The 72089-nt window shown below is 38.7% G+C and overlaps 1 protein-coding gene across 1 annotated transcript; it reads left to right on the forward strand.

Annotated features, from left to right (window-relative positions):
• The first annotated feature begins 22724 nt into the window (after window positions 1–22724).
• tmem168a (transmembrane protein 168a) lies at window positions 22725–31475 on the forward strand. Its single transcript, XM_081364223.1, has 5 exons — window positions 22725–22805; window positions 23509–24666; window positions 25529–25671; window positions 28247–28512; window positions 29257–31475. Exons 2-5 carry the CDS (start codon window positions 23578–23580, stop codon window positions 29802–29804), a joined length of 2046 nt encoding a protein of 681 aa, XP_081220349.1. The 5' UTR covers window positions 22725–22805; window positions 23509–23577; the 3' UTR covers window positions 29805–31475.
• The last annotated feature ends 40614 nt before the right edge of the window (window positions 31476–72089 follow it).

Consider the following 72089-nt stretch of genomic DNA (forward strand, 5'->3'; position numbering starts at 1 on the left):
CTGCTTTGCTGGTGTCACAATGGCAATTTAAACGATTAACTGGCAACAGAGCTTCTTCGACTCTTTCATAAGTTTAAATTTGTCAGCTAGCAATGTCCTACAGTGGATATACATGCATCATGGGAGAATTTTGTAATTGTTTTCTGAAAATTAACATTTGCACCATGTCAATTTATGTTTGTGTTAAATAGCATCCTGTAGGGGAAATTATATTTTAAACATTTCTTTTTTTTAAATAAAATTCTAGCTTGCATTTAAAGAACATGAAATACACTAATAATAATTATAATAGTCATGTGATATTTGATTAATATAATTTTTTAATTTTTTGCATAATTTTACAAATTATAACTAAATCACAAATGACGCACAATAAATATATTCTATTCCCAGTTATTTTACCTCGATTTTTCTTTCAAATCATATTTCATATTTATATATTATATACATATATACATATCTCATATTTCATCTCAAGCTTGCTCTTCACTGATGCTGCTGTCTCCATGCTGTCTTTTTGCAACCAAGTACAGAAACTAAAAAAAAAAAAAAAAAAAAATGTTATTAGTGGCTAAATTGTAAGTTGCTGTGAAAATGACGCCACGGCTGAATTGTAACTAGTTTGAAAATAGATATCGCTTTCATACAATAAAAATCGTAGTGGTTTATTTTAGTCTGTTTATATGGTTTAAAAAAAAATGTAATTAGTATTTTTAATCATAGATTTTCATAGTTTAAGATTGACGGTCTAGGTCTGGGAGAAATAATAAAATAGCAAAAATAAATTAACTTTAGTTTCAAAGAAGTCTTGACGTGACCTTCATATTATAAAATCTGTTGATTTTGATCTAATAAAAATCAACATCTAGAAGGTTAAAAATGTTCGTAATTGAAGAAACACCCATTTGTGTGCATTATACATCTGTTGCAGTAAAGCCATCGCAAATGGCGACGTCGTTGAGGTTCCGTAGGCGGAGAATCGACGCCTCCTCGCGTTGCTGCTACGCTTATCTCAGTCAACAGGCTGCGGAGAGTCTGACACACGCTTTTGTCTCGGCCCACATGCACTCCTTTATCTCCTTCTTTCTTTCCTTCACCCTCCTCTTCTTCTTCAACAGCTGTCCAAACCGCAGCACTCCTTAGCCTGTTCATCACCCACACGCCAACTTTGAGAGGCCAATTAGCATGTTAAAATCCCAATCAAAACAACAGGCTGTCAGTCGGTAAGAGAACGACGCTTGGCAACTCTGCCTCCATAATCCATATGACTGAGAGTTGAGCTTTGTCAGTACAGGTGTTCTAGCTGTGGTGATATCCGTGTTTGTCTGCAGACTTTCTGGATGTCTTAGCATGCCGACACAAACCCTGACTCTCAATGCAACGCAGAGACTACCTTATATAGATTATTTCAGAATGGTAATCTGTGAATTGTAGCCCTCAAGGCAAATTCATTAAGTGTACTAGTGCTCTGTTCAGCACAATTTTTTTGATTGTGTTCGTTTACTCTAATAGGCTTAATACAGTTTGATTTGGTGGATATGGGACTAAAATTAAACTTGGCGACTGTGATTAACAAAATTAGCAACTAACAACGGATATTTCCATAGCATGCTTAATGTATTGTTCAACGGCTGGTGTTGTTTAAATTAGCAGGCATTGGTTTCTGCCACCTGCAAATGAAGATGTATGATTCTACATTTCTCCCAGTTCAAGCTGCATTGTGGGCTCTCTGGGAAGTGATTTTACCACCACAGATTTCCCAGCTTCATTCTGTATTCATTTCAGCATCAAAAAAAGAAAAACATCTGCAAAGGGTGAAGGACGTGTCATTGGAGGACGAATGAGGAGAGGAGGCGTATTATTTGCATAAGCTGTCTCAGCATTAGCTATAAGATGGATTTTGCATCACTAGTTTTGTGATCCCAACTGTAAGAGTTCCTCTGAAATACCGGACAAGATTAGACTTCTTTTAGATTTGATAGAAGAATCAAAAACTTGTTGGATTTTTAAGTTTTTTAAGAGTTTAAATGTAATACATGGTTTAAAGCCCCATTCACAGCAAGAACGATAACTACAGTTTAAGGATAACTATATTAGCATCCACACCAAGGGATGATAACAATATTGTTTCTCTGTGTCATTCATTATTGTTATAGTTGTGGTGTGAACGCTACTATTCTTTTATATTTAGAACGATTTTTCAATGGGCCTTAAAACGTAAGAAAGAATTAGTCTACCATTGTTTTGTTTTTTTGTCGGTCATAAGCAACATGATAAAATAAAATAAAAGAGATGTAAAAATTGTAAATCCATTAGTAAGATGAGGTAATTGAACTGGATTGATTAGTGTATTTTTGCAGATTACATCAATAAACCAGAAGAATCATTCACTCAAGCGATTTGTTAAAAAAAACTGATTCATTATGAGTGAGTCACTGGATCATTCACAAAAACAAATTGTTAAAAAAATCACTGATTCATTTAGGAAGAAAACATGAGACATTGATTTATTGACTCAACTGATTCAATCAAAACATTGATTCATTCAGTAACGACACAACTGGGTGCCGAGTCGAGCAATGGTTAAACATGCGCCGTGATCATTTAGAAATCTTTTTGTATAAGTGGAACAAAAACAGACAAAGTAACTGGCAATATTTTGTCTATAATGTCAGTTACTCGATATTAGCTTCTTGTTTATTGAACAACAGTATGAAAGCAATATCACACATGTGAGGACACAGAGAGATTGGTTAATATATAATGTTTGACACAATAAGTGCTGTTTGCCGCAAATATACAAGGGAAATATTTCTTTGTCACAGTGACTTGACTGTTTTATAATGAGATACTGCAAACTACATTTTCATGGCCAGTAAGAAATATTTATGGCCAGTAAATTTTCTCAATTCACCTCCTTTAGGCAGGTAAGTCACAAAGTAATTTTTGACCTAGCTTGTTAACTCTTTCTATTATATATTCTGCGCTGTTTGCCAAGATGGAAAGTAGCACAGTGGAGAGACAAATGGGCAAGCCAAGGAAGCGCCACAAATTATTTTTCAAAACAAATTTGTACAGCGATTCCCTCAGGTTGTGGAGCGAGCGAGCAGATTTAATTGGGAAGATGCCCTAGAATGGGAGCTCACCTGGAGAGGACCGTTTTTTACACTCTTCCCTTGTCTCTCTCGTTCTCTCTCCCTCCCTCTCTATTTTCTTTATCTCAGTCTGTCAGATAGGCCCTGTAATCGCTTCATCTGTTATCAGTCATTCCCACTGTTTCTGCCATCCCAGAATGCTCGGCTCTTGGTTGAAAGTCTCCTCTATAGACAGCCCCGGGTTATCAGCAGCCTGTGAGGGAACATCACTCTGATAATACATTTGCTGTGCACGTCTCATCTAGATTTACATTTTTTTATTCTAATCTAGTTCATTAAAGGTAAACTCAGTCATTTTTGTTCACATTTCATTGGTTCTTCTTAGAAATGCATGATATACGCATGGTACCACATCGTTATTGGTTAAAAGTAGAGATGCACAGATATATCGGCCAATAATCGTTATCGGAAGATAAAAGGAATTATTTTCACGATTGTTTAAATCCAGCAGATGATCAGGGCCGATTATATCCCATAAATCAAAAGGGGGCAGAAAGCTGTGTCAGGCTACGTCTACATTAATCTGGATACATTTGAAAACGGCGGTTTCGTTTAAAGGGGTGGTATAATGCCCTTTTCACAAGATGTAAAATAAGTCTTTGATGTCCCCAGAGTGCATATGTGAAGTTTTAGCTCAAAATACCCCACAGATATTTTTATATAGCATGTTAAAGTTGTCCCTTTTTGAGGGTGAGCAAAAACGCACCGTTTTTGTGTCTGTCTCTTTAAATGCAAATGAGCTGCAGCTCCCGGCACAGGGGGCGGAGCTTCAACAGCTTGTGTCCTTTTACCTCACACAGACATGCACTGACAATTTAAAAAACTTACAGCCTTTTATGTTCAAACCGAAGTCGGACAATGATGGAGAGACTCAAGAAGAAGTGACAACATGTACACAACATTTCCAAATGGTTAGCTGATTAATTAAGGTAGCTTATGTGTAGTTATCTTCTAGTCATTGATTAGCATATTCTGTCTTGATAATCTATAAATCGTATTCCGTTGGCAGGTTTATGTAAATTTTAGGGTTCATGATGTCACTAACCCTGGAGGAATGTCTTGTAATCCCTACCAGCCGTTTGTTGTAGTCCTTAAAAAGCAATTACTTTAAAAGCAAATATCTCCCTTTGCTTTGAACTTTGAGCGTTGTAACTTTGCAGATGTTGTTTATGCTCAAACAGCAACACTACACACTAACTACAGTTTGAAAAGTGAAATCATATTCAACCACCCCTTTAAAAGCGCTCTCCGTCCACACTAGTGTTTTCAAATACACCTTACTGCGCATGTGTAAAACTTCACTGAGATGATACAGATGGAAAAATAAATAATCGAGCGCAGAGTTAGTTTAGACAGGCCACGTAGGCATAGGCTGCGATCAGCTGTCAAATCGCTCCAACCACTACCATTCTCTTATCAGACCGGGAGGATATATATACGTGGCACTATTGCCCGGGAAATATGCTTAAACTGCTCGCAACCCTCCCACTATAAGTATCAAGCATACTTCTGTGCACTTTCTGGCTGTTGTCTTCTTTGTTTCAGATTGCCAAGGCTTCCAAGTCCTAGCGTCACAGACATCATCGCCGAGAGACACTCATCCCCATAGCCAAGCTACAGTAGACGTCCCGGATTTCACTGCTACGTCTACCATGTTAAAACTGTTGCTTAAAGACATTACTAAACTGTCTTAAATCTGTATATCACTTAAGCTGATGGTTCTATGGGGAGTTAATTCTAAAGCTCAGTATGTCATTAATGATGGAGCAAGAACCCCCATAAGGAACCATACCGCCAAAGATAATTGTGTTCAATAAACTCAAGTAACTTGCCAAAGTGGTCTCGTCTGAAACAAAGTTATCACACAATTCTTCTGGCAGGGTAATTTTATTTAGCAAAATATCTCACCATTCACTGATGCGTCCAGGTCGCACTCAGTCACATATGTTTGGTCTAAAACGCAACTGCTTGTATTGCCGCAGGACAGCAAATGTGAGTAAATTTCTGTCATCTTTGCAGGACTGTGATATGAGGAGTGTGCAAAGTAACTTATTTTAGCAACTGTGTGAAAGTGAATAGCACATAAAAGGCACAATACCAGTATAAACATGAATATCTATTAGTGTAATATGCGTCACATGACTAGACTTATGTCATTGTTTTTAAATACCTCCATTTTGACAGTCCACACTACAACGCGAAAATGGCGTTTAACCAAATTTATCCACTTTGGAGAGCGTTTTCAAAAAGCTTAATTTTCATTAATAAAAATGGCATCTCAGTGTGGACGGAAGGCCAGAACGGAGAGAAAAAGATGTGTTGAATTTAGGGCTGTTGATGTTAACGAGACAATAACGCATTAACAGTTTAAAAATAAGCAGGCTCTATTTGACCCTATAAACCCCTGTGGTTCAAGTTAGCGTTGCCAGGTCTGTGGTGTTTCCCTACATCAATCATTATTGCCTCCCATCCAATAATCAAAGAGCTTTGTGCTTTGATTTAATTCAGGCTTTTATTCACATATAAACATTCATCAATGCACACATCAGACTCTGTAATCAGAAGCTCAAGCTTGAACATTTCTATTAAACTGCTCAATTCATATGGATTAGTTTTAAAATCTGCGTTGAATGGACTTTCAATGGTGTGACGGAAATCTTTCAGATTTCATCAAAAAGATCTTCATTTGTGTTGAACTACAGTCTTACAGGTTTGGAACGACATGAGGATGAGTTTTTTATTTATTTATTTAGGATGAACTAACCCTTTAAGATATGATCATTTAGTTATTGTTCTTCAAAGTACATACTGTATATTGGCTCTATTTTTAAATATATTAGCTGTATATTTGAAAAGATTAGTTTGAATTATTAAGAAATCCATTAAAAGTTAGTAAGGAATGTGTATTAATCTAATGCGAGAGATCATACATTATTCTCTAAATTACTTGAATTGCACCGTGAAAAAACTAAACAAAATGGATAAGACATTGGTAGCTACAAAATGTGGTCTAAGCTCTTGAGGCTGCACAATTTCTAGTCATTATTTATTTATGTAAAACAGTTTTGGAATGAAACAAGGGTGATCATTTTAATTTTGTATGATCATATTTTTCTTCAGATTTTAAAAACCTTTTAATTTGCAAATAAAACATCTAAAATAAACTAGCTTGTCGGCTTCTGTTTTACATTATGCATCGATCACCTTGATTAGCAATGCTTGTCCTGGAAGTGTTTTGTACTGTCGGATCTGTTGATTCGCGTCTTATTTGTTCCCCTTTTTTGCATCAGCTCCAAATCCATATCATGACTCAGCCCACAAGCATGCTGCCCGCATCTATATTTGCTCTGTCTCAAAAGCATAACGTTAAGTGGGTCAAATCTTAGGAAACTTTGGCCTGCTTTGCCAGTTGGACCCATGGTAATGAGGACAAAAGGAGGGCGAAATCTGTTGGCCCTTGTGTGGCGCTGACTCATAAGTGAGAGCTTCACATATTGATGTAGTCTCACCGAATTTTGGCCCGGCTTGCTCCAAGCTCAGTACGAGGGCGGCCTGCATGACCTCATCGAACATCCTCATAAATCAGAAAAGTTCGGCAAATGTGCCTAAAATGTATTTTCCATAAAGTTTGTTGCAATTTACATAGAAACTGTTCAACAGAAAAGCCTGCAAAGGAAGCTGCACTTTTATGACTTTGCAGCTGAATTAAATGAGGCATGTTGATGGCTTTGTGCCTAGGGTGATAAAAGTGATTTTATTTTATTTTTTTGCTACCAGGCCTCAGTGGTACAGGTAGCCTCAGTACTTGGCTTGATGGGGCCTGTCCATTTTCAGCTCCCTTTTGCTCTAGTGGAGATGAAGAGGCTGTGATCGTGCTGAAAAAAATATCTGTATGTGCCCGGGAGTGCATGTGCCCTGAATCAACCCCCGTTCACTTTGCTCGACAGTGTAAGGTCACTCTCGACGGCTGGAGGGAGGAAGGGAGGAGGAGTTGTCCTGCTTGCGCAGTGCGACCGGCTAATCCAAGCCCTCTTCCAGCTCACATAGGGATTACATCCTCCCTTTACATTACAAAAACCACCCCCCACGCATCTCGCCGATGACCTGCTCTCCAAGCGAGAGAAAGAACATGACTAAAACACATGCTTAATCACAGCGTATCTCTACAGCTGTTGAATATTCTGTACTTGAGGAGTTGCTATGGTGACAGCCGACCATGTTGGCCTTGATGTTTTCACAGTCCCCTCTAATTACGCTCCGTGGTTTGAAATGACTCAGGACGTTTCGGTGTGCCATGCAAATGCTTTTGACAGCACAGTGTACTAAAAGACAAACTGTGAAGGTTATGACTGAACAATGTCTTTGACTCATATGGTGAACATATAAATCTATAAAGTAATGTATGTCAACAGGTTAATGCTGTTCATTCTACTTTACAATCTGTGTTTCTTTAGGGATGCACCAATATTACAATTCTGTCTAATATTATTAAATCTATACTTATATCTGTCTGATACAAGTCTAATATTTTTCAAATTTGCTATGGCTAATAACCGATAAATGGCTAATATTAATTCTTAAATGCATACCTCGGGTCTTACTTGCTCACAACAGCGTGTTGTATATGTTATGGCAGTAGCAAGTCCCGGACTCGCTTAGCAGCAGCAGCAGCAATAAAAGCAGCAGCAGCGTAGCAGATCTATTCTACCAAGACCAAACATTTCAACACTGTCATACCCATTACCATGCCAAACACTGCGAGAGTTGTCATGTCAGAATTAGCATTAAGCTAACAAGCCGCTTCGGTAGTTTGTTTACACTCTTGTTTCCGGAAGTCAGTCACTTGTTCTGCCTTCTCTCTGGCATCACACACGTCGTTAAAGACGGCAAGCGATGATTGGTCGGGGAGCATCATGTCTCTTGTCCACGACACAACAAGAATTTATGAGTCAAAATCACAGTGAATATTGTAACAGACGAAAAAATAGTGTTGTCTGAACCTGGCATTAAGTAAACCTAGCCATATTAGAAGTACATTTTTATACCTGCCATAAAGATTCTCACATTAAGTCGCCCTGAAATGACACACTTAAATGCTACATGGTGATTTGTGTAAACTGTAAGTTTAATTTATCATTGGAAACACATTAGCAGATCCATAAACAAAATACAGCCTCCTGTGAGGCAAAGTAGTTTTGAGGTAGCCGACACTCTCTGACAGCATCTCAGTGAGGGAACGCTGAAACCAGCCCCTCCGGCAACTGATTTATTTTTAACTCTCCCTCATCCCACCGTCTGCAAAAAAAATGCTCCTGGCTCTCCATTAGTGCGGTCACGTGCCGTCAGCGATGCACGGGCCAGCGGATGGCAACAAGGGACCAAGAGTCCCCTCCCCACATATCCAATCAACTCCCCTCCACGTGAACTTACATCTTTACCTTAGGGGTCTGTGGTTATATCTGACATTTCCTTTAAACTAGCTTGGACAAGCTTAAATTTAGATTTTAGAAAAGCTGGTTTCAGACGGGGTAATGTCTTTAGGCCGGCTGGTTGTTTTTCAGGTACAGTCAGGTCCAGCATTTACATGCTTATACTGAGGTTACTTATTTAACCACTATAGATGTTATGTGGATACATTATTATGGAGAACATAGCTCAGTTTCAGTCTTGGATGAATCTGATAAGAAATCTTTGAGTTATAATGATATTTATGACTTGTATCTTGGCAAATCTGAGGGCAGTACAATGCGTGGTTAAAGCTGTCTCTGAAAGAAGATCTGTTCTCATCTAGAGTAGATGAATATGAGTATGAGTATGAGATGAAAGTGAGCATAAGAGACTTCTTTCAAATACAAAAAAAACAAGCAATAAAATATTATTAATGCTGCTAGACAGCAATACGATTAATGGAGAGCATCGTGTCCAGCATCTCATACATTTTTACTAAGAAAAAGCCCCAAATTATTTCTTATTTATCTCCCCAGACTTTAAGAAAAGATCTCAACAACATATCAAACTGTGCTCTGATTTACCAAGATACAAAGTCCACAATCAAACATTTGAGACCTCAATACGAACTCAAAAATTTCAGAAAATATCTGAGTTATACTATTCACTTTAATACTGCAGCTCTATACTTTTATTGCATGCCAGTAATTATCTATTTTTATTTCAAAGGATTGTGGAAGAAATATCAAAGTTAATACTTAAATGAAACATAAATGAGAACTCCAAGTCTCTGGAGCAACAAAAACGCAGCAGTGAAGAAATAAAATTCCTGTAGTGGGAAAGAATATTTGCAGTTGACAAGATGAGGCAGAACCAATGGATGATTGACAGAAACATGACAGCACTGTAACACAAGAACAGTGTGGCGGACGGCGTGTTTGTGATGCTTTATTTTGTCGTGCTAGTTCCAGGACTACCAGCTGTGCCGTGTTCCAGTTTTAAGAGCCAATGAATAGCCTCTCCCGAGAGCAGAACATTGCAGTCTTAGATGCAGAAGAGGAACGGACGCCCACTTTCTAGCATTACCGCACTTCAAAAACAGTTTGGATACATTAACCATCTCTGGTTAATATTCTGAGTGTGTGGTGACCCTGATAGAGCGCTGCATAAAAACTCCTACCCGTTTTTGCCATGACAGTCGTGATCTACGGGCGAGTGTATGACCGTGCATGAGTGTGAGACCATGGGTGTCTTTTTACGATTCATTCGCAGAGCAATCAAGCATCTCAACCACTGTGTCTATTCTGTCATTACTGCTTTAATGAAGCGTGAAAGTGGCTTGCTTGCTCACCTTGAGTGTGTGTATGTGTGTGTGTGTGTATGGGAGGGATGAAGAGTGTCAAATGTCCTTTGCTGTGTGTCAAACTGACTCACCAATCAGGAGAGGAGGTGGATTAGTTCATTGGTGTAGCAGTAGGCGGACTATCAAGAGCTCCTCATGCAGTCATATCATCTCTTTCTCTCTGTGTGTGTGTGTGAAACTCTTCAATGGGTCCTTATGCAATGGCATCATAAAGTGTTCAGACACTTAACCCACTCCTAAAAATGGATGAACGTCATTTGCATCAGAAAACAAGTGGCATTTATTTTTAAGACAGCAAGATATTTCGCAAAAAATCACCTTTCTCAGATCCTGCTTTTCCACTGACCTGCATGTAACTGACCGACGTTACCACAAACATGGTGCATCATGGTCTTTGTTCACACCTAAAATCATACTTTTAATTTTAGCATCCAAAGCAATTTAATACAGCATCTCTAAACCATAAAAAGCTTGCATTTGAATGCTCAGAAGTTATTTAAAAAAAATAATAATTCTGCCTTTGATTTTTTTACTCTGAAGTGGAAATGGGCTTACATTATATATATATATATATATATATATATATATATATATATATATATATATATATATATATATATATATATATATATATATATATATATATATATATATAGTATTTCAGAAGGACAGGAAATATAAAGTGGCTGGAGTCACAAAAATAAATAGGACATATTTTAAAAAAGTATTTAAATTGAATTTAATCACAATCATGAGCAGGCTTTTGTATATTTATATATACTGTATATATATATTTATATACATTTCAGATGGAGGGGGAAAATAAAGATGCATATATATATATATAAATCACCTTGTCAGGTAAAACAACTGCATAATCTGGTTATTTGTGTTTGATGCTATACGTGGTTTGATATTTTATAATCTAATGCAATGATTTTTAAATGTAGCGACTTTTCTAAGAGAAAAATAAGGACAGAGAGGAATAATCACATGGACAATCTCTCTTTCCAAGAGTTTTGGCTGTGAACCAAGCCCTGCACCCCCCGTCTCTATCTATCTAAACGCCTGCTCTCTTGCTCTGTTGAAAGAGTGATCCCAGGGGGCTCAGCGTTGTCTGGCTTAGGGGAGAGGAAACTCTCTTGACTAGGCAGGGTACGGCACAGAGTAAGTGGCGCTTGGCTTGTGGTGGTGCTTTGATTTTTTATCTCGTGTTCCCTGACTCCTTCTGGCCGGGGCCGTAGAGCACTGGGAGATGAGAAGGGTGATGAATGGAAACATTCGTGTTTTGGGAGTAGCGGCGATCCCTCACGGAATCTTTCAGCAAGATGTGCTATCACTCACGGCTGGCCGGCCAGGAAAGCGTAATCCCAGGTGCTGCTGGCACCGGTGATTTTCAGCCTGTTTTTTTTTTCTGGCCTGCTCAACACAATGGATAATAGAGTGTGACAAAAACAGGACTTAGCGGTTAAGATATGTTTCTCCTCCAATGAGTCTTAGTTTGCATGTCTGCTCAATGCAATGTAAAAGTTTAACTCTACAAATAACCAAAGGGCAAAGTTTGAGCCTTTTACAGCCCAATATTGAGTAAAAAAATCAATAAATTGAAAGCCTTTGCATTTACAGAATCGTCCTTGTCTTCAATCTTTTGTTGGTCCTCAAACAGCATTCCTGTCAAACAAAACCCAAACCACTCCTAAAATCAATCAGACATGGCAAGTTGATAAGAAAAACACCTGAAGAAGATTTTCTTTCTGAACGTTGATAAGAATGTTGTTCTAGGATGTCCTACATTTATGAAATCACATAAGCAATTTATTCAATGCTGAATGCAAATAATAAAACGAACAGCCAAACCAGATCATATGATGAATATTTCTCTTTTAAATTGCCCTGTAGGTACTTAAATTACACATAATTAAATGTTCAATGCCAAAAGTTTATGCCACTCACGTCTAGCATCCTTGATTTATGTATGGCATTAATAATCATGTGCTTAATTTTTTCAATGAAGAATCAACATTGACTTTGCAATGTAGTCTAAAGCTATGTTTAAACTGTTTATAAGATACTATCATGTGTTGAATTGTTTATACATATGTGACACGCTCAATCAGTTTTAATCAGACTTCGCAATGGGCTGAATCAGTGAGTCAACAACTTGTCATTCAACGTTCCATTTACCGGTAATACCTGATTGAAAGAAACAGTTGTTTGACCCTGAATATTTCATTGTCACTGTCATTTATATGGCATTGAGAGGCATGAGGGACACAGCCACCTTCTTACTCTCCATCTGTCCAATGCGTCCTCAAGCGGAAAACTGCTGACTCCGTTTAAAGCGATGTCCCACTAGCCTACTCGAAACAACTTGATTTTTGGTCAGGTTTGGTCACAACTACCGAAAACCTGTTTTTGCAGCTCTTCAGGAGGAAAAAGCTTTCAAGCAGGCTAAGCAGGTGTCTCAGCCTGACTAAGCTGGTGTTTTGCTGGTTTAGTTGATTGGAGATGGTGAAAACTTTTCTAAATACATTAAACTAACCCACCAAACAAAACAGAGATTGTATGTACAGCAAGACCAAAGACCAATTTTAAGCTAAGGCTGGACAACATTTGCTTACAAATAAATAGGGTATTATCTTGCAACGGAGAAAGAGTACACTTTGTTCATTCACTTATACAACTAACATTGTAACAATCCAAAGGTAGTTGAAAATAGGCAAAGTTTAAAGTGACCCAACTATGCTTTTTCGGATATTACTTTAAAGATCGAAGTGGACGATAAATGGAGTTATTGTCTCTCAAAAGGAAGATCCGATTCTGAACTGCCTGAAATGTCTTGTCAGTAAATCCAGTCTTCTTGTACGAACCTACGTAGGTTTATAACAAATTAGACCAATCACATCAGACTGGGCCATCTGACCAATCACAGCAGAGTAGGCTCTTGGAAAGGAGGGGTTTCGGGGGGAAATAGAGAGACCGAATCTTTTATCGAACTATTCTAACACTGTGAGAAAACAGGTGATGCTGCAATTGATATAATATGAGAAAAGTATGGGGTTTTTTTTTACACTAGGTGCATGTAAACATATTGTAGGAGACTAAGGAGGAGACTAGCATAATAGGGGCTAGGGCTGCAAGATATTGAAGAAAAATGCGATATGCGATACGATAATGCTTAAAGTGTGTAAAATTAACTTATCTTTAAAATATATTTAAAATTTTATAACCTACATACGTGTTTCACATTCTTTTTTTGACAAGAAAACATCCCTACAACTTCTGAAAGTGAACAGCAGTGTTTTACTGTAACATAAGAAGTGTTATTTTAACATCAGTGGGGTTTAGGGTTTCAGGTTATCCTACATTAGGAAACTGAATAACCAAATGTAAAAATAAAACACTGCTTAGTTTTCATTGTATGAATTAAATATATACTGATTCTTATTAAAGCTTCAAAAGTTATTCAGCCAAGAGCAGTGAGTGATTTTCTCTTTGTCTTTTGTTCATTACCCAGATTATTGCAAGCTGTTGCGATATATATATCGCGATATATACATTTGCGATATTTTGATAAATTCGATATATTGTGCAGCCCTAATAGGGGCACTTTGACTCAAGAAGAAATTATGCAAGATTTTATCTTTACTGTATCTCTAGTCTGTAGAGCAACAGAATCTGATTGAGAGGATCGGTTGACCCTGAAACCTTTGTCACAGTCATTGACAGGGCATCGAGGGGCATCTGTGACCCGGCCACCCTCTCACACTCCATCTGTCCAATGCACAGTCAAGCGCCTGGGCTGGAATATCACACACCAAACTGCTCACTCAGCTTAACTGATCTGACGATTCCTGTTTAGAGCCAAGAGGAACAACTGTCTCTCAGGATTTATCCTAAGGGATCGATTTCATTTACTTTCCATCTTTGATTGGTGAACGTAGTGGCTCAGACAGAGAGATGCATGCATGTATCCTCTGAATCTTAATCAAGCGGGAGATCACCAGTCAATTCACATAAACATCTCTGTACGGGACATTTCATCCCATCCTGAGAGACGGATTTATTGTATGACTGTAATATATTCTCACCAGAAGATCTCATCAATATTTCATTTATTTGATCATGGATATGGTGACTAATGCCTCCTAATGTTAGTATGTTTATAATTTTCTTTATTGACCGTGATGGCCGTATTATGGTCATACAGTCCCGTCGTGTAGCTTTAGCTTCAACAAACAAATTAATGTTGAATTTGTAATTTCCTCGCAGTCTTCTCGATTAATGGATCCTGGCGTCATTTCTGCAGCTCAGCAGCACTGAACAGGTCAGATTATTAAAAAGCCATTTTGGCTATACATGAAGGTGATATTTGAGATCACCATCATGAAAGGAAACGTCTTAATGTTTAAGATCAACCGTGGTAAGATTGTCTTTCTCTCTTTTATTGAGAGAACACGATGTGCAAAATGTAAAGGAGCCAAAGACAAGCCAAGTGTATATTTAGCTCATGTAGGCTGAACCAGAAATGGCATTTTGTTCATTACTTCAAGTGAAGTTTCCTTTTTGGTTCTTTCAGGGAAAATTTGCCGGGTGACATGATTAATTCATGCTAAATTAAATGCTCAAATGTAATACACCAGAATAAGGCACACTGTCTCAAATTAAACACTGTGACATGCTAACTGAAGCACTTTAATCATTTATCGAAGACATATGGCGGTTTTATACATTGCCAAAACCCTTGAACCAACAATTCCTGATAAAGACAAAAAAAAAAAAAAAAAAAAAACGTTCACCTGCAACGTTTATCCTCAGAGACTGACAAGACATTGTTGAGATGAAAGACTCTCTTTGTTCTATTGAGATGGATGAGTTTTGGGGCATTGTGAGATGTATCTTTTGGCTTTCAACAGGCATTAATCAGCATCCTTTGCCTTAGTACATGCCGCAATGCCATATCATGATACATTTAAATACATCACTAATATTTGACTCTTTATCCCCATCTGTCTCTTTCCCCAATTTCATTTGAAGCCTGACATGTTTCTTGATTTAGGCTGTGATGTGGCTGCCTTTCCAAACAGCCTCTTTATGAGACTCAGTACATCATATTGATTTCTGTGGGAATGAGATTTGTTGTGAACAAATCGCTTGTGCTGCTGATGCTGTGCTTGTCAGATAAAGGTGGTCGCGCACATGAGAAGGAAGGAGAATGGAAGGATGGAGTTTGGTGAATCTGACCCCAATACCAGGAAACGTAAATTATGGCGGCTATGGTCTAATGCTAGTTTCAGACGGTAAACCCACAAAACATCCACACAGTCCATTCACTGACCGACCGTCTAAGCAAATTGCACACAAAATGGCAACCACTGACTAAAATAACATGTCTCAATCCTGAATTGTCTATCTTTACGCAACTTCCAGGAGTCGGAGTGAAACAGCATCTGGAAACAAAGTCATATTTGGGTCAATGATGTAAGATTGTCTATAAAAAATATAATACATATAAAAGGTTATAGGCGGTGTAAATTCCATTTTTATGTATTTTTTAAAAATAAATAATAGAAAGTCAATTTCAAAATGTTTTATATTTGAGGCATTTATTACTAAGTAAGCTATATATTTATGAGGAGAACTACATTTTTTAGTTGTCCGTGAGATAACTTTCAAATAGATTTATTTGTCATAAAAAAAAAAATCTATGGACAGTTTGACCAATACTTTTGATTAATTAAGTGAAATGTTTAATGTTTCCAGATCCTTAAACAGCATGTAAAACCAAAACAAACCGTTTTCAACTTTACACTAGCAAAATGATCTGGTGAAGCTAGTTAACCAACATGATCTTGCTGGTTAAGCAAGTCAAGAACCCTCTTTGGGGCACCAAAGGATGCAGGCCAGCTCAGATGTTTAGGCACTACACCAGTGGCGGCTGGTGATAATTATTTTTGGGGGGGGCGCATTTTTTGGGGGGGGGGGGGGGGGGGCAAAATACAAAGCAGAAACTAAAAAGCTATTTTGATCTCTTTTTATTTACATTTCAGACCAACAAAGTATTAACAAAAAGCATGTTTCCTACTTGAACATAATGTTGCTCTCCTTTATACAGACCCTTTCCAAAAATTAGAATATCATGGAAAAGTTAAATTATTTTAGGAATTCTTCAATGTGAAACTAATTTTATAAAAAAGGCTGATTGCTGGCAAAGTGAGATATTATAAGCATTGATTTGTTATAATTTTGATGATTATGGCTTACAGCTTATGGAACCCACGAAATCAAAATTTTTGAAAATTAGAATATTACATGAAATCACACTGTAGTAGTTACACAGTAATCCCATGGTCATTGAACCAGGTTTTGGTTATTTTGGCAGTGTGGGCAGGTGAAAATCCTGCTGAAAATCATCTTCATCTTCATAAAGCATCTTCAAAAAGCCTTTCTGCTGAAGGAAGCCTGACGTGCTCTAAATGTCCTGGTAGACGGCTGCATTGACTCTGGACTTCCAGGACATTAGAGCACTTCATGCTTCCTTCAGCAGAAAAGCTTTATGAATTGCATGGCATCTACTTTGTATTCTACATAAAGCAATGTTCTATGCATTTGTCCCTGTCAAATAAATATTAAATAAATAAAACTCATGCTAACTTAGTGTTTAGCTAACTTAGTGAAGATTATTAGTACCAGACAAAAAGACGACGTACGTTATATGTAAAAAAACTGCACATTGAAACATATGTTTGCGATGTCTGCCATCATATTCCTGTCTCTCTTCAACGTCTCATAAGTTAGCATTTGTTTGTTGTAACGTGGCTGTTGTACTGCGATGCCCACCGTGTCAGAGTTCATCTGCTGTCAGTCAATCCTGCATCACCATGGCGCACACACTTAACGTTACCATGCTTCGTCCTCTGTCACTTGCCTGCTGCTGGATGTGTAAATCTGGTTGTTCCGGTCCGAGATCCTTAATCTTTTTTTTTTCTTCAAGCGAAAGTATTGAGAAAGGTTTTTTTTTTGTAAATAAATAACAGAATTTGGATTAACTGCTGCCATTGCGTAATAAAAAGTGATCAGGGTAGTAGCAAGCATTTTCCGCCGCGTACAGTTGAATGACAGGTGACGAGAACCAATCAGATTGGATAAAATAACATGTATCCAATTATGATTGGCCAGGGACGCAACGACTTGCGCCCCGAGGAGGATCTTTAAGAAACCAATCAGAGACCAGCTTCAGGTCACATGCTGCCCGAGAATTTGTGTACTCACATAGACACCCATGTGTCCGGCGTCCCTCGCCCATGAAACGTATTGAAAAACATAGTGAATAGTTAATCGATTAAAGACAGTTTTTATTACATTCTGAGGCTCTTACTACCAGCCGGCACATGAGTAAACTATTATTTTATTTTTTTTATTTCATTTTAATATAATGTTTTTACACATGTTAATTTCTGAAATGTTGATGGGGGCGGCGCCCCAGCGCCCCCTATGGACAAGCTGCCACTGCACTACACCAAATGCCTAGCCTGGAAATCCAGACCTAAATCTGAAAGATTAATGGTCTGGCATCGACTAATGAAAATCGGCCAGCTCGAGGGGCGGCACCAAGCATGCATTTGAAAATCTCACTGCACGCAATTGAACAACACTACGACCAATCACAACAAGCCCCATACGCTTAGCTACCAGCGGAGCTAACTGGTAGATTAGACTCTTACCGTATCCGGTCGGCAAAACAGCAAAAACGCCCTTCTTGCAAAGGAACGATTCGAGCGCCGTCTTCTGTTCCTCTTTTAGATAAAAAGCCAAGTCTAAAGGCCCGTTCACACCAAGCACGATAACCATAAAGATAACGATAAACATAACTATATATGCGTCCACACCAACGACCGATAACGGTCTTTTTATTCTAAGCACGCGCGCGCCCGGATGATCCAGATCCATTTTAAATGCGCGAGAGCTTTAAATTAGAATGGATTCTGATTGGCTGTCAGTGTTTTATCGTTCGACAGCTGGAAAAAAATCGTTCTGAAAGTGATCCCAATGATATCGTTCCTCATATCTTTATCGTTATAGTTGTGGTGTGAACTCTGTTATTCTTTAATATGGAGAACGATTTTTAGAATTATATCTTTATCGTTATCTTTATAGTTATCGTCCTTGGTGTGAACGGGCCTTAAAGCTCCAATATGTAGGAATTTTGTAATAAAATTTCCAAAAATAACTTGCACAGTGTGATATATTTCCTCCAGTTGTGTACTTACAATATCTGAAAAGTCTCCAAAGATTTTTTATTTCAGAGAAATTCCGATTTTAAACTGGCCGTCCCGGAAAAGAAATGTCGCGCCTCAGTGACGCAATATCCCTTTTTTCCGGTGTGGACCATGTGATAGGATATTCCACCACACCGGATTTATTTATTTATTTATTTTTTTTACAACAACTTTATTGAGGTTTTTTTTTCTTATCACAATAAACAATAAAGACGTCTGACAAAGAATAAAAAAATAATAAAATAAAAAATATGACCCACCACACCGGAATATCGCAATAATCGCATGGTCAAATGCGGAAGTGGTGGTTAAAGCGTTATAGCCATAGACTGTATGGTTATAGCTGTTATGGATCACGAACTCTTTGGCGAGTACTGAAGTGCCAACAAAACGAAAGCGTCCATACTCGGATACACTCAGACTGTGTGACAAACGGAGGAATAAAACCCAGATAAATATCGGCAGGCGTTTTCGAGATGGAGAGAGCTGCGCGACAATCTTGGACTTGACCGAGACTCTGCTCTCGCGAGTGTATTGATAGACAGGTAAGACATGCAACTGTCAATAATAGCACTTATAAACAAAGTTATATTGCTCTTTGTACTTTGGTAAGGTTTTTATCACGTGTGGTGACCGAGCTTATGGCAGTACAATTAAATACAATCGGATATGATGTTAAAAAAATATATTTAGTCATTACTTGCAAATGTTCGTTCAAATTTACTTTTAGATATTGGTTTGAACACGTTACACAACACGGCATTAACCATAAAAACGTAAAACTGCACAACATTAACCAAACAAATCATTTGACAAATAGCTGTAAGTTGTAACGGGATAATATAGCATAACATTTCACGTTCCTTGTAGTTCATTAATTATGATGAAATAAAATAATACGATCAGACATACAGGTAATACAAAAACGAATAAATTACCTCATCCGTGATCATGATTCATTAATTCCATGTAGATATATCGCTAGATACATCTCCCATCGTCACCTCCTTCATAGCGTCATCAAGCTTCGCCTTTGTTATTGTTGAAACTGCGCCCTCTTGTGGTCAAATACCAAAGTCGCATACTGGAGCTTTAACTCGTTCATTGTAGCGGCCAAAGCCGTTTCAAACAACTGGTGTTCATCCATAGCCATCTTGCAATGTTTACTAATGACTTCGACGTCACAGCGCTGTCGTCTTCTGTTCATCTCGCCTCTGGCCCGCCTATATCAGATAACCCGATGTGATTGGTGCAGCTCGGATCCAATGGCATATTTAATGAGCATCATTACTCGACGCCAGAGTAACTCGCTGAGCAAATTCAACTTGTGCTCTCGTGAGAACTCTGGATTTCCAGGGTATATGCCTGGGCAAAAAAATAAACAGTGTTTTCTCTTTTTTCTCAGTGTGGCAGTATTTGACAGACAAGTTGTCTGCATGGCCGAGCAGGACACAAAATTAATTAGTGCATTATTGTCCTCTCTGGAAAAAATGTACTCAACATTCATATCAAGTCCAAGCCTGACTGAAAATGCTTGCTGCTCTTATTGCATGTCATGGTGTTGAACGGAAGAATGGTATTTATATTTTATATGCCACTTTTTAATGTGATGCTACATGCAGGTTGCCAGGTGGTACGGAGGTATACAGGTGCATAATTCATAGGTTTTTTTCCCTTTCTCTCTCTTATTTTTCTCTGCGGAGGAGGAAGAGGTGGATGGAGTCATGTAGCTCACAGTAAGTCCAGAAAGCAGCACATTCATGGACTCCTACATTAATTCAACATCTTTAAGATGTTTCGACCGTTAGCTACAAAGATTAATATGTGCATGGTTATTTGTGTGTTTGAGTGACTGAGGAATCATTCAAACACGTTGGACGGTTCAGATCTCTCAATTATACATTCAAATGTCAGTGCTAATTAAAAAAAGCCCACATTCCCTTTGTCGCACTTATCTTGTTCCTTCGGAATTACATGGCCTATTTTACGAAGAATGACCTCAATATTTCATTCAAAAAAGGTGAATGTGGACTAATTGAATGTATTTATAAAAGGGTATGACCCCTTAATGCACTCTGAGATCGTGCACGTTTTTTTTCCTCTCCGTATCATCCTTTCTTCATACATCTATTAGCATGTCCCACACATTTATACATGGCTCAAACTACAATCCCACAAGTGCAGGCAGTTATGGAAACAAGTGAATCTCCACTCCTCTATTACTGCCAACGGTTTGATGAGCAACAGATGCAGCTGTAGATTTAGACACATTCACCAAACTGTTTTGTTAAAATATTATAATTTTGTTTAACTACACAGAGTTAGAATAATAAGAAACAGCAATAAGAACATTCAAATAAATGGTGAATATTTTTTAAATCAACATTACAAAATGTAGAAAATGTGATAATGTTGTCTAATTTCAAGCTGTTTAGGCTAAGGGATAACAGTAGCCTAATATATTGATTTTTGTATTAACTTTTATTTAATAATAACTGTTGCACAGTGTATTTTAACTAGTCAGGGATTTAAGTTTAAACAGGGATTTAAGTTTAATGAATTCAGTAACCTACATGGTAAAAGTAAAGGTAACTCGCATTTCAGCGAGTTAGTAATAGCTATGACTATAAACAAGAGTCACAAGAGTCGTTTGCACGTGCATCGTGTAATCGTAGTTGTTTTCTTTTTTTTTTTCTTTTTTCTTCACTGGGGTAGTCTATAGGCTCTCTCATTACATTAATTTCAGATTAAAAACCCAAATCTATTCGGGTCAAATTTGACTTCTTTTGCCGTCGCGCTGTCAGCAGTGAAGCAGGGAACGCTATATTGAACGATAAACATTCTTGTACCATGGTATTTATTTACAAGTGTGTATTTGCATGGTACCATGGTAGGCTAGCCTACTTTTGGTATTTTGATTGATTTCGAGTTCTGTTGATGATTTGAGACAATTTTGCGTGGAAAATGTCTTTAGGCCTACCTGAAGTAGAGTCGTTCGCAAGCTGCTCTTGTAGAAACCCGATCGTCGCTGCAATAAAAGATAGGATGTAGCCTATTTGCAGCTTGGTTTCAATGGACAGTTGGTCAATTATCAAATTCATCCATCGCTGTTTGTGTAAATTATTCTGTTTACGATAAATCTAGTGTTTCACAAATTGATAAACCGCTCCAATGATTGTTTTGCAAATCCGTCGACGTTTCAATTGAGAACCGACTCAAATGAGTTTATTCATTCGCGAATCAGGCATCGTTAATTCTGATTCTATACAGCAAATAAACAGGAAATATTTGAAACAGGACTTGATAAAATATTGCCAGTAATATCTCCTTAGTAAAGTGGGATTTTTACGGTGGCATATTATCCACGAAGCCGATTTTTTAAAAGTAAAAATCAAAAGTGGAAAAAGTTATGGAGGTTTAAGTTTATAAAAATAATTTATGAACATTATTTTATATAAAAATATTTATTTAATAAAACATGTTCAACTCAAAAACTGCTAGAAAATTAAAGTCATAAATCTAAACAAGTTGTGTTCCAAATTCCAAAGAGTTTTTCCAAAGAGTTTTATTACACACACACACACACACACACACACAATTTTTTTTACACACATACAAATCACACTCTGACATCTATACCAACTCATTCACACAATTATAAATGCGTAATTTAACCAATTAGCCCTATAATATGCAGAAGCAGAAAACAGGAATAAAGCGATTTTTTTTTCTTCTTTATAGGTCAAACCTGAGAAAATTGCACCATCTGGTAGTTAAAATTTTGAATGAATCAGAATGAAAGCCCAAAGACTGCATCATTTTATTGTCAAATGGCCATGGGATTAAAAATTGTCGTTTTAATGGGTTTTAATGGGGATAGTTTTGTCAAATTTTAGTGAGCACCTGCTATTGACATGAATGGGAATAACTTTCTCCTGGTAGCTTCTTCACCTGTACTCTGACTTCACTGCTGTTCACCAGCATGTCTTTAAACCACAAAGAGTTTTGTGCTTTCTATTATAGAAGCTTTATTTGTTGATTTTAAGTATTTTCAGCCATACAAATGAGAAATGATTAAGCATATTATCCACAGCAGTAGAAAAGCTTACAGCTTGCCCGTCATGAAAATCTAGAATTATGTTTTCTAATGCCAAAAAAAAAAAAAAAAAGCCATCTGCATGACTTTCTGTTTTCTTCACAGGTACACTTAGCCCACAGATACAATTATATTTTCTTAGTAAATTGACTGTAGGTGTGTATAGCTTTATTTTTGGCACATGGAAAAAGTAAATAAGCAACACATCATAGCACAGGATATTTTTTTCTTTATTATAAACAGAAAGCCTTTTAAATGTTTCGTCATATGTATATCTCCGATAAACAAACCGACTATACATTAACAGCATATGTGACAGCACCTGAAAATCGATCATGGATGTGGAGAAAAGAATTTCTAGGCAGATTTTACACTTTGCCTTTGACCCTTCTGAGCCGCCGTAGTTTGGAGTCCGGAAGTAACATGGCTATCGGGAAACTAAAAACTCTTTGCTATAAAGAAATGTAAGAATAATTCTGCTTATATGTTTTACTTTCGAACAACAATTAACTGAATTACAAAAGACAGTCATAAGTACTAATTTGTTTAAAATGTAATCGCGGTATTTTAATGCTCTCAAAGTATTTACAGTGTTAAAGTTGAGAGTGTCTGTTCTGGTCTGGTCTAGGCTGATTATGTGGCAGTTTCACATCTGACATCTATTAATCTTGAACCTTGGCACTCGTAATACATTACACGGGATCTGCCATCTTATGTCTGTTATATATACGTTCATCGTTGTCAGGAAATCGAATGACCATCATGTGTGCAAAACATAAGTTCTCTTATACCTAACGTTACATATCTCTTTGTGTAGCCTATGTATACAAGTATTAAGATGATGGGGCTAGTTGTCACACCTTTTTACTCCATTCACAGTGAATATGTCTCTGGTTAAGGATTTAAAGTAACTGTATGTTCTGTTTACATACAGTTAAATGCAGTATAATAGCTATATTCTGTATTTATGGAATTGGACTTGATACACACCATGCCATTGTTTGATTACAGATTAAAAATGAGAATACTCTTTTTTTTCCATCATTTATCAGTATGCCTTTTTAAGATGATAATGTAATTTTGTGATGACATGCATGATCGATACATGTCGATTATTTGGATGTGTTTTTGATTATTTAGTAACTCCCCCCCTCTTATTAATTTCAGTGGAATGCCTCAACATTATCTCTCCTTGTGTTGGAGGAGTGAGGCCTAATCCTCTGCGATCATACAAAAATGTCAGGCCAAGAGGAATCGGACAAGGGTGTGGACATGTGGTCCTCACTCCGCTGTCTGGGGTATCTCTCCAGCTTCAACCTGCTGGTCGCTGTGTGCTTGGGAATGTACGTACGATGGGAGCAGACCTCAGAATCCATGATTCTGGTCATTTTCATCCTGGGTTTGTTCGTTTCAGCCATAGCTTGTATCCTCTACTACTACTTTTCAATGGAGTCGGCCAGTTTATGTCTCTTCCACCTGTGGTTCGGCTTCTTGCAGGGTCTCCTGTGCTTTCTGAACTTCCCCTCTCTGGAGAAAGACATAAAGGAACAGGTCACAAACTACCTGTTGCTCTCTAGCGTAGCTGTTCGGTCGCTCTGGGCCCTAACAGAGCGTCTGTGCGGTAGTGCTAAGTATAAACCAGTCGTTCTGACCTCACCTGAGCTCCTAGAGCTCCTGGGATTTGGTGTAGCAAGCATCAGCTTGGTTTTCTACAAATCACTAGCCATGATTGCTCTGACTTTCGCTTTAATGGCCCTTATTGTGGACCTTCGCATGAAGTCGCCCTTGGCTCTCCCTAATCTTGCCTGCTTTGCTGTAATCACCGCCGTTACCTTCTTCCAGTCCTTGGATATCCAAACAAACCCCTACGTGCTCAGCTGCTACCTGGGACGGCTTATATGCGAGCCCCTTCTAGACGTCTACTTCAGCGGCTTGTCGGCGACAGAACGCTGGAAGCAGTTTCTCTCAGCTGGCCGCATGTGGAGGATATTTTCTCTGTTTCCGCTGGCATTCGTTGAGCTGGCGTTCTTTGTGCTCTGTGCCCTGAAGCTGGGTAACATGAAAGCCTGGTACCTGGTCATCCCTGGCTTCTGCGTCTTTGGCCTCTTGTGGATCCTGTGCCACATGGTGTTCCTTGTCACACTTTGGTGCTTCCACACCAAGCTGACTGAGTGTCAGAAGATGTGGGCGACCCAGCGCTCACAAACGCTCAATTTGGACAGGATCATGGCCTCCAGGGGCATGCGTCATTTCTGCCTCATCTCCGAACGGCTGGTGCTCTTCTGCCTGATGTCCACTGTCATACTAGGGGCTGTTTCATGGCAGGTAAAGCATGTTGATTAATGCTTTTTTGAATCAATCTAATCTATCTAGATATCAAGAATTCTGTTTATACTTGACATTAACATCCAAATCTGATGAATCGTGCTGCATTATGATACTATTACTAAAAAACTCTTTCATCCCAAAATGAAAATGATGGCATAGTTCACTCACCCTCATATTGTTCCTGTGGAACACAAAAGAAGATATTTAGAAAAATGTCTCATAAGTAATGTTAAATGGGGACATTTCAATAAACCAGCCATCAGTCCTAATCTAAACATTACAGTAATCCATTTGAGGTTTAATGTTAAGATATTAATTCTGCAATGAGTCATTAGAAGCACTTACAATTTTGCTAATGTTATCCAGCATGTGAAGCAAATGCAGTGTTTCATTTCTTTTACCAACAAAAGCAATATGCTGGTGAGTCAGTTCATTACACTTAATTCAAATGAACAGGTCTGAGAACAATGTCTGTGTCTGGAACTGAATACTAGCATACTCACTGAAGACTTAAGGTCCTTGCAGTCCTAAATTTTCGCATGCGTTTTTACATATTCGTGATTCGGCGGCTCTGAATTGTCAAAACAGCATTCAAAATGCTTGCTACAGATGCGAAAAATGAAGAAAATCAAACCTGATCCGAATTTTTTTATGACGGACGAAAGTTTTGGAGGCAGTGTGCAAGCATAACGTGAGGTTGCATTTATTGTTTAACGTGCGAAAATTTTGGATGCGAATTTCAGACTCAGTGTGCAAGGGCCTTTAGACTGAAGTAAGACTGTGTTTGTTTGCATGTACAACTGTCCTTCCCTTTGAATTCACTTCATAATTGTTGATCACTGAGGGTTCATCTCTGCAGGTCACTTCTGGACTCTTCATGAGTGTGTTATTAGTGGTACTGCCACTGGAGTCTCTGACTCATGGACTCTTCCATGAACTGGGCAGCTGCTTGGGAGGAACCTGCGTTGGGTATGCGGTGGTAATTCCCACTTACTACAGCAGGTAAAATCATTCAATGGATATATGGCATACAAAGGCATATTCTAACTTGCATGTTGGTCATATGTGCATTGACCGAGATCCTTAACCTTGCAGAAAGCAGCTTATTGGTGGTTTATATAACAGACATTAATACCTGAAGAACTGGTTTTCTGAGGAGTCATATTTCTTAGAATCAATTCACAAGCATTTCCATTTATTCATTTAACAGAATCTTTTATGCAAAGTGACATACAAGTGAGAAATATGTGTAGTATATCATACAGGAACAATATTAGCAGCAATTCAGAGAAGTGCTATTATTTATGCTTGTGGATTAATTACATACATTAATTAATTATGTATTGTTTCTTCTGTTTGTTTTAATCCACATGCACCCATAGATATAGATGCCTCATTAGTGGCCCTTTCAATGGGCCGCTATACATAAGCCGTCCGCCATATTGGAGCGGTTTGTGAACATTCGAAAGCAAGTTGACTGAGCATCTGAAACCGTAATTAGACGCATCTATGAATATCTATATATAGACTTGCTAAACACAATACAAGAAGATGAAGGCGTTAGCTCACACGACATTAAAAAGTTACCATAGTAAAAGTAAAAACATTAAAAGTACCATAGTAAAAACATGTAATATTGAGTTAAAGATACAAGATTGCAAGATGGCGGGCGCGACGACGTAATGTGGCATCTACCTATACATATCTATGTCTGTACCCACCTATTTTTTGTCCTGATATTTGTCAATGTTTCTTGCACTAAAACAGTTTTACATTAACTTTTTTCATCCTTTCTCTGACCCTTAAAATTATACAGTTTTTGCTACTGTACATTTATGACTTTTATAGTATATGTAAATTACCTATATTATGATTGGCTAACCAGCACAGTTCTGTTCTCTAGGTTTGGTAAAGTTGCTGAATACCGAATAGTCTTTGATATTTGAATCAGGCCGGTCGTACACTACTTTTTGGAGTTTTTGGTCATGATCAATGTCACAAAAAGCCATTACAAAAACAGCTTTGGATGTGTAGATGAATCAGAAAGATGATACATATTTATAATTACAACATCAAGGGAAATAGTCTGCTGCCCTACTATTTATCATCTTGAACGTGCATCTTAAACAGTCAAGTGTCCAGAAAATATAGAGGGGTGTAGAAACCACCCTGGATTGGATCACTATAAACACATGCTGGCATTAAATAAAGTCATAGCCTTTAATAAACCTGGTCTGTTGCTGGTTCCTCTGGGAGAAGCCTGTGCCATGCATACTGAGAGAGAGCGAGGGTGGGGTCCGGGCCAGGCCGTCAGTCAGGTCGCTGATTATGATGTCGATTAGGATGCAGCTCCACAGCCTCTTCACGCTCAGTATTCCAGCACTCTTGGTGAAAAGGCTATGCGTGGAGCAGGCACATGAGGGGAATGTAGCTAGGTGTAATCTTCCATCTGATGGGTACAGATCATGTTTTTACAATGACGAGGGCCTCTTGGGAAGATGAGAGGGGAGGGAGGGATGAGAGAGAAATTCTCTGGTCGACGGGCTTGTTTTCATTCGTAACAGATGCCGTGGTTCCGTTTCTTCTCACATTTAAAGGAAATGAGCTCTGGCCATCATCCAAATATTCAGATAGTTCACCCAGAAAGCATTTTAATAGTTTATAAAAACCGAAAACAATTCATTAGTCCTTTTTTAATGAAAATCTTGTTTATCTGTTATGATAAAAGCCTTGTGGCTAATAAACTTCGTGTGGAATTCAAGTGGAAAGATATTTCAGCAAAATTTTTGCCTTTAGTCATGATATTATTTTTGGTGCTTAAATTGTTGTTGTGTTCAGGAATGAGGGGCACTGAGCCAGGGATGGGTTGAGTGGGAAAAAAAAACAAGATCTAAAGTAGTGAAGAAAACGCAAGCATGAAAGCTAAGTGATTGAGAGATAGAGAAGGATAGAGTCCTGACAAGCAAGCTCAGAGAAGTGGTCATTTCCACTTGAATAGCTCAGCACCTGCCTAGGTAGTTTTCATGGGTCACTGTGCCTTAGACTTGCCATTTCAGTCTTCAGCAAGGATGTCTACCTATGGTAAATACTGGGAAACACTGCCACCACAAATGCTTGGTCTTGGTTTTATAATCACAATCTTTGTGAAGCAAGGGTACAGGGGGTTATAATGGTTTTAATTGTTAATTGTCGATTTGTTATTAGCGAGTGCTGTTCTGGGTGATATTTACTGCAGGAAGTCTTGTGCTCTTTTAGAAAGGCAGAAGGAGTTGACGCTGCAAGGTGATGTTGATCTACTTGCATTTTCGAGCAGATTAATATCATTCTTACTAAGGCCTTTCTCCTTTTCTTTGAATCCTTTTCTCCATCTTACATTTTGCACTGCTTATTTTCAAGGCCTTTTTGCATTTACTCTCCATTGTGCTTATCCCTCTTGGTTTTTTGTACCTGGGTTAGTGTACACTCAGAAGGTCAAGTTGACCCAGTTAGCAATCAGCCAAGCATCAGCCTTTCTTCCACATTTCACCCATCGCTTTATCCTCTCTTTTTTTTTCTTTTTTTTTTGACTTCTTTGCAGTGCGGATGGCCAGCCATTGCTGTTGCCTCCAGGGCAAGGCCAGGAATTGCACTCCACAGCTACTCTGAATGCTGTGCAGCGACTCTTCTCCCATCACCTCATCCAGACCTTCGGATGTGATTACTCCACCAGTCTAAGCCTGGACACCCTGCAGGCCAAACTGCGCTCCTTTCTGGAGCTCTGCACCGCCGAAGGCCCGCGGCACGACACTTACATCCTATACTACAGCGGCCACACGCTTCCCAGCGGAGACTGGACTTTGGCAGGTAAGAGCTGGATAGCAATTGATAGGGCGGAATTTATCTAAATTAACTGAGAGTTGAGGTTATGAATTGTAGCATGTCGAAGTATTGACGAAGACCCAAACTAAATTCATTTCTGTATATCATGCACCAATCGGGAGTTATTTATATCATAGGTTTTTTCGAATGCTAAAACCAGTATTGCTGTTTTAGGTCTGTGTAAAATAGATCAAGAAACGAATGCTTTTATTTTAACTAGAGTTTAGCAATTTATCGCTCAGAAAGCTCTCTCTGAACTCCACCATGCTTTATCTTCCTGCCTGTGTGTGCGTCCTGTAACTCGGTGAGGTATTAATCCTCAGGAGCGATATGGGATGTCACAGCCTCTGTCATAATGTTTGATCAGGCAGCCAGGAATCCTCATTCGGTTTCTGAACGAGGTAGTTGCCGAGTGTTATTCACAGTCTTCCCCACAGCATTGCAAGCTATCTTTTTATACCTTTACTGTGTTGCTTGCACCATCTCTCCGTTTCCCCTGCAGCAACAGCCTGTCACGTCTGTGTCAACACTTTATGTATTTGTGAATGAAAAATTCTTTTGTGAATGCAAACTGGTTTAATTTTACTTTATTGGATATTTGTGTTGTTTGAACTTGTCTTGAGTTGGCAGACCTTTACATAGCAAAAGGTTTGGTCCAGCTTATTCTGCACAGGAAAAGATGCACTTGAGACCTTCTTGCGACTGATTGACAACCTTTCTTGCCTGCAGGTGGCGATAACTTGCGTCTGCAGCAGATCCTTGATATGTGGAGAGAAAGGAACAGTGGCCTCTCCTCCCGCCTCATCCTGGTCCTGGACACTGAGAATTCTGCGCCGTGGGTGAAGGCGGTTCAGAAGGTGGAAGGGATGTATGTTGCGGTACAGGGAGCCAAGATGAGCCCTGTCCAGGATGCCGAAGCCCAAGAAGCCCCCCGTCTGGGAGACTTCACCTCTGAGTGGGTGAAATATAACTGTGATCCTGACAGTGGCGTGCAGTGGTCAGAGAGGGGTCGGGTCATCTCCGCAATATATGGCGTGTCCAAACCCTGGAGTGACTACTCCCTCCACCTGCCCACCGGGAGCGATGTGGCCAAGCACTGGAAAACACACTTCCCCAAGACCACGTACCCACTGGTGGCTGTCGCCAACTGGTGCTGCGGACTCAACCTCCTGTGGCTGTGTAGTGTGTGTTTGCGCTGCGTCAGGAGACTGAAACTCTCTTGGTTCCCTCCCAGCATACTGGACACGGGGCAGGGGATCAAACTAGTCCGATCATAGGGGACCAATTGCTTTTGTTCTACATGATGTATATACATCACCATATATGTTTTTCTATGCAATTTTTGGGATATCATTTATCGAGTGCTCCGTTGCCTTTTACTTTGATAATCAGTTATCGATGGGAAGCATCATTCACTGTTGAATTCACATTCAGTCCTGTTCCTAGAGATCTACCTTCCTCTTGAGTTCAGTCACACTAATTTTCAATTGAACCCTAATACTTTGATTAGAAGGTTCAGGAATGTTTGATTTGAGTCAGGACTAACCGTTGCGGGAAGGTCGAAATTTAGGAACAGGATTGAACACCATTGTCAAATGATGACTTCTTCTGTTTTTCTATTCCCTATATATATAATATAGCCACTGTCTTATATCATATGAATCTGTGCTCTTTCACAATATTGAGACTGTCAGTGCCAAGTGCCTTGTGTTAATTTATTAGGCTTTAAGTGGATTTTCTCTGGATGTGGGTGAGATACGTGTATTGCAGTGAATTCAGTCTCAGGCAAAGTTAAACAAGAAATCTCAATTGTTCTTTTAGAAGGTTTTTACTTATTTTGTTTTTGCCAAGAAGAAAAGTAGGTCTGGTTTAGTTATTCCTCAAGACCTCTTCAACAGCCAATGTTTAAACCATATCATGCCATAATGTATTTTGTATTTTCAGTGGGGTTTTTGTTTTCAAGAGTTGACGTTTATTAATTCTTTATCAACAGACCAGCATCCTTTAATAAAGACTGTTTAAAATAAGCAGCTTGGTAAGTAGGTGTTCCAGCATGTGCGATATACCTCTGTTTAGTGATGATTAGCTAGCATAAATTGTTCTGTTAATACAACCAGCACTTGGTGTGTCTTAATCGGCTTCCTAGTCAGTTCACTGTCCAGGAGGTTGGCAATTTCACAGAGTCAATTTCATGCATTTATAAGTTCAGCACAGGAGGCGGATGAACTATGACTACCTTGAGGCTGTTCTTTCAAAGTGAGGGGAAAAACATTTCCTGCTTGTCTCTTAAAGGTATGGGGAACTTTCATGCCATTGTTATTACAAACCCTCTAAAATCCAGCTCCAGCTACTTGTTGACAAAGATTGTTGTTAGCAGAGGCAAAGAGTAGCATCTTTGCTGAGGTCAGTGATTCATGTAAATTCGGCAGAAATTTTTTATGCAATGATTAGATTAAGGCTATAGCTTCATCCCCTAAACTGAATTAGCAGTGCTCTGCTTCATCTATTGAGGGTTACTGAGTCAGAAGCAAACACAAGCACACTCATCGGGACCTCGTATGTCTTTTCAGATCCAGATACATCAGCTGTGAGTAAGCAGATGTCAAGAGTCGTATAATGGAACTGCATGATTGGGTCAAAATCATAACATGGAAATGCACAGTTAAGGTGTTTGAAAATTCAAATAAGCTTTGCATACAATGAACAATTTGTGAAGATTCAATGCAATTTTTAAGACGACTTCTTTTGACCAAGCACGTCTATAATACCCGAGAAAGCTATCCATAAGAAGTCATTGGTAAAAACATACTATAATGTAATAAAATACAACATTTTTTATTTATATGTTGCTTACGAATTTTTTTATTTTGTTAGAATATAACTTTTGGCCAATTTTTATATAGCTGTCAAAGGAGAATAAGTAAGAATAAAGTATGGCATTTACCAGCAGTGCGATTCCCTCTTGCATGTATGGTCTCAAAGCTCATTGATATGGACTGATTTCAATTGTGATTTCAAATTATTTATCTGAACAGCTGCAGCTGAATAGCTTGAATTAAAAACGTTGATGTGGCCAAATAACCCCGTGAAGGGTAATTAGCTCACCTGTCATGAGCGAAGCCAGGCAGAGAGACAGAAACTCACCCAGTGGACTGTGTTTAAAATAGACTCTCCCCACAGATGCTTTGGATTGAATATAGTCATTTAATTAAATGCCAACAGGAGTTTGAGGCATCAAATGAGGGAGACATCACTACTTTCTGAATCACCTGATAGCATGTTTTCATTGAAGTTATAAGGCAATCACGTACATCTTATAATCTTGATATATCTTCTGTGGTGTGGATTTTAGACATGATAAATTTGTGTTTGCATAATACCAGACTGCAGAAATGAACACTTAGAGGAAGATTTAGTCACTGGAGTTGCCAAAGCATAGGAGGTTTGTGTCATTCAAAATATTTTGTCTAAAGTATACTGGTTCTTACTAGTAGCTTAATATCTGTGATACAATCAGTAGTACGTTTCTAATTGTTTTCTTTGTAGCCAACAAAGATGGCTTCTGACAGTTCTTGGTCAAAGTAATTTGTAAAGTGAACCAGACATAATTTAAATAGTAAAAACTATCAACCCTGCTAAGAAAGATTTTTATGCCTTTTATCTAAGCTTATACCACAACTGTTTCATTTTAATGCATGTCCCTTTTTTTTTTACCAAGAAACTCCTCTTTCTCTTTCTCATTTTTTCTTAGCTGTTGGGCAATTGGGCAGTGAAACGGAATAGCCTAATTTAGAGGCAGCTGACAGTGACTGTGCCTGAATTTAGTGTGTGTGTGTGTGTGTGTGTGTGTGAGATTGTGAAACTACATATACATACACACTGATACACACTGTTCCCTTCAGAATAGTTCATCCTCTCTGAGATGCAGGAAGGTGCCATTCCTGAATCTACTGCTAGTGAGCTTAATGATTACTGACCTGGACACTAGAAGTGCAAGCTTTCCCACACAAAATGACATTAATAGCAGGCTATACAATCAGAGTAAAGCAGAATTGGTCCCCATATTGGGAAGGGTCAATAACTACCTTAATCACTGGCAACTATTCAGTTGATGTTATTACATAACGGCAGCCATTTTGTTACCATTTAGAGGGAAAAGTGGCCACATATTAAGAAAAACTACTTTGCAGTGGTCCAAAACTGTTCAAAACTTTTTAGCATTATACAGACATTCACCGGCCACTTTATTAGGTACTCAATGCTCGTTAACGCAAACATCTAAATTAATCAGCCAATCATATGGCAGAGACTCAGTGAATTTAGGCATGTAGACATGGTACCACTCCAGTCTAAGAACAGGAAACTGAACATGAACTCACTAAAAGACTGGAAAAACGTTGCCTGTTCTGTTGAGTCTTGATTTCTGCTGCAACATTCAGGTAGTAGGGTCAGAATTTGGCATAAGCAACGCAAAAGCATTGTTCCATCAAATATTCAGTCTGTTAGTGGTGGTTTAATAGGAAATTTTCTTGGTACACTTTGAGCCCCTTTAGAACCAATATAGCTTTGTTTAAATGAGTTCACTAAACTCAAATGGCTTCCACAGTCTGTCCAAAAAAGCACCTTTGGGATGTGGTGGATCGGGAGATTCACATCATGGATGTGCAGTCGACAAATCTGCAGCAACTGCGTGAAGCTATCGTGTCAATATGGACCAAAATTTCGGAGGAATGTTTCCAGCACCTTGTTCAATCTATGCCATGAAGAATTAAGGCCGTTCTGAAGGCAAAATGGGTCAAAGCTGGTATATTCAAATACAACAAACATTTTGTATCACGTAGAGAGGTTTATTTTGCACAAAATAACCAGCTGAGTACATTATTCTGGTTATTATACAGCTACTAAATTATGATTTTATGGTTTAAAATAATTACTTATATTACTTTAAAGCTAAGAATAAGAAAAATAGTCCATTACAACATAGACTATAAGTTACTATAGGCCTACTGTAAGTTCCTGGACTAGCTAACATATTTTCTACGGTTCTGTGATCTAAGCATATTGTCTTGAGAGAAATCAAATCTATCTAAAAACGTTGATCCTAGCATGTATACTTTAAATGCACTGTTGCTTCAGAGTAAAAAATTGGTGCACTTAAGGACACTAAAAATAAAAAAAAAATAAAAAAATAGACACACAGTGGACTTGAATGCAAAGGTCTATCTGTAACATGCACTTAGGATACTTAGCATATTTAAACCTTGAAACACTGATTTATAAATACAGTTCCGCTCTAATCACATATTGGGATTTATTCATGAAACACGAGCAGAATGAATTTCAGCAAGGTTGTATAAATGATTTACCCAGAAATTAGTGTAAATCTAAGCTAGATGCATTATTGCAAATGCAATAATTTTTAACCATGAACTTTATGTCTCTGGTTATCTAAATTGTCCGCACAAGACAGATGGAGAGTTCGCATGTCTCAGCTTTTTAAAGTGAAATCGACAGAGATTAATTCACGTGCACTTTGAGTCTCGTGTGGTCGTAAGAGGAAACATAAAAGCCTTGGTTGCTAAAAAAAACCCTCCCTCTCTTTTTGATAGTGTTAAAATCTAGTCTTTTATGAGCTTTAGTGAAATAGCCCATCTTAGAAACTCCATTTAGATTAAGCGGCTATATGAATTTAGAAGACAAATCTTATCATTAAATGAGTCAAAAGTAAATTCTTTATCATTGAATGAAGCTCAGCTCAAGATTCAGGTGAAAATAACATCTCTTGCATGGTTTTAAGACTAGTGAAGATCAGTTACATATCTGTAAAGCAGTGAAATACAGTTTCCTCCAGTGTTTTTGTGGCCTTGGAAATACGGTAGGTGAGTAGCCTGCACAGAACAGTCACGAATCAATAATTTAATTGAAATAGTTTTGCAGCATTTCAACATGCCTATTCATTCAGTTAAATTGAGAATTGGATACTGCACCTTGAAATTTGTCTTCTCCGTTTTTCACAGATATTTACAGATTGAATAGAAGAATGAGGAAGGAAAAAATGTAAGAGATGGTTGTCTGTGGAAATCTAACTGACGTGTTATGCATGATTGGCAGGCTGTTATTAAGCTCTACCACTTCACAATTTGAGGTGTTATTCAAACAGTGCGAAGATGAGTTTTTGTGCTAAAGTTTAATACTTTAACAAATCAGAAACTGACTGAGTGCAGAATACCATTTGATGCAAGCTATTTTTCTTTCACATTCATTAATGTACTGTCTTGTCCAGGACAGCCTCAAGCTACGGACGTGATTTAATATTGGGAGTGAACTGCGAAATTCTCATCAAATGCCCCTTCAAGGTGTGTATTCAACTGTAACAGAAGCGAATAATCAATCCTGACTTCCTTGTCCACAAAATGATTAGATGTTCAGAGCATACAGGTATGTTTGTTTAAGACCTAGTAGGTCTATAAAAAAAATGCTGAAAAATGACCAAAAGATGAACTCAAAAAGGAAAAACCGTTCATAAATAAACAATGCTGCTAGGTCCCTGTAAACAATGTTGCGAAAAGTTACTTTAATGTAACCCATGTAGAATTGAATTAATCCAAGATCTTTGAAATGAACAAACTACAAAGACATTTGCTTGACTGTTTTTTTTTACCCCCTCTTTCTACTACAAGGACCATTTGGATTTCCTAAAGGCACAGATGGGCTGATAGTGATCTAGGCCTGTAGGCCAAAATGTTTGTATTTTGGGGGTCAATTAATTGCCACACCTTTAGTACGGTGGGGGAAGTTCGAATGATCTGATTGGTCAGTTTAAACGTCTCACAGTTGGATTAAAGTCACATGGTCAGGAAAGGATAAAAGAAGATTGAAACTGTTGCTCTCTCTCTTTTTATGCTCTGGCTCTCTGATTCTCTGGGTCCCTTTCTTGGGGCTCTCTTCCTTTACCTCCTGTTTTCTTTCTCTCTCTCTCTCTCTCTGGTAACATTTTTCATAAGCTGGGTACAATTAATAATATAAGTTATCATCATCTCATCATACATCTATTTGGTAACTATTTTAAGTGTAAACATAACCATATTTTGTCATTAAACCTTTTCAAAAACTCACCTTAATGTGCTAACTTTTTGATTTGGTATTGACTTTGAAGTGCTACATATTGCAATACAATATCATCACTCTCTGTAGCAACGCTCTCCCACTTAAGCTATTGTAACTGCGCTTATTTCCGTCGTTGGTATAAGTGGCAGTGGGTGGGTTTTCTACCATCTTGCTAATAACATTTCTTTAGTCATTCGGCAGTCTTGCAGCTTGAACCACTGCAGGAAATCCACCCTTACACCCAGTTATTGTGTAACAATATTGTCCCTAAAACGTTACTAATTGTGTTACGTTTTATGGAAAATAATGCATTACGTTACTTTTGCATTACTATTTCTTACCTGAGCTGGGCTTGCTTGTTTTTTTTTTTTTTTGGCATCAACAGAAATGTTCTATGCAAATGTAATAGCCCTTTCACACCAAAAGTGAAATGAATAAACTCAGGGGCTGCGTTCGAAACCGCATACTTCCCTACTATTTAGTATGGGAAAAAGAGTAGGCGAGCGAAAAAGTATGTATGAATCCAAAAGAGTAGGCGAGAATTACCTGGGTGACGTACTAATTATCGCGAGATTCGGACTTAAGTGCGTTCGAATATGCCTACTTTCCTACTATATAGTAGGCGAAAACAGTACGTGAAGGAAGCAGTACGTTCGAAACATCAGTATTCATAAAAGAGTAGGCGAGAAGTTCCCGGATGGCTTACTCGCTTCCGCCCAGATTTTTGAGTGCTCAACGATGGATACTCTTCTATCCCAGGAGGCCACGCGAGAGGATACGTCATAAAAAAGAAGAAGAAGGATAGGTCATACTCGAACGTGACGGAAAGGATGACGGACGAGACTGTTTTCAAATGTGAGTATTACAAATCAAATGATCGCATGTGTTGAACTACTGTACAATAAACTGTTGAATTGTTGAAGATGTAAAGACGCTATATTTGTGATTTTGCTGTAAATCACATTTTATTATGTAGCTAACAGAGAAGCTCCAGTAAGGACACATACGTCTCCAAAGTGGATTTGCATACATTTTAAACCGTATACATCTTAAATACAATTACTAAATGTCTATTTAATATCTGGCAAGAAAATCTTCTATAAGAATTGCAGATTACTACGTCTAATATAGATATGAAATAGGCATCTCTGAGTGATGTATGTGTGCTATTATGTAGAACAAATCTATAAAGTAACTAAACATAAGTTATCTATTTTATTTGTCCATTAGTACTCTTGATAAATTAAGGAACATTTATGTAGGATAAAAAGTTAAAACAACCTCAACATGTAAATGTAGTGTTGAGCTCATAAATCACAGAGGTAATGTGAGTCTGGTCTGGATGTTACAGGGACAGATGAACAGATGTGTGTTTATCCGGTGGAGAGTGGCTCATGAAGCTGAATGCTACAATCAAAGGCTCTGTGACATTACAGAAATGAATACAACAACTATTTAAATATTAAGTTGTAGTTTATTTTAATTATTGTAGTTTCAAACAGAGCTATTACAGCACTTTTCTGATTCTTGATTTCTGTGCATTTGCTGCACAGCTTTTGTGGTGGAGCAGGACCTGCAAGGAAAGATGATGTGGCGGCATTTGTGGAAAAAAAGCTCTATTGCCTCAGATTGTGAAGCACAACACATCACGCAACAACCTCCGGCACGAAGGCACGGCTCACCTCTGGCGGTCAGCTGATTCATCAGAGCCGCAGAATGGGAACCGCTGTGTTGAGATGGCAGAAGGATGTGGTTCAGCGCCTGTAGCCTACATACATACATGATTGACTGTAGTTTTAATAAAGCTTTGTTTCATGTGTTGACTTGTATATGCATTTGTTTATTGTGTGATGGTGACTTTGATTCATTCTTTTACTAATTTATTAATATTTCTCATTGTTGTCAGTAAATAAAATACAATTAATTAATGCTTTATTTATTGTTTGAATGAAAATGTAGATGTTCACTATATACACATCTAGAGTGTATTCATGCATAGCTATTTCAAATGACATACATTACATTTTGTTTGTTTTATTGAATTATATAATTTACAGTAAAAAGTAATATAATTAATTGATCAGCATTTATCGTTGTTATTATTGTATGTTTTGGGGCTGGAATAGCAATGCAATTCATTCTGGGGTAATATTAATTTTTAATAATGATACTTAAATTTTTCGAGTATAAAATCAACAGTTTTCTCCAAAGGTGAATCTCCCTTTGTGCAGACATTACAAACGCTGAGGAAAACCGTTCTAGGTAGGGCTGTCGAGTTACTGATGTTATGAGGTATATCATGTAGGCTATGTATGTATATATATATATATATATATCAATCATGGGTTTGCAAACATATTATGATATTTTATACACAGGAAAAAACCTATAAGGTTGAATATCAATATTTATTTTCTTAAATAATTAATTATATAATACATTTAAAAAAAAAAGCATTTTCTGTTATTTATAGGCCTGAGGGATGAAACGAGAGTTAAATTTAACAAGAAAAAGAGGAAAACAAAGCAGTAAGCCACTTTTGCTTATGGATGAAAATGTTTGGATATAAAATAAAGAAATTAACAACATATTCAAGAGATGACAATTTTGGGATTTCGTAATAAAAATAAATATCGTTAAGGATAAAACGGTGGGTCACATTAGTAGGGTTAAATATAAGAACTTAAATCAACCCTAAATGTACTCACAAAATAAATGGGAAGCAGTTTTTTCAAAAAGACCACAAAATGAGCAAGTTTAATCAATATCATGATATTTACAGACAGATTAATTAAGCGTGTCGTTCAAATCTTTTAAGTTGTTGCGCTTGTGATAACGCGTCGTAGGTCACATGATAACGTCAACATGGCAGATGTCCGGTTCTCATTCATACTCAACGAGATCTGGCTATAAAGTATCTACTCTTTTAGCGCTCGTTAAGTAAGTACTCATTGAAATTAAGTACCTACTCATTGAGTATGCGGTTTCGAACGCAGCCAGGCTGAAGGAAATGCCAATTCACTCCTGTACAGTAGAGGGCGCTGCTCAAACAAACCATTCAGCTGAGCTGCCATTCTGGACGAATAGAGAGCCTAAGTCCCTCCCCTTCCGGTCGACCACCATGGGACCTTATTTCGGAAAAATATTGTATGGTAGTCAATGGCGAGAGACAACAAATATTTTGATCTCGTTTGAATTGTGCCCTGATTTACACATATGATGTTTGTCAATTTAAAAGATACATTTTAAAGTCAAGAAAGTCGCAGCTTGATGTAAAACTGCTGAGGTATAAGACTGTGAAAATACGTAATTAGAAAGACTACAAACCCAGAAGGCGCACATGCGACGTCATACCTTTTCTCTCAATGAATGAAGCTAACTTTACTGAAGCTAACGTCTGTCATTTTTTCTATAGTCTTACATTATAATCGTAACGTTACGCCGTCATGCCTGAGTGTTTTGAGCCAGAATACACACATACGAGCAACGGATCTTGTGACGTACATAGTGCGAGACGAGAGATGTAGTTCATTGAGCGATTTTCACATAAAACTAAACGTTACTCTTCTGTTTTATGACAAACTGCGACTTTCTTGACTTTCATAATTACCTTTTAAATTGACAAACATCATATGTGTTGTTCAGGGCACAGTTCAGACGGAATAAAAAGATAAGTTATCTCTCGCCATTGACTTCCATACATATTTTTTCCGAACTAAGGTCCCATGAGCCGGAAGCGGCGGGGCGGGACTTAGGCTCTCTATAGGACGCTGGAGTCTGAGAAGGAAGTTCAGCACTCTTACTTCAGCAATAAAAAGAGAGAAAGAAACACAAATGTGATGTTTATCTAGTCATTTTTGCTTATTAGTGGTAGCCTACGGTTGAATTGATCATCGAAGGTCAGCAGCAAAGACATTGGTTAATAAAGTGAGATTAAATGCATAAAGTGTATTTGTGTAATTTAACATTTAATTATTGCAGGTTTGCGTAATTTGAGTTTGCATTTCACTGTTTTTATTTATTTTGAGGGATACTGAATGTGTTTTCGTGCAAGTGAGATGAGTGATGGGACCCCAGGTTCATCTCCAGGGGTTAATCTTAATAAATACATTTCTCTAAAATAACCATCATGTTCACCAAGTGCACACAATGACTTTTGCACTTACGATTTCTCTCAACATGGGGGCAGGAGAAGAGTTAGTCAATAAATGGTAAAATGAAATAACCTGCATTACTTATTTGAAAAAGTAACTATTTGTAAAAGTAACTAAAAAAGTAACAATATGAAAGTAATGCATTACTTTAGTTACTTAAACAGTATTATGATTACGTAACGTGCGTAACTTGAAATTAGCAAACACTGTTAGCAAAGGTGTACACACCAGTCCCAACAAGTTTAATATTTGCTTGTTTCCTCGTGTTATTAGTGTCACGGGCACGTTTCACAGCATTACAGACAATTCATCGGCTCAGTAACTTAACCTCAGTGCTCTAATAAGACCTGTCCCTTACACGGATGAGAAAGCAGTAAATGCTGTAATTACATTTAGAGTGACTGTTCGCTGCTTTCTGGACAAGCCGTTATCTGCATTAACATTTCCCAGACACCTTTAGATAAACAATCCTTTCATTTTATTTCACGTTTTACTGAAATGAACATTACCCTTATGAATGTTGGTGTTTAGTTATTAATTTAAGGAAATCTACCATTAAATGGTGAGCCCTCAGTGTTGAGGGTGCTTAAAACAGATTTGTTTTGTCATTAGCTTAAAAAAAAACTGAGATAAGCTTCACAAGAACACACTGTTCATTATGAGTGTGAGGCATCAGGCTAGCAGGAAACATACAGTTTGTCTGAGGTTTTACTTGCCCAGAAGAGAATTTGGATAATTTACTATTAAGGTTTAATAGTTAGGCTACTTTTAACCAACCATTTGACAACCAGAAAGTCTCTTTCTTAATTTTAAACAATGTTATTTTCTTCTTCTTCTTCTTCTTCCTCTTCTTTTTTAAAATAATTTATTTATTTATTTTTTGCTTGAAAACTGCTTGGTCTACATTTCTCTAAAATACACTAGTTTGGGTTCCGTCTGGATTTTGAAAGAAGTCTCTTATGATCAACAAGGCTGCATTAATCTGATTAAATATACAGTAAAAAGACTACTGTGAAATATGATTAAAATTTAAAATAACCTATTTCAATATATTTTAAAAATGTAATTTATTTATGTGACTGTAAGCAGAATTTTCAGCATCATTACTCTTCATTATCATCATCACTAGACTTCAGTGTCACATGATCTCTCAGAAATCATTCTAACATCCTGATTTGCTGCTAAAGAAAAAAAAATCTTATTATCAGTTGAAAATCATTGTGATTAATAGTATTTTTCACAATGTCTTTACTTTCACTTTTACAAAAGTATTGATTTCTTAAAAACAAACAAAAAAAAACAACATTTTTATTTGTTTTCTGATTTTGATTGTCTTCACATTATTTGTTATTTAATACAATAATATTTCCATGTGACTTCCAAAGCTCTGTTCCATAACTCTGTGAGAACATGTATTTCATTTAATACTGAAAAATGGCAGTGAAAATGAGTTACAATTTATTATTTCACCCAATATTTTGTGTATGCTTTGTACTATTTATGCTTATTTAGCATTCCATTTGATTAGCAACACGTGCTGACGCAGACTCCGATATTTAAATTATTAGTATTATTAAATAACATCAATTTTTTTAGTTGTAAAGTTGTCTATGTAAGCAGGAGACAGTGAGGCAGCTCACAGAGTTTTGAAATGGCACTAATATCTCTTCTTATCAATAAAAGCAGTGTACAGTAGGAACACTTACCACTGAAAGTTCCCGTCCTTGCCATTGGCCCTCAAAAGATTTAGTAAGACACAGTCACCTAGACCTGCAAGCCAAGCATCTCACCAATTTCAGCACGGCTAGCAAGTGTACAAAACGTTATATTGTGTAAGTTACGTTTATGGTCCAAGGCAATCCCACATAGTTACTTTCTGTCTGACCTGGTAATGATATTTATGCCCTAGTTGAAATTGCTTTTCATCTCTCCTTTGGTGGGACTCGAAAATGAGCCGTCCGACCGGGATCCCGCACTTGTACACAGGGCTGAGAAAAGGCCCGAAGCCGTGGTCGTCCAGCATGCTGGGGTGATATTACAGAATTGATTTATATGTTCAGAAACATTGCACTCCCCCTAATAGAGGTTCACGACAGCATGATGGACGGCTCTCTGAATAGACTGCATTGGTGCATTTCTCCCCGTTAAAAGCGCAAAATTTATAGTTGCTCTGTCGTGATAAATTAAACGCACACACGAATTCCACATCCAAGGCTTTTCACTCTAATCAACAGCGTTGTAACACTGCCAGATATGTCACAGCGCTGTGAAGCCCTCTCTTCATTTATTGGAGGAATAATGAACACTTTCATGCTTTCCATCCCGCGACGTGATGGTTTATTTGCGGCTGTTAACAGATAAAGTACTTCATTGCATAGAAGAGATCCTGACTGCTCTTTGCAGTGAGAGCGATATGACATTTGAATACGAGTGAAAGGCCTTAATATCTGTTTTTTCGGCTGTCACACTTGATTCAATTGCTTAGCCCAAATCCAAGTTCAGTTCAACCCTCCTCCCCCGCTGGCATCTATTCGCCTAATAATTTTGGTCAGAATCACTACTAGTTCACCACTGTAAGATGAGAATAGACTAAGCACCAGGGCAGGGTATTAACACACGCTCCTTGATACATTTTACATTCCGATTCAATTTGATTATTCTGATTAATTTAACATGTCAGTGACAATATGGTGGATGTGCTACATCCAAATTTCATTCATACTACACACATTCATACTATATGTGACCCTGGACCACAAAACCAGTCTTATGGGTGATTTTTTATATTTTTATTTAGATTTATACATCATGTGAAAGCTGAATAAATAAGCTTTCCATTGATGTATGGTTTGTTAAGATAGGACAATATTTGGCCGAGATACAACTATCTGAAAATCTGGAATCTGAGGGTGCCAAAAAAATCCAAATATCGAGAAACTCGCCTTTAAAGTTGTCCATTTCTGTTCACGGTTGTGCTGCATCCACTCACAAAAATACATTTTTGATATATTTAAGGTAGGAAATTTACAAAATATCTTCATGGATCATGATCTTTACTTTATATCCTAATGATTTTTGGCATAAAAGAAAAATCGATAATTTTGACCCATACAATGTTTTGTTGGTTATTGCCACAAATATACCTGTGTGACTTATGACTGGTTTTGTGGTCCAGGGGCACATATAGAAATGTTTTGGTTGCAAAGTAAGTACCTACTATACAGTATGCGATTTCGGAAGCAATTGTACAACACTGGCTGCGCTGTATGATTCACTAAAAATAACTGGTTTGTAAAAGTCATTTGTTCGTGAATCATACTTCTCTGGTTGTGCTGCATGATTTTGATTGACTAACAAGAATTGGTCCATAAGAGTCACTAGATCATGAATAGTAAGTCAGTGGTTGTGCTGTATGGTTTTGATTTGCTACAAAGAAGCAGTTCATAAAAGTAATTTGTACCACACATGCTGCATTTCATTCACTAAAAATAACCGGTTCATAAAAGTCATTTGTTTGTGATTTATACTAACCCTATCCTACCCCTAAACCTGACCCTACCTATAACATCTCTAAAATCAGAGGTATAGGTGATAGGTGAATACGAATGGTGTAGAAGCACTTAACCCTTGTTGTTAAGTCTAAACACGACATTAACTGTAAATCTATCCCTCAAATGGGATTGGTTGATTAAAATGCTTGAATGCAACATTCTTGTTGATCCTGGAACATCCGATTCAATTAATACTGCAAACTTGGGTAAAATATGAGCACCCCAAGTTTTTTGCTTCATTTCAGTGGGTGGCCGTATATGATGGCAACTATTTAACATTTACACTACCCACTCTTTCCCATTTATATTGATGTGGGCGACTATCTCCCCCCACCCCGCCAAACGAGGATAACTGTCACATTTGGGAATTGTGACTGTCATAATTCATGATTCCAAGTGTCTGATCCAATCAGCTGTAACGATTTTCTGCAGCCCTGTTCATGTGATTGGAGGAGTCCTTAGCATATCAGACACTGATTGACCCTCGTGAGTTCTCAGCAAACTCGTCTAAAACTCATTCACCTGCTAAATGGCATAAATCTGCTCCAATCACGTAAAGTTAAGGAGAGGGCTTTTTTTTTGTGATTTTTCAAGTGCCAGGATTTGATTCAGCCATCAAGGGATAAAGTGTCTTGAGCTCTGACTCTGCATTTATAAAGCAGAAAGATGGAGCTGAAGCACACATTTGGACTTTGTGGGAAAAACTAAATTACTTTAATTAAAAAAAGCTACTAGCACGTACCAGCTGTTGGTGTTATGTGCCGCTAAACCTAATGAGCTTTTCCCACTGCTGCCAGGCAACTTGACTGAGATGCTCTCATACTTGAAGCTCCTTTCACAGCATCTCTTTAATGCCACATGAACTAAATTGTGTTGAACAAAATAGGAGGCTTATACTGTTTAATATTTATGTGACATGGCATTGGACAGTGTTGTGCCCTATACATGCAGAAATCAGAGAGCCCGATTAGATTTGCTTCTGCGCAGGACTACATTTCTAGCTTGTAGTAAGCAGTTATGTGAGTAGCATTTAAAGTGCCCCTATTATACTATCTTAAAGTTTCATAATGTTGTTTTGGAGACTCCTACGACAGGTTTACTTGCATCAAATGTCAATTTTTTTTTTATTTTCTCATAATATACATTTGCACATCACCACATCTTCAATGATTCTCAAACAACTCGTCAGATGAATCAATCTCTCTAAATCCCTTCTTTCCGCGAGCTACTCTGCTCTGATTGGCCAGACAGCTCAGTCTGTTGTGATTGGTTTACCGCGTACAGCGTGTGTCGAAAACAAAAACGTCCATTGCCATAACAACAACGTCAGCTCTGCATGTCCTGAGGCTTCCTACACTGTAGGCGTTTCTCAATGTCAAGGAAGGATCCTCGGAAGCCAGAATTTCGAGGATGCTACGTCATCAACATCCGATTTTTTATGCAATAAGGACTGTTCCAATGTCGAGGATCCTCGGAATTTCCACCAAGGACTGAGTCCTTCGTTCGAAAAATATCCCATAAACAGGAAAGGATGCATATGTGTAGCCTTCGCGCTCTTCGCGCTCTCAAATCACCCACAATCCTATGCGCGCAGCTTTGCTATCTTGTTAAAATAATTCTAAATGTTGGACGTTAACGGAGTCGGAGCGTTAACGGGTCATTATGCTTTCAAATGTAAATATATTTATGTTACCAAACATTTGTTTAAAAAAATAATTACATCCATTATGTTATGGGTCAAATTGACCCGCACTGTTTAAACACACTTGACAGTCAAATAATCAATATGATTAAAAAGGAGTTTATTGATTTAAAAACGATTATATTGCCTGAGTGAACAGAACTGCGTCCATAGCAACGCTCTGTTTTTCATTTTCACTGACGTAATGACGCACTGACGTGCACTTGCTAGCCTGTTCCATTTACGTGTTCTCCGAATGCTAAAGAGGAGCCTCGCCTAGCCTCTGAAGGAAGTGACTTGGAAGGACCAGTCCTGCCAAGGAAGTATCCTTGACATTGAGAAACACCTTTTAAACTAAACACAGTAAGGAACAATGACGTCGATTTTGCCATATCAATCGAGTCCGAGCGCGAGTCCGATGATGAAACATTTGAAGAATTCATTCAACCTGAACCTCCATCGCAAGGACGACTCGAGCAGGACGTTTCTCAGTGATACACTACTCGGTTTGAGGTACATTATGAGATGTTGTAACTGTAATTCCTCACCATCAGCAATAACAAGTCCATGTCCATCAGCAAACTGATTATTTTACTTATAGGCCTACTTATTTATTTACCGAGAATTTTTCTAATTTGTTGCGGTGAACATGTGGAAACTGTATCAAAAACAATGCATTAGCCGAGCTCTAGCGTGAATGACTGATGTAACGTTAACATAAACGTGGGTAAAACCAATCTTGCTCCATGCTTAATCTTTATTCAAAGTAGTGAGAACGACTAACGATCTGCATTAATATACACAGTTTTAGGTAATAGTGGCCCACAACTGAAGTACTTCAGTAAGAAAGGAATAATGTAAGTTAGCCAGAAGCAGGAGATCTACACAATATAAAACTCAAAACAAAGTATTTTGAACACCGTCTTTCAAGAGCAAGTGGTTTGCGAATCCTGGATTGAACTTCGAGATTTGAGAAGCAGTCGTCTGTCAGTAAAATAAAGGGAACACAGCAAAAGTTTAGGATTATACTACTGTGGTATAAGGGTAAAGATTAATTTTAACCACTGATTCTTCACATGCTCATCCTTGGGCAGTAAAAAAAAACTGGCTTTACCTTCCCATTGTAGAGCACAGCTTCTCCTCAACATGATGCTATCCAGTATCCAAAGGAATCAGCTGCAGTGTTTGAGGGCGTTCAAGTTTTCCATGGTGTCTTCACGTTCAATATGCTAATGTTTCGTCTTGAAAAGGCTTATGACTCTTGTGAAAAACCAGAGTCAACTCTTACTTTTGAAAGACAATAACTTTATATACGGTGCACTTGCAGATTTAAAACTTTGCAGGATGTTTTCATTCACTTAGAGCAATGTTACACACTACATGAAAGGTCATTTTCAAAATCCATAATAGCTAGGGGCCTTTTAAATGAACTTTTAGTTTAAAGAGTAAAAATGGTTATTTTGCTATTTATTAAAGTGCCCTATTATGCTAATTTAAAGGTTCTAATTTTGATTGGGAGGTCTCGTACAATAGATTTACATGCATCAAAGGTAAAAAAACACATAATTCTAATAATATAATATAATTCTCTCATAGTTCTTAGGTATTTAACAGGAAGTGAGACTGGATTTGCTGACGACTTGTCTTGGCAGTTCAGAATTGAACTTTCTGGATACAAAAACTTTATTTGTTGTACATTTTATTTTTTTATTTTATTTACCTTTATTTTACCAGGAAACAATCCCATTGAGATTCAAAATCTCTTTTTCAAGGGAGTCCTGGCCAAGACATCAGAATAGTAGTTCCATATAAAAAAATATATATATTTACAGACATTTGACAGAAAAAGACAGTTGGCAATTTAACATCATCTCAACATAATCACCAGCAGCGCTCAGTAACAGCACATGTGCATTTAGTACTCAAAATTTCCTAATTTTAAACTGTGTCATTGTCGGTAAATAGTCAAATTTTCGCTGATTCTGCAATTTATACCAGGAAAAAGGTGCAAAAACTTTAAAGGCACTTTCACCAAAAACAGTTCACGTTCGTGGGATATCATACATGATTTGCCCATGTGACTGAAGATTACATTTCCTGGTAGTGACTTTAGGAGTCAGAAGAGAACATAAGAAAGGAGGCAGTTTACACAGTATGGCCTAAAAAAGAAAGATATTTGTGACAAATCTTAGTGCTGCATGATACACTGAATCCAGTGTTAAATCCATGATTTGCATGCATGAATAAAATATAAAATATCCAATCAGCTGTAGCTGTATCTTTAAAACTCACAAACAGCTATTATGACAGGTAATATTCACAAAAGCATAGGGACACTTTAATAAAATAGTTTTTAGTCTTGAGCAAAGTCAATATTGCATTAATGTAGTTTTATCTTCCATCTGATCATTATTGCCAATGTGAGTCTGGACATCTTCTCTATGCAAGAATATTATGCAACTACAAAAATAAAAATGACTAATGCAGTCCATTTCTTGTTAGAAACAGTTTTTGGTGTATCGAGCACTCAGTTTTTTTTTTTGTTTTTTTTTTTTATTGTTTATTTAAAAGGGACAATGCACATTAATTAACATTTTTTTGTTTACACTCAAAATGTAAATGTGCCAGAGTTAGCTAGAGAGCTAATTTTCATCTGTAGTCCCTTGGCAGGTCGACACAGCATCATAATACAAAAAGAATACATGTAAAACAGAGAACAATTTAAAAAAATAGATACAAAATACTAAGTACAATACAAAGAAGGGCAGTACCTACAATAAGATAAACCAACTATTAATGATTGCAGTTCTGAGTGTTTTTAATCCATTTCTTAAGTGTAAATTTAAATGATAAATAGCTGTTGCTCTCTCTGAGTTCAATAGGGAGGCAGTTCCAATAATTTGAGGCCCGTACTGAGAAGACTGTTTGGCCAAACTTACTACGTCTATACGGTACAACACAGTCTCCCCTGGTAACTGCCCTTGTTGTCCTGCCACTGCTGTTCTTCTGCTGTATAAATTCACCCAGTGGTGGAGGTGCAAGCCCATGTAAAATTTTAAAAATGAGGCAGGCATCTAAATAATGTAAAAAACTGTCAAAATTGAATAAATTATATTTAATAATAATATTGCAGTGGTGATAGCTGATAGGTTTTTGGTCTAATATTTTTAAGGTTTGTTTATAAAGGATTTCTATAGGTCTGAGAGTTGTCACATTTACTTGGGACCAGCTTGTAAAACAATATGATATGTGAGAAAAAATCATGGCATACATAAAAAGTTTGGCTGCCTCTGTTGTTAAATAGGGCCTTATGTGTCTAAAGTTAGCCAGATTATATCTAATGGTATTAGCCACCTTTTTAACATGCTTTTTAAAAGTTAAATTAGAATCTAAAATAATACCAAGGTATTTAAACTCAGACACAACCATGAGTTTTTCTCCTTCAATAAAAACATCAGCCTGCTGTGCACTTGTGGACCTCTTAGAAAAGAACATACAGACTGTTTTGTTAATGTTAAGATGCAGATGTGACACTTTTAGCCATTCGGAAACATGCACCAATGCTTCGGTTAATTTAGTTGCAGCCTGTTGTTTGTTCTTAGTATGCAGATAAAGAACTGTATCATCTGCATACATTTGTACATTAACAGATTGACAGACTGAAGGCAAGTCATTAATGTACAGGCTAAACAAGATAGGGCCCAATACTGACCCCTGGGGTACACCAATATTACAATCAAGATATGAAGAGTAAGAGTTACCAATATGTACACTCTGTTTCCTGTCAGTTAAATATGACTCCATCCATTTCATGGCCTCATCTGAGAAATTAAAAAAAGATAATTTTGATAATAATGTCCGGTGATTCACAGTATCAAAAGCCTTTTTAAGGTCCAGAAACACTGCACCTACTATGCCACCCTCATCTAATTGTGACTTAATATTTTCAAGGAGGAAACAGTTAGCTGTCTCTGTAGAATGGTTTGTGCGAAATCCAAACTGCATTGAATGCAAAGGGGTATAGCCCAAGTTTAGGTGTTTTTTCAGCTGTTCTGCTACCCATTTTTCTGTCACCTTGGAAATCACTGATAGAATACTAATGGGTCTATAATTTGACACCATTGTTTTATCACCAGACTTATAGATCGGAGATACTACTGCTTTTTTCCACGAGCTTGGAAAAGTACTTTGCCTAACTGACAGGTTGATCAGATGTGCAATAGGGCGAGCAAGTGCGTCCCTGTGTAATTTTAAAAATGAGGTATCCAAACCATGTGAATCCCTTGCTTTTGAATTTTTTAGCGAGGTTATAATTTTTATAACCTCTGATTCAGATATTTCCTGTATTTTAAAAATAGGTTTAGCTTTATCAATATGATTAAGTGGTATAGTTTCAGTTGGGATACCTTGAGCCAGCTCCCTGACTGAATTTATAAAGAAATCATTAAATGTACTTGCTATCATATCATTATCTTGGGTCAGGATTCCATTCACTTTGAGTTCAGGTAAAGTCTTCCTTTGTTCTTTATTCCGACCAGTTAATTTATTAAGATTTCTCCAAATAAGTTTCCCATTTCCTTGAGCTTCATTAATAATTCTAATAAAAAACTCTGCCTTAGACTTTCTTAAATTCCTTAAAACCTTATTTCGGAGAGTTGTAAAAGTGAGCCGGTCGCTACCATGCCCTGATTTTAGAGCCCTCTTTAAAGCAAAGTCTCGTTCTTTCATTTGTTGCCAGAGAGTGTCATTTAACCATGGTAAGGTGGTCTTTTGCCCATGTTTACATTTCACCTTTCTTGTGAAAGCTGCTCTTATCTCAGTAATAGTAGAAATAAAAGTGCTGCAGCTATTCTCAGTATCTCTGCTAGTTAGGAGGTCAGACCAGTCAATTTGGTTTATAGCTTTTTCTAAATTAATTGTTTCATTATTAGGAATTCTCTCATAGAATTGATTTCTTGAGGTCGAATTTACACATTTTTTTCTAGTTATTTTCCTTACCAGCAGTGTGATATTATGATCGGAGTTATGACCCTGAAGCATGACACAGGTATCTCTGGAGCGGCAGCGCTCTTGACCTTCACTGCGGTTTTACAGCAGCACCCGAATGGCTCCATTGGGTGTCATTTCTAAATAACCCCCCTTTCCCCCCACTTCAGCCCACTCTCGTCCCGATACCGCAGCTCGATGGACTCATTGAGTCAATTACACCGAGCACAGCCGCTTTCAGAGTGCTTTGTGATACAGCTAAGTGAGTGCGGCTCTGCGGCCTGAAACATTTCCTGCGACGCCCAATCGTCTGTTCCCACTCTCATTGGAACCACTCAGCCATCCCATTATAACCGCTGCGTATATAATAGTGTTGCAGCGCGCGGTGGTCCTATGGAGCAGATGCTGGCCCAGTGATGTTCTGGCTGAGGGCCAAACCCCCTGTGAGATACCGCAAAACTAGTTAAGATGACTTCATCAATTTGCTGAGTGACCTTTAACCAAGATTGTTATCTCCAGCTTGTGTTCTCCATGCCCGGGGATCGTCCATCGCGCTGAAATTATTCATTAACTGATCGAGCGTGAGCTCCAAGGTTAAGTGTGCGTGTGTTGACGGGCCCCGCATACACACGGGGTCACCGGTGTACACGCGATCACGTCGCAAATGGAGACTCGTGGAGAACTGCAAGCAAAGGCGATCGATGGGTTTCGCTCACTTCAATGGATGAGAATGAAACTCAATTTTAATACGCTGACTGCTGTGTTTACGAGATGAGATGGTATTGATGATGAAATGAACAGGTTTCTGCATCGATACACAGATGTAATGTTGATAACAGTTTGAATAAAGGCAAATGCCAGATGTTTTTCATGTGTATACCTACTTAAAAGTTATTTAAGGTTAATTTAAAGGTGCTATATGTAGGAATATTCGTGTAATACTCACTTTTTTATTCCCAATGTGTGAACAGCTTGGAAGAGAAACCTTCCCCAACTTGTCTATGAAATCCTGTTGACTGATTTTTATGAGAAGGACTTTAATGACACATGAAATGAATGCTTATACCATGTTTAGGATAATGGTGAAATATCATTTCTGTATTGTAATGTCAATGTGTCATGCGAACAAAAAAGGATTAATTCAAACTATAGTCTCACATAGCTATTTCTATATAGTCTATACTTTCAAATATACTTAATAATTAAACTATCATAACAGGGTTATTTTTAATCACCTCATCTGTCGACATGATGGTGGTGAATTGCAGAGCTTGTGCAAATCCACACCGCTATGATCAGATGCTTTCTTAACTCCTATTTTCTCACCACTCTCATTGATGTTTATTTTAATTAGATGAAAGCGCACAGCACATATTTACATATCATGGTATTCATGGTAATTTTGGGGGCGTGGCTACTTCAGATCAGAAGTGTGATCAGAAGTGTTTTTGTGCCTGAAGTCTTCTCAGTATCGGATGTAAACAGTCCAGAAAGATTCACGAGAGAGCCTCAGACGTGGGTCATGAACATGTTTTTGAGGCCGTAAACAGCAGGTCTACCTCAATGTGAAACTCCATTAGGAATGTCACTCTGCAGGGAGTGTGTTTTTCTGTGCTCCTTAGGAAGATGAATGATCTGCTCTGTATTCAGTTTGCTGATTCAATCCACCCACTCCACCTCTGAAAACCATTTGCATCTCTTCTTCTCCATTTCCTTTGCGATGATCATTGTTTTGTTCATTCATACTGACTCTGAGGATGCGCCCCAATTCACGTACTTATGCACTATGCCATTTTGAAGTATAAATAATGTGAGTGTTCACACTGAATATTCCAAAAGAGAAAAATGCACTTTAAATATTCGGATGATACACTTGTTGGAATGTCGGAGACTTCATGCGCTCAACTGTCGCACCTTACGTTGAGGAAGGGGAGGGGATATCAGACTTGCATGTCTTAATTTTGCAGAGTTTGACACATTCCTGGGTCAAGACATTTTGTTGATCCTGGAACAACATTCCTGTCCGAAAATGTAATCCTAACCATATCCCTACCCCTAAACCTAACCCCATCCATAAGTTATTAGGGAAATGATGTGGATAACGCTGATGTAGAAGCACCTAACCCTGTTTGTAAGCCAGAACTTGACACAAACTGTAAACTTTTTCCCTCAAATCTGATTGGTTGATTGGAATGTTGTTCACAGGAACATGTTGCACTTGGTGAAATCAGGTTCTGCATCAGACTCAGATCATTAAAATTCATGCACTACATGGTTGAGAACATAGTGCATAGTATACTGTAAGTGCATAGTGGATAGTTTGTCATTTGGGACAACATTAATCCATCTGATTTCAAAGTCATGTGCATGTGCTTGTGTACATGGGGTTTTAACAATCGCATGGAGTGTTTAAAGAGCAGCAAACTTTAGGAAATGCCATTTTTTCAATGAGGATCTGGAGAGTTACAGTATTAAACCCCCCTGTGGTGATAGTGCACACGGGAAATGACCTGGATTTAGTAATACATTAACCCCTTAAAGCCCTCGTAATGGTGTGTCCACTCATCCCCGCTCTGTGAGTTATATTCCCAGCTATGACACATTATCCAGCTTTAAATGGCTTCTCGGGAATATCGATTTGCCTACTTGTCCGTTTCCCCCGGCGTATTGTGTTTCAGATCATAGTATTTATTCAGGCTTTAGAACCGTTCCCAGGGTGTTAGCAAACAGTAATGTCCCAAGTGTGATTTAAATCATCTTCTCCAACTGAAGCGCACACGCTTGAGATCTTTGTCGTCCTGCGGGGTGGCGGATGAGTTACACCCTTGAACTGTCCTGCTGTCCGCGCTCTAAATTGCCTCCCAAAAGTCCTGCCATGCAATAACATTAAATCACCAAGTGAGAAAAAATGATTTTGCAGTTTTTAAAGGGCAAGAGAGCTCAGGCAATGAATTAAGGTGTGGGGTCGGACCGAACCAAAAGGCCAATCAGAAGACATCAATAATGGGACATCTGAAGACTGGTTTGAAACCTAGAGGTCAAAGGTTAATAGATAAAGAGGCCCTCTGCAATGAAAGTAAGTAACTGAATATCAGGTATCGCTGTGAATAGCACTTTGCATTGACTGATTGGTATATTATAATCTCTGTTAGATTAATGCATATAAGGATCAAATACAATAGAGTTGCACTGAAAACTTCTCCTTGTGGCAATTTAAAAAAATGCTTAGGAATCTTTTCATAAAGCACTGTGTGAAGAGCGCTGATATTAATATTGAGTGTGTGTTTAAGTATTAGTTATTATTATCTGAGTGAAACAGCTTTTCGAACAGGAAAAAAAATGTAGGGCGGGATTTTATTTTGTCTTTAGGAATTTGATATTGGTCGATCTCATGTGAGTGACAGGTTGAGAAATATCCATTTTAATTTCATGGTTACTTTAATGCTGATACTTTAAATATGGGCTAACGCCGATTTCAACTGAAATCAATGTTGACTTTTGAGTAACATGCTGTCTATGTAGAACATTTGGTTAATATGCTAATATGCTGCACAACCTATAACACTGTGGTGACTAGTACAGATTACTAATCTGGTGGGCTCAGAAAATCAAGTCAAGTCAAGTCATCTTCATTAGCGCTTTTAACAATGCAGATTGTTTCAAAGCAGCTTTACAGAGATAAACGTATAATTTCAGGTAACAGAGATTGTTTTGGCTTTATAGTGGTTCTTTAATAAAGTTATTTTCCAGCTAAAGTTAGTTTTGATTGATTCGCTTCCGTCGCAACGATCATTTGTTATTAAATTTGGGGCCGCTAAGACGACACCATTCTCTCTACACAGAGAATGTATATGATCCACAGTATATGAAAATCCACAGAAGAATACTGACCGTCATGGAGAAATCAGAGTCAAAATAAGATGCAATGGTGTTTTTGCCAGATGAGAAGTTTATTTACTATTTTAATTCATTTTACTCTAATTCCTTTTATAACTGTTTTAATTTCCCCTGCTTTTCTTTTGTGTCTATTTTCTATGCAAAGCTCTATGAACAGTGCTATAGTGTGTTGTGATAAATATATTCAACAGGTTTAAAATGGAAATATGCTAAATGACATTTTCAAGTCAGATTTGTTTAGCAGTGGTATTAAAAATGAATTTGTAACACATCCATCGAATTTAGGAACGTTCTAGTGCTCTGTTGTGTAGACACAACATCTGGATGCTGTGATGGTATTTGGCAATGCGGAAGATGCTTCTCTTCAGCCTTATTTCCATAATGAGATTATGCGTTGTGATTTATGCCTGAGTCACAAGTTATTGTCTACGGGGAATGATGTTTTGCTCAGGAGGGACGGCAGATGAATTAGATGCACAATGTCGCTGATTTATTCTCAGCCGTTTGGATCCTGTTTGTCTGTGTTAGATGAAAAGTATATTGGAATATTATGGTTGTTTTTGCATTCCCTAATGCAGAATGCCATAATGTAGGGCTTTTTTGTGCATTTATTTAAGTCATTATTTATTTTGCATTAGACATTTTGTCCAGACTGAGAGTTGGAGACCATTGGAGGATTTTTCTGCCTGATCATGAGAGAGCTCAACTTAGACTCCCTGATGCTATTCCCAGAAGCTATTAGATGATAATGAGCTTCTCGTCACTCACAAGGAAGGTCTTTTAATAAAGTATTATCGTCCAAATATGCTGCTATCACACTCACAAATGGATGCAAACACATGTATAAGCACGTGTGTAGTCTGTCACACAAGTGTGCATGAAACTTGCATGCAAACCATGAGATGCGAGGGAAAAAAGGCAGATTAGCATTAGATTGGATGTTCTTCATAGGTGGGGCTGATTTGATATGCATGGCCTGGCAGGATTCGTCTGAAATGTGATTACCATTTTTATGTTTTCGGTGCCAGGCTTTTGCATTATCTATTAGATTTTCATTTGTTGCTTGTCCATCAACTGTGAAGAAACACACGTTTGCCTGACACAACCGTTGTCTTGCGCAGGTGTACCTGCTGGTCGTTGCACTGGTTTTTATTATAAATATCACAGCACCGTGGCATTTCCACGGATGGAATAATCAAGTTGAAAGGGTTGTTTGTGGAACAGGACATGAAAAGGAAGTGAGACTGAGAAGGAAAAAGAGAGGGAGAGGGAAAGAGCGAGATATAGACATGCCGAGAGAGGAAAACATGCAATATCTGCACTGAAGCATTCAGAGGGCTGCTAAGGACACGCTAAACACCCTCAGCCCTTCAAACCAACCCTCCCGTTTCGGCACGACATTTACACTGAGAGAAAATAAAACAGGCAACACTAGGATTTGATTTTCAGGGGTGTTTATGAAGGCATTCCTTTGTGATGGAATTGTTTTCCTAAAAATACTGTGTCATCAGAGTATAAAATGAGATTTGATACACTCACTGGCCACTTTATTAGGTACATCTTGCTAGGACTCCTTTTGTCTTCAAAACGTGGCATCGATTTAACAAGGTGCTGGAAACATTCCTCAGAGATGTTTGTCCATATTGACATGATAGCTTCACGCAGTTGCTGCAGATTTGTCGGCTGCACATCCATGATGTGAATCTCCCCGATCCACCACATCCCAAAGGTGCTGGGTTGGATTGAGATCTGTGACTGTGGAGGCCATTTGAGTTTAACTCATTGTCATGTTCAGGAAACCACTTTGTGACATGGCACACTCTCCTGCTGGAAATAGCCTTAGCAGATATGTACGCTGTGGTCATAAAGGGATGGACATGGTCAGCAACAATAGGTAGGCTGTGGCGTTTAAACAATGCTTAATTGGTACTAAGGGGTTTAATGTGTTCCAAGAAAAAAATCCCCCACACCATTACACCACCGGCAGCCTGAACCGTTGATACAAGGCGGGATGGATCTATGCTTTCGTGTTGTTTACACCAAATTCTGACCCTACAATCGGAATGTCGCAACAGAAATCATGACTCAGGCAACTTTTCTCCAATCTTCTGTTGTCCAATTTTGGCCCATGTGAAATGTAGCCTCAGTTTGCTGTTCTTAACTGACAGGAGTGTCTTCTGCTGCTGTAGCCCATCTGCTTCAGGATTCAGTGCGTAGTGCGTTCAGAGATGCTCTTCTGCAGACCTCACTAGTAATGAGTGGTTATTTGAGTTACTGATGCCTTTCTTTCAGCTCGAACCAGTCTGGCTATTCTCCTCTGACCTCAGGCATCAACAAGACATTTTCTTTTTTTCAGACCATTCTCTGTAAACCCTAAAGATGGTTGTGCATGAAAATTCCAGTAGATCAGCAGTTTCTGAAATACTCAGACCAGCCCGTTTGTCACCAACAACCATGCTATGTTAAAAGCCACTTAAATCTCCTTTCTTACCATTTCTGATGCTCAGTTTGAACTTCATCATATTGACCATGTATACATGCCTAAATGCATTGAGGTCAATAGGTGTAGCTAATAAAGTGGCCGGTGAATGTGTGTGCATCATTTATAATTCATTTATAATTGAAAGCATTTTGGTCAAGATAAAAACCAGTCATCCATATGTTTTGCTTATTTTCTAGAAGAGAAAGTAAATATTTCAGGCAAAATGGACATTATGAGATATACAAGATGAACATTAAATATTTTGAATTCAGAGGCCGTTTTCTCTCTTTTTATTTCTAGCCCTGCCTCACGAGCACAAAAGCAACATCCAGGCCTGATGGAAAAACTCAGCCGCCCAATAAATAATGCCAGCGTATTTACTACAGCAGTAAAAGGCTGACGACGGGATACTTTTGAAGCCTTAGTGCATAATAAAACGGACGAGAGATGCATGAAATCATGACTGGCAGTAATTGCCGTCTTTGTTTGAGCAGGCGTCTTTTTTTTCTGGGAGGTGTTGTAAAGAGGTTATCAGTGGTATAAGTATATTTTAGAGGGTGACAGAGTAGAAAATTGTGCAGTGAAAATGTTAATCCAAAACGCCGGTATCTTTGACCTTCCATCATCCCTAAAGCCTCCGAAGTTCTCTCTCAATCTCGGCTCATCTTAAATCGCCCTCTGCTCTTTAAGCGTCTCTGGGTTTATACCTCTGCAAAACACTGTACGCATTTTAATGCGGCTTCCGTCTAGTCACCGAGACGAAGAGCCGTCTCCAATCCATGCCACTTTGGTCTTGACGATCTCTTTGAAAATGAAAGGGAACCTTTAAAGGAATCAATTAACGTGAACTGCGGAATTGATTTTTATGGATTTTTGTAAGAGTTGTTGACTAAGATGTGCACTCGGGTCGGGCTGCTTGCTGAGTTAATGTGACTAGTTTGGAATCCTCAGTCATTTGAGGGAACCAATCAGCTCGCGTTCTCCTTCAGAGCCCTGGCAACAACCCCCAGAGCACGGACAAGTGTGCTTTAATCATCCTACTGAGCAGCCAATAGTGGGCACACACATCCTTAACAAACTCACAGAGGATCACAGGCAGAGTCAGGCACTGATTCATATAAACACACTCACACACAGACACACACACACGCGCGCGGTTTCATTATCTTTGTGGGGACTCTTCATAGGCGTAAAGGTTTTTATACTGAACAAACTGTATATTCTATCCCCCTACACTGACTCTACCTCTAAACCTATACATCACAGAAAACTTTCTGCATTTTCATGTTTACATTTTCAAAAAAACATAATTTATGTTTATTAATCCATTTCCCCATGGGGACCGTTGCCTGGTCCCCACAAAGTAATGTAAACGCACACACGCACGCACGCACGCACGCACGCACACACACACCAGCCAGCTGGGTGCCTGTGCTGAACTTCCTGTCCCCTCGCCTTTCTCCCATAATTCCATGTGCTATTTCCTCATGATTACTCTTTTGAACTGACCACGGATGAACTGAATTTTGCTCCCACAGCCCCATAACCTACATTTCATTCTGCTGTATTTATCTGTCGGATTAGGACAATCTGAATTATTTTCAGTCCTTGACATATTGTTGCTTGACTTTCTACGTAGATTTTTATACTCTTAAAAATGGCATTGATGGTTCCATGAAGAACATTGAACATTGCACAAAAGGTGCTTTATAGTGGAAAAGGGTTCTTTAGAATTGCTAAAACACTCTTCACGCTAAGAAAAAAACGGTTCCATGAAAGGTTCTTAAGGGAACCCAAAATGGTTCCTTTTGGAACCTTTATTTCTAAGTGACATTCTGAACTGATGTATAAATCTGCAGACATGGAAAAGATATATTAAAATGGGAAAAAAAAAACTCTTATATATTCTGCCTGAAATGTTTAAGAAAGGTATGTGGGACACTTTTTTGGATGATTTCCATGGTAATACTATGGGTGTTGTTGACACACAACCTTTCCAAAAGTTTGGGTCTGTATGATTTTTTGGAAGATGTAAGAAGTCTCTTATGCTCTCTAAAGGCCAATTTACACCACACAGACAAACACCAACAAACAAGTTGGCAGTCGGATTGAAATTTTTATGAAAAATAATAAAGTGTCATGTTCACACTTCCCCAAATGAAAACAGGTGAAAACAAACCCTGACCAACGCCAACTGATCAGACAAAATCTAACAAACGTGTTTGTCTGCAGTGTGAATTGGCCTTAAGGCTGTATTTATTTGATCAAAACAGTAATATTGTTTTACATTTGAATATATATTCTAAAATGTAATTTATTCCTGTGATCAATTTTCAGCATCATTTCTCCAGTCTTCAGTGTCACATGATCCTTCAGAAATCATTCTAATATGTTGATTTGCAGCTCAAGAAACATTTCTGATTATTATCAATGTTGAAAACAGTTGTGCTGCTTAATATTTTTTTTTGTGAGAACCACTATTCATTCATATTCTTGGATAAATATAAAGTAGAAAAGAACGCATTTATTTGGAATATAAATGTTTTGTTACATTTAAAAAAATCTTTACTATCACTTTTGATCAATTTAATGAACCCTCACTGAATAAAAGTATTAATTTTTTCAAAGAAAAAAAACTTTTGAATAATATTGTATTGTATAGTATCACCAAAAACCATTACTGTGACAGGCACCATGGTACAGCAATAGTGTCACATGGTAATACTATATAGGCTATTGTAATGTTTACCATGGAACTGAAATTCATGTATGGTATTTGGTACTGCAAGGTACTTCAAGATACCATGGTATGTTTGTGTAGTGAAATAGGCTGTTTATGTCCAAAAAACATAATACCAAGGCAAGTGATATAAATACAATGATACTTAAATATAGAAATCATTAGATTATATGTATGTATGGTATTATTTTGATAACATATCACTTTTGAAACTTTTTGGGTACCAGACCTAGCTACAGTATGATATATGTTAGCCAACAACACCCTCAAATTAGAAGCAAATGTAGACAGATCTATAATATCTTGTAATATCCACTGTAATAGCCCACTTTTAACACTAATATCCATCTTTATGATATCAGCGCTCTTGTATAAGCTGATGTGGGCGGGTCTGTGTGAATGGAGCTCTAGCAGCGATCTAATATAGTGATCTGCGCTTGAATAGAGGAGCTAAAGTGGCACACCCGCTGCTCCCGCTGTTATTGTGCCAAGGTGCTGCTGGCTCGTGCTGCTCGTGAACAGGTGTCTTTCCATGAACCCCAGCATTACCCCGCTTGGCACGGCCCGGTAAACAGTTGTCAAACCCTGTGGGCGTCCGAATGTGTCACCGGCCTCCATCACGAGATCGTGTGGCACCGGCTTCCACCGCGACAGTGTTTTTGGCCACACTGAACATTGCGCGTATGTGTTTTTGTTGGAGGCTGGCCGCTGACCATAGGAGTGTTTAAACACTGTTCTGTGTTTATGACATGTTGGAGGAGTCACCAAACATCTGTGCCTGGCTGGAAAAAAAAAAGAAAAGAAAAAATACCAGCACATGCTGGCATTGTGCTAATACACAATTTATCATGATCGTGAAATGCAGGGAGCATTCGAACCCTCCGCGTGAAGCTAATGAAGTGTATCTTCTTGTTAAGTGTGTGTGTGTGTGTGTGTGTGTGTGTGGGGGGGGGTGTTCCTGATTTAAATCTTCACAGAGGGCAAATTATATTTTATTAATGCTGACAAAGGTGTTGATTAGACCACAGCCATTTTTCTGCCGTTTTTGCAGTTTACTGAGTCATGTCAAAATGTTGTGCACCTATTTTAGTGATATCATGGTGAGGTAAAATGTGTGAATTATTTTTATTTTTTTTATCACTCACAGCTCCACTACATATTAGATGATGTCACATATTAATGGAAATAAGTTGCTGTGTGAATGTGTAGGTTGGATGATTAATGATGTAACCTCATTAAGATGATGGACTTCCATTCCCAACAGTGAACAACTGCCATCTGCTGGATGACTTCCTCTACTGCAGGTAACTGTTTATAAAAAAAAATAAAAAATAAAATAGTGCACTTTGAGCTGTTTTCATGTATACACAAAACACGTAATTGGTTTAAACAATTAGTTAAATTATTAAACATTTTACTGCTTTTTACATACATACATACATACATACATACATACATCACAGTGTTATGCCAGGTTTTTCCTGTGATGATGATGAACATAACATGTTCTAGAATGAGTTGAACGAGAGGTTTCAATTTCAGACACACCTGAAAATATCAGAATGTAATATATTTGATTAGAGAAGCAGCTGGAAGATTTTTAACCATATTATACCGACTGTTAATGATGTAAAAACTGCTGAAAGATTCTGCTGGAAAGATTGATTTGTAAACTGTATTTTAATTTATTTACATTACATTTTTTGGGCAGCCTGATTTGTTTTAAAAGTGTATGCCGAAATTATTAGTTCTTAAAGTGTAAGGTACCGGTTCTTTTAAACAAGTCAGTCAAAAGGATTCACTAGAAATTAGGAATATTTATATTACAAACACACACACACACACACACACACACACACACACACACACACACACACACACACACACACACACACACACACACACTAATATATATATATATATATATATATATATATATATATATATAAACATATGTATATATATATATAGTAAAATAATAAATACGTTATAATGTCTTGAATCTTGAGTCAATGATCTGAGGAATCTTATATTTTGACATCTTCATGTGCATTTTGCTGACTTGAAGTCAGAGATCTAACATTGGCACGTCATTGAAAAGATCATTCTGAGTTCATTCTCACACTGACCCAGAATCCAAACCTCCGGTCTGCTGCTACTTTCTGAGTTTTGAGGCCAAAGGAAGCTAATTATACCACAGTGAATGTCGCACATAAACATAAGGCCACCGCTGTGCCACCAGGACATGATATATGTGGGTCACAGTAGCTCCATGCACCTTATTTATTCAAAACCTGGGAAAAAAGGACCTGGGAGAAGCTTGAATTGAGTAGTTTTTTTTTGGATTTACAGAGATCAGAGATGGAAAGTCCAAAGGCAAAAGTCTGTGAAGATGCTGTTTTCATGTGCAGTGCGGCTCCATGACAAAATAACTCTTATCTACACATTAATTTTTCATGTCGCTCGGTCTGAAACGTGAGGACGGTGGCAACAGGAAGCAGACCGGAGAGGAGGAGTTGTGTCAGGAAACATCAGGTCTGATTTATGAAATGTTACAGAGCGCCGCATCGCCAGCTGCTACAGAGATGCTGCTGTATGAAATGCAATCAAGTAGACTAGTACATCGAGCTAAACTAAGTGAAAATGTTGACTTGGCAACTTGCTGAAATCAAATAAGTAACTTTTTTTCAGTTACGTGTAGAGGTCACTACTCTGGACAGCTATTAAAAACCCATTTTCTTGTGTATGCATGGGTTTTAATGGCACATCAACCACTACAGTGAGACAAGGATAGCTCCTGGCCAGAGAAATGGGTGTGATGAAAGGTTTCTCATTAGCCGCTTTTCCACTGTCAGGCCAGTGTGAGCCAGGGCTTTCAACTGGCCGGACTGAGCTAATAGTAAAACCACGCTGCATTTCCACCGTTGGGCCAAAAGCTCCGCAGCGCTTCAGTAAAATCCATCCGTAACACAGCTCTTTGAAACAACCTCACACAAACCCATCATTTCACCAACAAATGGAAGTTTTATCAGAAAACTAATAAGAAAGGAATATAGCGAGATCGCAAAACAAAGCTTCGAATTTTTCGAAGCAGTTGGTTGAAATTTTTGTTGTTTACCTAAAGATTTAAAACACAAGCATCGATGTTATAAGCATCTAAAATGTGACACATTGACCATAATACATTTAAATGTCAAGATTGCACATCAGGGAAAGTTCATCAAGATTCGAATTCGAGTTTAGCAGCGCTATATGTAAAGATTTATTGTTTGGCATTTTTGCCATTTATGCCTGTATGTAGACAGGAAGTGGGAGAAACAGAGACAAAGGGACAGGATCAGGAAAAGGCCACTAGCCGGGACTCGCACTCAGGTTTCCCGAAGCACAACAGTGTTAAATGTCAGCAAGTTGTCCACGAGGCTATCGGCAGCAAATAGATGGAAGGTTTTGTAAATACAACCTCATTATGTAAGAAACTTGGGGGGAAAAGACTCCGACGGCAAACAATCCAGCTTTCGGAATCCGTTCCCCCACCCTTAAGATGAGAGATGTTTATGTGGTGACTTGAAAGATGCTGATTCTATTGGGTGTGTGCATGGGGCTTTGCCAGCATCAGTTTGATAAATATTAGAACCTCCTTGTGTATAAAACATTAGTGGAACAGAATCCGACGGCAAATCATCCTGCTGTCAGAATCAGTTCCCCCAACCCCCATGTTGAGAGATGCTGATGTAGTGGCATAAAAGATTCTGATTGTGTTCCATGTGTAGAATGAGCTTAACCAGCATAAGTTTAAAGATTTATTTTTTTGTCATTTCAGCCTTTTATCATGATATGACAGTATGGTGACACGAAACGAAGTGAGAGAAACAAAAAGAGGGAGACAGGATCAGGAAAAGTTCACGAGCAAGGACTCCAACTCGGGTCTCCCGAAGCACATGGCATGCTGTAATGTAAAATGCTGTATTTGATGTAATCTGTCTCCCATCCACTGATGCATCTCTGATCAGTCTGATGTCTCCCCTGTAAACAGAAATGCAAGGGTGTAAAAATGATTTCTTTCTTTCTCAAAACACTGAGTTTTGATTTCTAAGTGATCTGATCAATTTAACTATTGTGTTTTCACACGTGATCATTTGGCGTAGGTAATCAGTAAATGAGTGTTTTCTAAATGAAATACTAGAGCTGTTAGTTTTGAACGATGTCTCTAATGTAGAGAACTGTGCTTAAAGTTTTGCAAAAAAATTTACAATAGCAAACTGAGTTTCAAGCATATACTGAGTGAGCCTCAAGTTCCACTTTTAGTGTCTAGGCAGTTTTAAAAAACTGTAAACTGAATGATAAGAAAGGCAAATCAAAAGTTTGATAGTAAGAGCTTTATGAAAGGCAGTTACTGTGAATGAAACATATATATATATATATATATATATATATATATATATATATATATATATATATATATATATATAGGGGGTGTACCTTTGTTTCCTGATAGCTGCACTCAACTAATGAGTGGACGGTAGGGCTTGCATAGACTAGTCGAGTAGTCGATAGATCGACTACTTCAACCAGTAGTCGACGCTGTCGGAAACAATCGACTACTCGAGCGTCCATTAAACATAAATTAATTAAAAATGGCGAACGTCACCAACAGACACCACGCGTCAGATGTGTGGAAGAATTGCATCAAGGATGACAAAAATATTGTAATTTGGCCAACTCTGCAAGAGGCCGTTCACATATTGCTTCTAAAAACGTGTGGAAAGCGCGCGCGGCCGTGCCGCTGTCTCCTACAAGCGCTCGCGCTCCCGTGGCGTCTGTCGTTGCTATGCAACCAAACTGCGCACTACATGATGACGACGAAGAAGTATCATTCAGCAAAGGATTAATGTATTTCTAGCCCTTGCATTAGCTTTACTACTAGATATATTTCTGGAGATGAGAAGGAAAAACCCGCCTGGACAAACTAGCGCACCACGTCCGTTGCTTTCATTATGAGCGCGCTCGCCGCGCCTACATTTGAAATAACGACCTTGAGCGCGGAAAAGACGCGATATGTGAACGGCCCCTAGAAGCTAGACGTCTAAAATGAAAGGCAAGAACGGCTATTTATTTGGCTTTAGACTGTTAACAGTTACATGAAAATTTAAAAATGAAATGTCATAATTATAACGTTTTGAGAGTTTACTTATGTAATTGTTGCATTAGGCTATGAATTAATAAATGTTTATTGATAAGATCTAGCTATTTCATGTCTTTTCATATACAGTAGCATAAAAGACGAGTAGTCGAGTAACTCGAGTATTGTTTTGATAAGAAATCGACTAGTAGAAATCAGTAGTCGTGCAACCCCTAGTGGACGGACACACTGGTCCTCATCCATCTTCTAAATCTCTCACGTCTGGCTCCTAGTGCCACACCCCGGTACACCGCTTCAGCTGGCGGGTTAAACGACGTGAGGGAGTGATGTTTCTACACTGCATCACTGGGTGAATGAACTCAAGCTTAAAGGGTGGGGTCAGTTCTGCGCACACTGCACTCCACTTGAAAACTCCTCTGCGCAGGCAAGAAGGAAATATCCACGTCTACCCCCCAAGTCCCAAACTAAGTCCTGTAGCGATGGGAAAAGGGCAAATCGGCAGGTGTAAGATGACACTGGAAGCCGCAGTCTTGATCCTGCATGCAGGCGGCTCAGGCGCAAGTGGTCGTCTGATGATGACTTGGAGACGACATCATCACCCGGCAGCACCCTGAGCGACCAAGCAGCCTTTTCTAGGGACAGCACTGCTTGCTCCACATGGAGAGGGGCCTAGAAAAGTTGGCCTAAACAAAGCTCGTCTCCCCATCTCCCAGTTGGCTAACCGCAGTCAACAGGCATCTTCTTATGCGGTCGAACTAAATCAATTAAACAGTGGCGCATTCCACTCGCCTGAAAAGTTGGGAAAGGACTCAAACTTGCATGCTGGAACATCAGAACCATGCTAGACTCAGTTGACAGCACTCGACCCGAGCAACGATCTGCTTTAATTGCACACGAACTTGCTAGGCTGGATGTTGACATCGCTGCACTCAGTGAAATCCGCTTTTCAGAGAAAGGAAGTCTAAGGAAGCATGGCGCAGGTTACACCCTCTACTGGTCAGGCAAACCCGCGACAGAGAGACGCCTTTCAGGTGTTGGCTTCATGATCAGGGACTCCATCGCTACCAAGCTTGCAAGCTTGCCAACTGGCCACTCTGATCGTATCATCTCAATGCGTTTACCACTTCGTGCCCAGCAACACGCCACACTGTTCAGTGTGTATGCCGCGACTCTCCAGGCAGATCCTGTAGACAAAGACAAGTTTTACTCTGATCTACGCAGGCCTTCATCAGGATGTCCCAGCAAATGACAAGATTGTCATCCTTGGTGACTTCAATGCCAGAGTGGGCAGAGATTCAGAAACCTGGAAAGGTGTACTTGGAAGGCATGGTGTGGGCAGCTGCAATGATAATGGACGCTTGTTACTCGAACTCTGCGCTGAACAGCAGCTTTCCATTACCAACACCATCTTCCAGCAGAAAGACAGCCTGAAGACAACCTGGATGCACCCTCGGTCAAAACACTGGCACCTCATAGACTACATCCTAGTGCGCCAGCGTGACCTAAAAGATGTCCTTCACACCCGGGTAATGCCCAGTGCTGAGTGTCACACAGACAACCGCCTCGTCCGCTGCAAAATCACATTACACTTTAAACCCAAACCAAGGAAAGGTTGCACACCGAGGAAGAAGCTCAAGGTCTGCAGCCTTCAGTCTGACGCAGTTAGAGCAGTTTTCCAGGAGAGCTTACGGTCTCGGCTAGAGGAACCCATATGCCTAACCAACTCGCCTACGGCCCCAGAAGCACTGTGGGGTCAGATCAAAACTGTTGTTCTGCAAACCTCTGAAGACACCCTCGGATCCACGAAGCAAAACAGGGATTGGTTCGATGAGAACAACTTAGAAGTCCAGGAGCTGCTGTTAAAGAGATCAGCACACAAGGCCCACCTGACCCAACCATCCTGCCCGCATAAAAAAGCAGCCTTTCGTCTGGAATGCAGTACCTTCCAGCGTAAGCTTCGAAAGATTCAGAATGAGTGGTGGACCAACCTTACAGTAAGAACCCAGCTTTGCGCTGACACTGGTGACTACAGGGGATTCTATGAAGCTCTAAAAGCGGTATATGGCCCCTCAAACCAAATCCTGAGCCCCCTGCGGAGTGCAGACGGAAAATAACCGCTCACCGAAAAGGAATCTATCCTGAACCGCTGGTCTGAACACTTCTACACCCTTTTCAATGCTAGCCGCTCAGTCGAAGAACCAACGATTGACCGCATCTCACAGCAACCAGTGAAAACTGAACTGGATGTGGCACCAACACTACAAGAGACTGAGGAAGCCATTAAACAGCTGAAGAGTGGAAAAGCTACAGGAGTTAATACCATCCCTCCTGAGGTATGGAAGAACGGAGGCCCAGCACTGCACACCAAACTCCATGAATTCTTCATCTGCTGTTGGGAGCAGGGAAAACTCCTCAAGACCTCCGTGAGGCAGTCATTATCACTCTGTACAAGAACAAAGAGGAGAAGTCAGACTGTTTAAATTATCGTGACATAACACTTCTGTCCACTGCCGGCAAAATCCTTGCAAGAGTACTGCTGAATCGACTGGTACCCGCGATAGCAGAAGATCACCTTCCAGAGACACAGTGTGGCTTCAGAGCCAACCGGGGAACCACAGACATGGTGTTTGTCCTGAGGCAGATTCAGGAGAAGTGCCGGGAACAAAACAAAGCGCTGTATGTCACCTTTGTGGACATATATATTTATATATATATCCCAAGCTGTGGGCCCTGCATGTATGGGCCCTCAACGCATACCCGCTTACCTCCCTAAGGGAGTGTTAAACACTATCCCAGAGGCTAGAGCACCCTCTACTAGGCGGCTATATGCCTTGAAATGGTCAGTGTTCTCTAGCTGATGCTCAGCACGGAACATGGAACCACGATGCTGTGGAGTAACGGAGGTACTCTCCTTCCTCCAAGAGCTTTTGGATGCGGGTAGATCCCCCTCCACACTCAAAGTATACGTGTCGGCCATAGCGGCGTTTCTAGTGCCTGTGTCTGGTCAGTCACTGGGGAAAAACGACCTAGTCGTCCGCTTCCTAAGAGGGGCTAGGAGGTTAAACCCTCCTCGACCTCCTTCGGTTCCCATCTGGGACCTTTCCACGGTCCTAGAGGCCATGAAAGGTGACCCATTTGAACCAATGCAGTCTGTAGGTTTGAAATATCTCTCACTCAAAACCGTCTTCCTGATGGCTCTCTCCTCAGTCAAGCCTGTGGGTGACCTGCATGCGCTCTCTGTGAGCGCTACCTGTCTTGAGTTTGGGCCTAATGATTCTAAAATCATCCTCAAACCAAAACACGGGTATGTTCCTAAGGTACTTGCCACTCCGTTCAGAGCGCAAGTTATTTCTCTCTCTGCTCTCCCTATTACTGAGAGTGAGAGAGACGCAAATTTTCCCTGTCCTGTCAGGGCTCTGAAGATTTATGTGGAGCGTTCTGCTGCTTTCAGACAATCAGACCAGCTCTTTGTATCCTTTAGTGGCCGCACTAAAGGTCTGTCCACCACAAAACAGAGCCTTTCGCGTTGGATAGTCGATGCTATTTCTTTAGCTTATGCATCCAAGGGCCTCTGTTGCCTCCTGGGAGTCAGAGCTCACTCCACTAGAGGCATGGCCTCATCCTGGGCTTGGTCCACTTCAGGATATTTGTACGGCGGCAGACCTCTCCGTCTACATTTATCAGGTTCTATAACCTGGAAGTTCCCGCTTTACAGGCTAGACTGTTATCGGTTTGGCAATGCCACTTACAGTTACCTTGCCTGACTTAGGTCTGCATTAACTGTGCTATAATGTGTTAAGCATTCATTCATTCAGTATATGAGGTACAATAAGGGTTCAACCCCGTTCCCCCCCTCACATGCTTCTATTAGGCCCACCGTTACGTTCAGCCGGAATATTCTGACTTACTCGTCTTATGAGCCCGGGGCATTTGCCCTGGGACGTTGGCTGAGAAAGTTGTGAGCACGCACAGCGTTTTACACGGGGTTCCCGTAGCGTAAGCTAAGGCTTACATAACACGAGAGTACTCTCGAAAGAGAACGTCTCGGTTAATAACGTATCCTCGGTTCCCTGAGATGAGGGAACGAGTGTTCCGTAACCTTGCCGTGCTTGTGCTTTGATCTGGTATCGCTTCAGTCGATGAAACCAAAGGGCAACCTCGGGTGCCACGGCTTAATATAGCCATGAGCCACACCCATTTTGGCGGGCTGTGACGCGCTCATTGGTTCGCACGTCATAGCTGCCTCTCCATAGTTTGCAGCAGTTGCCGCAGAGCAGCCAATAAGTACGCGAGCCGTCTCGCTTAGGTCTGCTTGCTGCAGCAAGTGCGTTTTAAATTAAAGCAAAATTAAAGGATAATTTTTGGCTTCAATCTTCTCGAGAAAATGGGTTTTCCCGTAGGGTAAACGAACCCCTAATTTCCACCAACTGCAGAACGGCTGCGGATCCGCGGCGGAGTCAATAGGTTTCCATTAAAGTCAATGTGTGTATTTCACTGACTGCAGAACGGCTGCGTTCCGACTCCGGCAATCCGCAGCCCTCCGGAGCAGATATGCAGAGCTTCTATTTTTGCTGGATGCTGGAGAGCTCTGCAGCACTTTAGCACAGGGCAGAGTGTGCAGGACAGGAAGTCGAGCACAGAAACAAAATAAAAGATCCGGTTAATTTTCTAAATAAAATACACCGTGCTCATGGCTCATGGTCATATTTCCCTGCACTACACCTTGAATACGTCATAATGGGTGGAGACAGGCCTGTTGAAGGTGAGTTTTTTTTAGACACCAGTTAACCCTGTTGACACCATGGATGAGGAGATGCTGATTCTGGAAGTACAAAATCACCTCATTTATAACCCGTCGCATCCTTTTTATAAGGACAACCTTAAAAAGGATATGGCGTGGAAAACGGTAGCAGGATTAATGGGTGTGGATGGTAAATCACTAATTTTGGCCAAGAAATGCAGATAGAAAGCAAATGGTTTAGTCATGTACTTAATGAGGAATTCTCTAGCTGTACATGTTAAAAACCCATTAAAACTTTGAATTAAGCAGCCATTGCAGGGTTGTTTGATTTGCATGAAGAACTTTATTAACAAGTATTAGGTTATGTAATGAAGTTAAATTAAATTTGAGTTAAGCTATAAATATATATTAAGATTATAAAATATTTATATATTTTAAGATATACATGTAATTTAGCCATTTATTTAATATTGTGTTTGACATCTGTTACAGTAAAAAAAAAAAAAAAAAAAAAAAAAAGTTAAATCTTTGCTGTGTACGGTTTAAGTTAAAGGTACCGTATGTAAGAAATATATTTCAATTAATCATAAAATTGCCCTAATATGTCACTAGACATTAAGAAATCATGTTCATTTCAAATACTTATATCACTGACAACAGTAGTATGGCTAGGATATTGTCATTTAAAAAGTGGACTTGCAGCCCTCAACTGATGTTGATGTTGTCATTTTGTGTTTTGGCCTGACGCGCCTCCCTCCACCTATCGACCAATCACGAAGTCAGTAGTGTTTCGGGATCCGGGTTGCCAGCTTTGCTCTAACCTACCCTCTAGTCGGATAAAAATGTCTAACGTTACTAAATCCAAAAGACCTCGTTACAATTCAGAAATTCTTCGTGACAAAGTCCGAAATAAAACCAGAATTTGTATTGGAGATGCTTTTGACAGATGGAGACGGCTGAAAACGGAGAAGAATTTTAACACTAATTTTCTCCTGGACAGGTAAGATTTATCTATGCTTGGCTAACTTGTACTTGATGTCAATGGACATTTCATATAACGTTATTCATGACAGTCGAACAAAGTTATGCATGTTCGTGCAAAGTAACGTAACAGCTCACATGGACGTATGCTAACATTAGCAATGCATTATAGGAGCCCGTTTCTCTGTACTTATGCTGAGACGCTGAGGAAAACAACATTAGCACACCCATTAACTTATGGCAATTTGAAACGTAACTTAATTGAGACAGCAGCCTAACTTTACCTCAGAAAAAAAATATTCGTCATTCGTTCTTCTAAGTTACACATGCTGCAAGTTGACCTGTATGACCATTGCTAATGTAATTTAGTTACTCTAACAATATCTTCTGATGGGACTGAAAACAACCCTGTGACAGCCATTGGTGATATTGACTTCGTCCCGCGTTATAATTGCTGTGGCAAATGTTTTGGTTATTTTTTAGCCTACTTATGACAAAAACTTTTTTCTTTTTTTTTTTTCTTTTCGTATTGAAAAATAAGGACGTTTTATTTTGTTGTTTATATGTTTTTTGTTTTGTTTTACTATTATCCTGTTTTTTCCCTTCAATTTTTACACATAGTGACATAGGCTTGTACTTACATTAATGACAGATACATAACGTAACAAAAGATTAGACAGCTACCGTTCTGTCTGTCACATACGAGCATACATCTTTATGATTATACTGTCACATACAAGCATAAATCTTTACGATTATATTTAACTAATGACAATTAGTAAATTTTTTAAATAAATAATTACTCATCAAAATATCTCTCATGAAGCATAAACACAATTAACAGAAAAAAACTTACTGTGTACGTCTCGTCGTCACTTGCCATTGGAAGCTCATTGAAAGCAGCCTACGTTTCTGCTGAATCCTGCAGCTTATCTGGCAACCTCGAGTCAGGGGGGAGGGGGAGGTGATACACGGCTCTACAGTATTTTTAAAGTGATTGCAGTACCAGTTTTGGCCACAATCCTACATACGGTACCTTTAAGTCTATTGTGGGTGGATGATTCACACTGCCAAATGAGGGGGCTGGCAAGGAGTAGCCAAACCAATGATTATTCAAACTTTATTTTCAATACAAATCACTCACAATTCACAGAACTTATTACAGTACAATACTTCACACCAGAAAAAAATAAAAATAAATAAATAAATAAATAAATAAAAACTAAACACATACACAATACAAATATACAGGGTTTCAGTCAACAGTAATGACAAGTCTTTTCACACCATTCTGTCCTGCCAGACCCAGGACACACTGCCCTCGGGGGAGGTGAAGAAAGTGGCAAAGCTCTCCCTAACAGCACAGGCTTCTCTTGCCCTGTTTCTGAGCCGTTAGTCTGCATCCACGAGTGCCAAAAGCACAATGGAGAAAGTCTTTTTGTAATTAAAGTACTGACTACCGGACAGGGGTGGTGCTTGAATCACAATGTGTTTTCCATCAAGTGCTCCCAGGCAATTTGTGAAGTTCCATTTATCCCAAAAATGTTGTGCTACCTCCTTCCATGAGTCTGCAGTCGGCCGGGGCAAAAATGGCTGCATCATGATCAATGGCAGCACACAATATATGCACAGTTCATCACTGTTGTGTGGCCAAGGCAGTAGTTAAATGCAAGGCTTATCAATGAGTCACCAGAAGCCAAGTATCTGTGAAGTGAAAAAAAAAAAAAAAAAAAAAGATTAGTTAAATGTGTGATTATGATTTTAATCTGTCTCTTCTTTTTCAGTTGATCTTTGCAAGGCAAAATGGCAGTTACTGAGGGACAGTTTTGTAAAGAACAGAAAAAAAGTGCTTGCCAGCAGTTCAGCAGGAGGATCACAAAAGGAATGGAAGTACACAGAAATCAAGTCCTTTATTGTGCCCCACCTACAACCGAGAAGGTCTGTATGAAATGATATAACAGTATTGATGACATTATCATCTTTAAATTCAATATCCACATTTCAAATAAAGTGATAGATAATTGTTGTGTGTATGACAAATGTTTCAGAAGGTCTAGAACAAATTTTTTTTTTTGTAGTTCCAAAAGCAATTTGAGTGGTGT

This window comes from Scardinius erythrophthalmus (genome assembly GCF_964197995.2).
Source record: "Scardinius erythrophthalmus genome assembly, chromosome: 4".
Classification (NCBI taxonomy): Eukaryota; Metazoa; Chordata; class Actinopteri; order Cypriniformes; family Leuciscidae; genus Scardinius; species Scardinius erythrophthalmus.

Excerpts from the sequence above, each read along its gene's own strand:
- tmem168a (XM_081364223.1), top strand. The coding sequence starts at position 23,578 with ATGTCAGGCCAAGAGGAATCGGACAAGGGTGTGGACATGTGGTCCTCA. Across the intron at positions 24,667-25,528 it reads TAGGGGCTGTTTCATGGCAG|GTCACTTCTGGACTCTTCAT; the intron begins GTAAAGCATGTT and ends TCATCTCTGCAG. Across the intron at positions 25,672-28,246 it reads ATTCCCACTTACTACAGCAG|TGCGGATGGCCAGCCATTGC; the intron begins GTAAAATCATTC and ends ACTTCTTTGCAG.